This window comes from Acartia tonsa, chromosome 7 (assembly GCF_053477335.1).
Source record: "Acartia tonsa isolate MP-2025a chromosome 7, ASM5347733v1, whole genome shotgun sequence".
Classification (NCBI taxonomy): Eukaryota; Metazoa; Arthropoda; class Copepoda; order Calanoida; family Acartiidae; genus Acartia; species Acartia tonsa.
In genome coordinates, this window is record NC_137266.1 from 45,068,520 (window position 1) to 45,140,608 (window position 72,089).

The 72,089-nt window shown below is 34.7% G+C and overlaps 4 protein-coding genes across 11 annotated transcripts; 2 read left to right on the top strand and 2 right to left on the bottom strand.

Annotated features, from left to right (window-relative positions):
- Window positions 1-5,749: 5,749 nt before the first annotated feature.
- On the bottom strand, window positions 5,750-6,364 carry LOC145324570 (serine/arginine-rich splicing factor 6-like). Its single transcript, XM_080167152.1, has one exon. It carries the CDS (start codon window positions 6,362-6,364, stop codon window positions 5,750-5,752), a length of 615 nt encoding a protein of 204 aa, XP_080023278.1.
- A 4,015-nt stretch (window positions 6,365-10,379) lies between these two features.
- Window positions 10,380-17,454, bottom strand: caz (FUS RNA binding protein cabeza). The gene is made up of 3 exons (XM_080166414.1): window positions 17,306-17,454; window positions 12,654-13,929; window positions 10,380-11,139 (listed from the first exon to the last, which is right to left on the bottom strand). The coding sequence occupies exons 2-3, from the start codon at window positions 13,918-13,920 to the stop codon at window positions 10,649-10,651; spliced, it is 1,758 nt and encodes a 585-aa protein (XP_080022540.1). The 5' UTR covers window positions 13,921-13,929; window positions 17,306-17,454; the 3' UTR covers window positions 10,380-10,648.
- A 1,975-nt stretch (window positions 17,455-19,429) lies between these two features.
- On the top strand, window positions 19,430-24,946 carry Tti1 (Telo2 interacting protein 1). Its single transcript, XM_080166403.1, has 6 exons — window positions 19,430-19,558; window positions 19,849-20,514; window positions 20,861-22,486; window positions 22,832-22,936; window positions 23,298-23,417; window positions 24,333-24,946. Exons 1-6 carry the CDS (start codon window positions 19,454-19,456, stop codon window positions 24,594-24,596), a joined length of 2,886 nt encoding a protein of 961 aa, XP_080022529.1. The 5' UTR covers window positions 19,430-19,453; the 3' UTR covers window positions 24,597-24,946.
- LOC145323835 (uncharacterized) lies at window positions 24,933-42,323 on the top strand. 8 transcript variants are annotated; one of them, XM_080166401.1, is made up of 26 exons: window positions 24,933-25,055; window positions 25,404-25,505; window positions 26,060-26,149; window positions 26,607-26,655; window positions 26,879-26,954; window positions 27,410-27,572; window positions 27,886-27,958; window positions 28,236-28,385; window positions 29,120-29,697; window positions 29,972-30,571; window positions 30,602-30,661; window positions 30,722-30,937; window positions 31,299-31,444; window positions 31,948-32,407; window positions 32,764-32,910; window positions 33,281-34,082; window positions 34,422-34,505; window positions 35,085-35,202; window positions 35,410-35,984; window positions 36,462-36,554; window positions 36,969-37,078; window positions 37,661-37,812; window positions 38,253-38,334; window positions 38,740-40,190; window positions 40,670-40,789; window positions 41,278-42,323. In XM_080166401.1, the coding sequence occupies exons 1-26, from the start codon at window positions 24,981-24,983 to the stop codon at window positions 41,306-41,308; spliced, it is 6,603 nt and encodes a 2,200-aa protein (XP_080022527.1). In that variant the 5' UTR covers window positions 24,933-24,980; the 3' UTR covers window positions 41,309-42,323. The 8 variants fall into 8 exon arrangements, with proteins under 8 accessions (XP_080022527.1, XP_080022528.1, XP_080022523.1 ...); XM_080166402.1 differs by having other exon boundaries at window positions 30,602-30,631; XM_080166397.1 differs by having other exon boundaries at window positions 29,972-30,937; window positions 33,281-33,722; window positions 33,780-34,082.
- Window positions 42,324-72,089: the final 29,766 nt, after the last annotated feature.

Sequence of the window (72,089 nt, forward strand, 5' to 3'; positions counted from 1 at the left end):
ACAGTCTTGAAATTTTAGCTTCCAGCCCAAAATGTGGTAGTAGTGAGTATATGCCCAATTATTTGCAGTTCTCATTTTCTACGTAAAGGGGGGGGGGGGGGGCGTAATGACATAAGCTCTTAAACCGTGAGCAAAATGGTCTAAATATTGAGCTAGACCCTTCAAACTTGGTATATAAGCTTAGTCCTATAGGTATTACATCTAAATGGCAAAAAAATCCAAAATTTTTTATTTTTAGGTTAGGTTAGGTAAGAAAAACCCTGCGGAAATGGGGTTTTTAAGCTTTTTTGGTCTATTTTGATGTGGAAACTTGCCAAATTGTTTTTTCTTAGGGTTTTAATTTAAATACACTGTATCTATTCATATGGACATTATTAAAATTTTTATTTTTAGGTTAGGTTAGGTAAGAAAAACCCTGCGGAAATGGGGTTTTTAGGCTTTTTTTGGTCTATTTTGATGTGGAAACTTGCCTTAAATTGTTTTTTCTTAGGGTTTTAACTTAAATACACTGTATCTATTCATATGGACATTATTTAAGATGATTCAGCAAGTCGGGGACCGACCCCAGGGGGCTAGGTGGGTGGCCCGCAGGGGTTAAGTTCATTTTTCCCAATATATTTGTTGTGATACATTAAATTATAGGTTTTTTAGGTCAAGGAACTCAAATTCAGAGCTAAAATAAGCATTAGACTAATCTGAAGCTAGCCCCAGCGGGCTAGTTTGGTGGCCCGCAGGGGTTAAATGCATTAAATGCTGGGGCTAGCTTCAGATTAGTCTAATGCTTATTTTAGCTCTGAATTTGAGTTCCTTGACCTAAAAAACCTATAATTTAATGTATCACAACAAATATATTGGGAAAAATGAACTTAACCCCTGCGGGCCACCCACCTAGCCCCCTGGGGTCGGTCCCCGACTTGCTAAATCATCTTAAATAATGTAGATAGACAAGAAGATAATGTATAGAAATCTCAAAATATGAATTTTTTTGGCGTTGGCGGCTCCACTTGGTAGCTGCCGGCAGCTGGCAGTCAGTAGATCAACGGCAGCCGATTTTAATGAAGAAATTTTTTTATACTATCCGGCCCAACTCTAGACTTATTTATGTTATCATCAACGAAATCGTCGAATGTGCTATTCAATAAAAATTTTTGGATTTTTTTGCCATTTAGATGTAATACCTATAGGACTAGGCTTATATACCAAGTTTGAAGGGTCTAGCTCAATATTTAGACCATTTTGCTCACGGTTTAAGAGCTTATGTCATTACGCCCCCCCCCCCTCCTTTGGAGGGGATTGTAATCAAATGTTATCCTAAAATCAAACTGATGTCAAATAAAAAAAAATTTAAGACGAGTGGATTTAGAATTTACGTGGATATTATGACAGAGGAAATGGTCGTCAATTAAGGTTGCTAACATGGAATACTTATTGGTCAGTTTTATCATCTAGAAGGAGGTGAAGGAATAGGGTAAAGGGTAAAGGGGGTGAATGTGGGGCAATGTTATTTTAGCCCGCTTTGAGATTCTATTTTAATAGAGAACATGAAAATCTGGGTAGCATCCAAATTATACCTAACCTATTTTCAAAGTCTTAGTCTATGTTATGTCGAGTTTGTTTAAAATATTTTATAAAAATCATACAAAGCATGAATAAGCAATATACAATATTGACGGGGCATATAAAAAAGGTCGTCATAACTACAAAGGCCCCCTCCCCCCCAAAAAGATTAAAATTTCGGAAGCTTTACATTTTTATGTTGAATTCAATTATTTGTTGGCTACAGCTGCTAACAACGTGAATTTGTTTCAAACTAAAGCATTATTTCACCCCTGAGCTGTGTATGTATTAGAAAGAACAAGAACCTTCCAACTTGATGAGCAATGAATTACATAACTTTGTTAAACTTATGTATCTCTTCGTAAATTTTCCCGGGCCATAATTTCTGGTTTTTACTTCTCCACAAATTCTTTCGCTCTCAGTTCCACCAATCTGTCATCGACTACTTAAAACTACGTAAAATAGAGGGTTGTTAATCACTCAGTACTAATCCAAGATCATCCGGTTATGCCTTGGCCACGTAGAAACATCCAGAAGAAAGATGTGCTTTGCTTGACCAGTTAAAGATTCCACTTGACTTTCTTGTTCTGAGAAATTGTCAGCTCTACTGTTCTTTTCAGCTTAACAAGGAAATTATTTCATAACGCTGTGAATAAATCTTCACACCAATTAAGGATTAAATCTGAAGAGGATTCTAAAAATAAATTAGGCTCGCTACTTGTTAGTAAAGCAAAATTAATTTTGTGAAAAATCCTCCAAAATCGCATAACAAATCTACAAAAATTAAATAAAATCACAAAAGGGTAATTATCTTAATATTTTGTTTGATTTTTGGGGGATTTGTCACAAATTTTTTTTTGTCTCACTAGCAAGTAGCTAGCCTATTTTTTTTTTAAGAATCCACGCCTGGTTGAATAGCACATTCGACGATTTCGTTGATGATACATAAATAAGTCTAGAGTTGGGCCGGATAGTATAAAAAAATGTCTTCATTAAAATCGGCTGCCGTTGAGCTACTGACTGCCAGCTGCCGGCAGCTACCAAGTGGAGCCGCCAACGCCAAAAAAATCATATTTTGAGATTTCTATACATTATCTTCTTGTCTAATGATTAGGGATGGCAATCCGTCAAATTTTTGGACCGGATTCTTACAAGAATCCGTTTTAAAAAATGGCGGATTCTGGATTCTTATCTTTGGCGGATTCCGGATTCTAGCCATATTTTTAAAGGCTTTCAATAAAAATTTTCAAAAAATTAAGTGCTACATATGTCTTAAAAATTAATGTTCTTGGTGTTCTCTATAATTCACTTCCGAGAATTGAACCAGATTTTAAAAGATATTATATATAATGATGATAATCTTTGTCTTCAAAAAAGGGGAGGTAAAAAAAGAAAAAACTCAAGACTCTAATTTTAGACTACCAATTAAGAATCCGTATCCGCTATTAAAAAACGGATTCCGGATTCGGATTGCCAACCCTATTCTATTATTAAAACATTACCTTCAATACCAGCTGAGCAGATTTACACAGCAAAATAAAACAACTTAATTTTCATTTTTCTATAAACATATATAATTCATGTAGAAGACATTTCAAATTCTATATACATACAACCTCGTGCTAATATAACAAGAACGATTGTACAACAATGTTTAAGCTTTTAAATGAATTCCAAACGTTACCAATATAGGAATTAGTCGTCTAGACTTTTTACATCAATTTATTAACATAACATTTTAAATGGCAGTACCTATCAAAAAAATATGTTAAAACGATTATCGCTACAGGAATCTTCGTAAGATTTAATGGTGAGATAGAAAACCAAAAACAGACCTGTCCATTTGCGTACAAACACTAATTGTAGAAAATCATTGTTTATAGTACATAATTTAGTGTTAAAAAAATAAAATGTTAGATTTCATTATTAAGGTAAATTCACGAAACCTTGCCTCTGAATTGAAGAAATTTTGGTAAAATCCCCATAGGATTTTTTTTAATTTGAAAATTTTTATATTCCCCTCGCCCGTCTAGGCCCACTAGCCATTTAGCCAAAACTAAAAATTGTAAAAAAAAAACCAAGGTTGACAATATATTTAAAAGCGAATCTCTGAAACAGTAGGACAGAAGCATATTAACTGGACGGCAAAATATAAACGTTTTAAAAAAATTATACGTTTTATTGAAAAACTTCTTAAATACAGAATACTGTTAAAAGGCATACTTTCATTTTTAGGACTTGATTTTAGAGATGCTTCGCTTGAAACATAATTGAACCTTGTTGTACTAGGAATCAGTAATACAAAAATCAGATCGATCGGTTTATTTTCACATAAAAGGGGGGGGGGGGAGGGGGGATGTGGTGACTCGTCACACGACATACCAGCAATTTTGTTTCGGGTGCTACTCCCTTAGTTTTGGAGATAATTGGGTAAAATCTTTTGGGTTGTGTCACTAATTACCTTAAATTTTGGTATCTTTAAAAACACGGCGGCGGGACCGCCGCTCCCGCCGACAAAAAAACAACACTGTCTCAAATGATTACAAATCGCCTGATTCGGCGAAAAATTTTTGGCGGTGGCGGCGGTCCCGCCGCCGTTTTTTTTAAATATCAAAACTTTAGTGACATCCTTATAAGATTTGGTTCTAATATCTTCAAAAGCAGAGGAGAAGCACTGAATTTGAGATATACCTAAATTAACGGAAATTTAAAAAAAAACCGCAGGGTTGGTTATAAGGGGATAACATTTTTGGAAAAAATAACATGGTCTCAAATAATTCCAAAATGCCTAATTCAGCGAGAAATCCAATAAAAAAAATTTTGGCGGCGGTGAACGGCGGTCCCAACGCCACTTTTTTAAAATATCAAAACTTTGGGTAATTATTGACACCCTAATAAGATTTGGTTCCAATATCTTCAAAAGCAGAGGAGAACCAATGAATTTGAGATATACCTTTATTAACGGGAATTTGAAAAAAAAAGTCCCCCCGCAGGGTTGGTTATAAGGGGAAATTTTTTGGAAAAAAGTAACATGGTCTCAAATGATTACAAATTGCCTAACTTAAGGTAATTAGTGACACAACCCAAAAGATTTTACCAAATTATCTATAAAACTAAGGGAGTAGCACCCAAAAAAAAATTGCTGGTATGTCGTGTGACGAGTCACCACATTACTCGCTCGTAGTTCTGAGTTACTGTTAAAGTCGCGCACTTAAAGTGCTAGGTGTTACGCAAGTCCACCGTTCATAGTAATTTTAGAACAATGACAAATTATAACTTGGATTTTGTATAACAAAAATTTTTTTTTGAATGAAGAGATACTCGCATCGGGCTAAAATAATGATACTCCATCTCATCCCCTCCTACTGGATGAACGAACTTACCAATAATTGAGTCCCATGTTTACAACCTAAATTGTCATTATTTCCGTCATAGTAACCTTACATTCTATATATTTTTCCAGAACATAGAGACAGCTGTTCACATTTTTAATAGTTCCACTGGACAATGACATCCATAAAATACTGTCCACAAAGTTGGTCCTCAAGTTTCAAAGGTTTCTTAAGAAAACAATACAGTGAAATCCCTAGATTGAGTCCAGACTACAGACACTCTCCTTCTAGACCAGAACAACAGATTTCCCACATTTTTCAAGTATAAATCCACAAAAAGTCACAAAAATTATTATTGAAATATTAATAAATCAATTTATAACAAAACATTTATTTGTGATTAAATCTGATATCATAATATGCGTTAGATCATGTCAAATAACAATTTATTTTCATCAATTTGCCAAAAAAAAATTTTTATTCATATCATATTTTGAGAAGAACAAATTGTAAAATCTTACGATGAAAAAAATTATTTTGGATTAATTTTGAAAATAAAAATTCAATGAAATTTTCATATCTTGTTATGAATTTAATTCAATGCCCGTATATACAAAAAATATTTTTTTAAATTATTAAATAATATTGCAGAAAATTTGACCAAGTTTCTTAAATACAAAAACAATCATTAGATCAAAATAAGACGATTAATTCTTCTTGAAGCCATTTTAAAGAGAAAATTAAAATTAAAATTAAAATATCTGCAATTGACTCCGTCTAATTTAGAGAATAATCTTAGTTTGTTTAAAAGAAACCCAGCTTAAGTCCCTAAATTATAATAATTTCATCTGACTGCCAGTTTAGCTTCTTGAACGGCTGCGAGACTTGGATCTTGACTTGGAGCGAGTGCGTGACCTGCGCCTACGAGAACGGGACCTGGAACGCGATGGGCTGCGGCGCTTCTCCTCAATCAGCCGGATACGTTTGCCATCCAACTCGGCGTCATCCAGTTTATCCAGAGCATAGTCCATGTCGTCCTTGGAGCCAAACTCAACAATACCCTCACCAGGGCGTTGATGATGCGCGTTAGTGTAGGTGATCTCGCCACACTGACGCATAAAATCCTTCAAATCCTGCCAGGAGGTTTTCGTTGACATGTTCTCGACTATGACACGATAGCCGGTTTTGCGGCCGGGAGGATTGCCACGTCTTCTGGGCGGTGACCGCCTGCGGCTGCTCAACTTGGAGTCTTTAGCATGTTCGAGTCTCAGCCTGTTGCCAAATTCTCTGGCTCCGTCCAAATCTTTGACGCAATCTTCAGCATCTCTGGAATCTTCAAACTCAACAAACGCATAATTACCCTTAAGGACAATGTTATCGAAGCGGCCGTAGCTTTTAAGAAGCTTATCAACTTCGCGCTCGCTTACGTCGTCAGGCAGATTGCCAATGTACACCTTATAGTCGTAACGTGGCATCGTAATTTTTAGTTTTAAACCTTAACTATCAATAAAAATTATTTAAATGTTTTCAGAGAGTCTCAAGTCCACTAGAGCAAGGCCACTAAAAAGATCACCGAGTGTTTTCCACTAGATCACCGAATAGGCCACTAGAGTAAATAGCCACAAGAGTTTCACCAAGTAGCCACTAGATCACCACTTAGTCCACTAGTTACTAGCCACTAGATCACCAAATAGTCCACTAGAAATCACCGAGTGAATTCCACTAGATATCCACTAAGGAGCCTCGAGACTAAATCCACTTAGCCGAGTCTAAATCTAGTGAAAATATTAAAATTCTAGTGTTATTATTTTGCCGCTTTTTTATGCTTAAGCAAGCAACATTTATTAGTTTAATCTGAAAATAGAATTACAATTAACAAAGTTTAATTAATAAATATTTTTAAGGATTTCTCATTTTATTATTTTTAAACAGGAGAATACAAAAAAAATAATTGAAAAATTTTCAATTACACAAAAAAAAGCTTAAATTGAAAAAAGTAAGTATTTTGAATAGTTTTAGGTTAATATCGTCATAGAAGGTAGGAAAACACTCAGAACATCAATTTTCTTGGCTGGAATGGCACAGAACATCAGTTGGAGACATCGCCAGATTTCATATCTAAATAAAAAGAACTATTATTATTAACAGATTTAAAAAAAAAATAAGGAAACACTCGATATGAACCTTGACTGTTCAATAAGTGGGGGGGGGGGGGAGGTGTTAAGTTTTTTTTCACCCCCCCCCCCCCACGAACGAATTCTAAGATGAGACACGAGACAGATATTTGGTAATGTTTTAAATTTGTGCAGGGAAGGATTTAAGCTATTTTTAGGTGGCTTCAGACTCCTTCCATCTGGAGATTATAGAAAAACTCCCTATCCAACAAAAAAAATACTTTAATAATGTAATGTGTAAAACCCATGCCAACTACCTCATATTGCTTATTTATCGCATCGTGTTATAGACAGCTTTCCGCCAATATTAAAACAGGGGTGTATATTATGCACAAGAATATTTTTCCCCTGCTGTAATTTTTTATATTTTTTTTACCCCTCTTATTTTTTTTCATATTCATATTATGCCCCCTTCCACATATTTTTTTAGTTTTTTCACCAAAGAGGAGAGAAAAATAGAAAATAAATGCTTTCAGTCCACTTAATTTTTTTACATTTTTCCTCCTCAACCACATATTTTTTTTACCCCCCCCCCCCTTCAGCCAGGTCAAATTTGCAGAATATACACCGCTGTATTAAAATGAAAATTTTAAGATTTAAGGGCTTACATAACTGGTATACTATATTTTAAGATTTTTATTTTAACATTCGCTGAAAAGTGTCTAGAAAATGATGCTGATATTTCAGTATGGCTGAGAAATGGTTCAAACACGGCGAATTCGATCTCTAACAAAAAATATAGATGCTTGCTTACCTTCAAATAAGATCCCTACATCCAAAAGTTGGCAATCCAGAATCCCGCTGGAAAAGTTTGGGCTTCCAGGTATCTTGGTCATCAGTCCAAGGAAGGAATCTCTTCAAGGGTCCATTGGTGTCCTATATAATTAACATTTCGGATTCTTATAAAAAAGCTTCATATAGGTCCCAGAATGGTTAAATGGTATTACATCTGTAAAATAAAGTCTTGGTGTGGTTTTGGGCTATTTTTCGGCTTTCCCTTTGTATTGGTTTGTCTGTAGATCGGTATTGCATTATGTCACGTGTTATATCAAAGTAGCATTAATACAAATTAAGATTAGAAAGCTAAAAACGCCATTAAACTGTTTATTACACTAATCCTTTTAAGTTTTATCTTTACGGAACTTATTCGTTGGCTTAATAACCTTGGGGACTATAATAGAATTTTGATTTGTTGGTTAATTAAGTTGAATGTCCAAACGTTTCAACCACTAATTGCAATCTACAGAAGGGGTTATTTTGTATGTCATCATATGGGATAGACATCAGTTAATCGGCCATTGTATTATCCCTTTAGATCCCTGCATTTAAATCAGGGGTGTATATTCTACATGGGATCCCCGGCTAGGGGGGGGGGGGGAATAAAAAATAAGTGATTGGAGGGGAAAAAAATGTAAAAATTAAGAAATTTTTTCCATTTTTTAATCCCCCCCCCCCCCCTACTTGGCGAAAAAAACTAAAAAAATGTATGTTAGGAGGGATAAAATAAATAAAATAAAGAGTTCTTAAAATATTTTTCCATTTCCCCCCCTTCTTGGTGAGAAAAAACTAGGGGGGGGGGGGGGGGGGGGAAATAAAAAAAAATTTAGCCGGGGAAAAAAAAATCTTGTGCAGAATATACACCCCTGATTTAAATTGGTATCTTTCCTGGCAAACAAAAACAAGCCCCACTCTCCTCATCATAATCAAGTATTTGTCTTACCATTCAATTGCTGATCTCATCCATCATCCAGGCAAATAAGGTTGGGTAGGAGCAAGGGTCCCCATAGCAATGGCTCTGCCAGCTTTTCTCTCCATCCCTAAATAATTAAATCTTTCATTTCTTTATACTTAAAATAATCATCATTTAAATATAAACAATAAGAAATCTTAAATTGACTAGGGAAAAAGCTGAAAGAAAAATTTCACTTTTTGATTTAATGTCAATAGAGTTTGAAAAATATAAAAAATAAGACTTCAAATGTTTATACCTAAATGATTTTATAAGAACAAAAAATGCATTATACCAAATTTTTTAACATTTCAAGAAATTAAACCAGTTAGATCCTTATATCATATCGTAAAGTAGATGTAAAATTCGCGAGTACCATAGTTAAAGTCCCAATAACATAAGACAAACATGATCAATATGTAACCAGATTTTCGCAGATTTGTATAATAATTCTCGAACCCTTTCAATAATTCGCGGATTTTTTCTGAGTATGTAATTGTAAAACCATATTTTTTTTTATAAATTCAATAAAAACAACAATTATGAAAACACGTAACCTCTAAATAATGTGAATGTTGTGTTGAAACCTTCTTAATAAAGCTCTTCTTTTCTCGTTGCACCGTTTTTTGGCTTATTATTAAGGCTTTATTTTATAATACCTATTCATTTGTGAATATATCTTTGTTAAGACTATTAAATACCAAATTTAAACTTTTAAAACCAGATTTAGGTTAGTGCAGTATTTCGAAAAAGGTGTTAGTAAAAAAATAATGTGGAATTTAGAAACCTTTTAATGAAGAACAACTGTTTTATAAATTTCATATCAAATAAGACTTCCATAAATTGAGATTAATAGCACATTGCTACTGTAAGACCATAGCTTTTAAGAAGCTTTAAAAACCAAATAGTAATCAATAACCATTAAAAAAAAACATATTTCAATATAAATATAGCCGTTCCAACCTTAGGGTTTTGTAACCCATTTAACCTTGATATTTTTGTATATGTTGTGCTCGTTTCAGTTAACAGTAATGATCATTACATATTTTTAAAGATATGTACCTGTGTATAAATATATGTACCTACGCAAAAATTTAGCACGATGTTCTACAAAATGTTTTTCGAGTAGTATAAAATAATATTTAAAAAACCCAAGTTGAAAATAACCATTAATAGGGCGATTTCGATCAGATTATAGATCAGTTTCTAGTCTATAATCTTAATTTTTCAACTAATATTCCAAAATTTAACAATGGACACATCTATACATCCCCATAATTTTAGGACAAACAGATAAAACTTAATATAAGAGTAACTATTATGTTCAGATTGGATATATTAATCATTACGTTAACCATGTTTTTTAATACCTTCTAGCTTAAAAGCATATATTGATGTCTTTAAAATAACCAATCAATTATGAACGATTCGAGTTTTTCTAAAGTAGCTGAACTACTAACAATCAACAATAATAAGTCAGCTTCAGGCTTTACCACCAGCCAAAATTTAAAAAAATCTTTCAAGGTGCTAAGTATTCAATTTAAAATCTACTGGGTACACAATATCTCCTTATGAATCAAACAAAAGTTATTTATCTGGAAACGCCAAGTTTATTTTATTTACAAGATACAATATTGAGAACAATAATTTCTTATTAATGTAATAATAGGTCACGATTGTGTTCTAGAACATGATACAAAAAACACACAAGACTGTTATAAAATTATGAAAATTTTCAAGTAAGCTTGTGGAAACCTCTATCTACTAAAAGATTTTCATAATCTTCAACATGTCTAAAAAAAACAGGAAAAATGAGGCAGTTTGTAACAAGAATGCTTGATTTAGAGTGTATAAGCTTAATAGGGTCTGTGGCGGTTTCCGCCATAACTGGAACTGTTATCTTTACCACCGCCATAGCCGCCACCGCCTCCATATCCTCCACCGCCGCCTCCGTAACCGCCTTGGCCACCTCCATAGCCACCCTGACCACCGCCATAGCCTCCATCACCACCGCCGTAGCCACCTCCACCATATCCACCACCGAGGCCTCCATAGCCACCTTGGCCTCCGCCATAACCACCCTGACCACCGCCATAGCCACCATCACCACCATAGCCGCCACCTCCACCACCATAGCCGCCGCCTCCACCGCCATATCCCCCACCTCCGCCACCATATCCTCCACCGCCGCCACCATAACCACCGCCTCCACCTCCGTTTCTACCGCCACCACCTCCAAATCGATCTCCACCTCCACTGCGTCTATCCCCACCGCCACCAAACCGATCTCTTCCGCCGTCCCTTCCACCACCGCCTCCCCGACCTCTTCCACCACCTCCTCTGCCTCCTCCAAATCCACCACGGCCCCTACCGCCGCCGCGACCACGTCCACCAGCCGGTTTTGGGGGTGGCTTGGCCATGTGCGGCTTGACAATGCTGGGAGTTACTCGGATAGGGTGGCCTTGATACATTTGATTGTTGTAAGTCTGGAGGGCCATGGACTGAGCATCTCCATCACAGTAGGTTATGGTACATTCTCCAGTGGGCTAAACACAAGGACAGGGATAAGTCAAGAGCCTAATAATTTATGTACCTCCCAAATGATATAAAAAATCAACCTTTCTTAAGACTACAATTATTGGTAGAAGCATATTGACTTAATGAAACAATTTATCAAAATTCAATTAAAGTAACCAAATTTTTTAAGCCACGAATAATAAAACGTTTATCATAAAACTTTAGGGACAGGTGAAATAAATAGCCCATTGTCCCCTCCCTTCCTGGGGATAAGTACTTGGAAAATCTAATCTCAAAATATATTTCCTAAATTGCAAGACGGACATTTAATATAACAGAATAGACAAAGATTTCTTATTGTAAAATCATAAAATGGGACAACAGCTTAATACAAGTTACCCAAGACATACTTTGCCTCTAACTTTTCCACCCATGAAAATTAAACAAAGAATTTCATAATAAATGCTTAGATTAGACCCCCAGCAATTACAAATGTCATGTATAAAGTTATACCTGTCCAGTAGTTTTGTCATGATACAGCCAGACCCGGGGCTTTTTAGTTTCTCTGTCAGTCTTAATCTGACCAACACTTGAGAAATACTGCACCAATTCAGGAATTTTGGCATTCAGCGGCAATCCTTCCACAAAAATCTGCACTTCAGACGAAACGCGGGGCTCGTCGGGGCCAGACTTTCTAAAGCCACCCCTTCCACCACCTCCGCCGCCACGAGGACGGAAACCGCCGCCCCCACCGCCACGTCCTCTAAAGCTCATGTTTGTGTGTGTGTGTTGGGGGGTTTGCCTGTAAATGATCTTTTTAGATTTGGGCTTTTGCAAATCATAAGCACTAATGATGATTAATCATGTTCTAGTTTAAAAAAAAAATATATTAAACCATATTGAAATAAGTAATATAAATTTAGCGTTTCCAGATAAGATTCAATAATAACCATACACAAATAATAATAACCAAATTATTCCACTTATTTTTATTTTATTTCCTCAAACATGTACAAATGTATTGCGAGGTTAAACCAAAAAAAAAACATAAGTATGTTATTGTTGAGCACAACATTAATAACGGGATATAATATGAGGGGTAGCTACGTTGGCATTATACACAAGATTTATTTTATATTGTGAAGAATATCACTGGATAAACAGAACGAGTGGTCAAAGGTAGATAATGAAAATTAATCAGGTAGTTGTTTCAAATAAAAAAAGACCATAAAGTCAATGATTTATCAGTACAAGAGTTTGTTAAAGTTAATACTTGTAAATTAATAAAAATATTCACTTTAATGTTCTTTATTTAAAAGTTCTAGTAGGGCCTGTGGCGATCACCACCGCGATCCCCACCACCTCTGCGGTCATAACCACCACCGCCGCCGCCACCACCACGTCTGTCACCAAATCCTCCGCCGCCACCGCGACCTCCTCTCATTGGGCCACCACCGCCGCGGCTTCCAAATCCACCTCCACCACCACCGCCGCCTCCTCCAGGCTTAGGTGTCTGACAACGGTTGCACGAATCTCTCCAGGCAAAGTTTGTGTTGCTGCAGCCAGGATCAGGACAGGCCCAGTCGCCAGGACGGCCGTTGCCAGGCCCAGCGCCACCTTGTTGACCATCACGGTCACGACCACCTCCGCGGTCACGGCCGCCAAAACCTCTATCTCCTCCACGATCATCCCTACCACCTCCTCCGCGTCTGTCCCCATATCCTCTGTCTCCTCCTCGGTCGCCACCTCCACGACCTCCACCGCCTCTACCTCCAAATCCGCCGCCGCCGCGGCCACCGCCTCCCCTACCGCGGTTTTCACCAAAGTTGGCCCTGACTGTTGCCATGGAAACCTTCAACTGACTGCCGTTCATGTTGTTGCCATCAAACCACTGAACAGCACTGGTAGCTGCATTACCATCATCATAGGTAACTGTGCACTCACCCTTGGGAGCTCCAGTTTGTCTGTCGGTGTAGATAAAGATCTTGGGCTTGTTTGCTCTTTTGTCCATCTTGATGACTCCAATAGAGCCAAAAAATTGTGCAATATCATCTTCAGTAGAATCTTTAGGGATACCCTGGACAAAGATTGTGTCTGTGGATTGAACGCGTTCTTGTTGACCGCCGCCGTCACGGCCTCCTCCACCGCTACCACCTCGGTCTCCATATCCACCACCACCGCTGCTACGGTCTCCATATCCACCGCTGCTGCCGCGGTCACCATATCCTCCTCCGCCGCCTCTACCACCTCCGTATCCACCGCCACCACCTCCATCACGGTCTCTACCGCCACCATATCCGCCGCCGCCACCACCGCGACCTCCTCCATAACCACCACCTCCGCCTCCATCTCTGTCGCGGCCACCGCCGTATCCTCCGCCGCCACCACCCCCTCCACGGCCACCACCATAACCGCCTCCTCCACCTCCGCGGCCACCACCATAACCACCACCGCCTCCATCACGTCCCCCTCCGCCATATCCACCACCTCCACCGCCGCCTCCTCCACCACCACCACCCCCACCTCCCTGATATCCGCCATAAGCAGCACTTGCATCATAGGCGGTGTAACCGGCATATCCGCCGCCACCATCGCCGCCGTAATCTCCCATGTTATGCTCCTAGCAAACGAAAAACAATGTTGTATGTTCGAACCTTACACCAATTCTTCTCCACCTCTTTATAATAATCCATAAAATTAAGAAACCTTTATATTTAAATGAAATATCTTTCTTACTAAAATACCAAAGCATAAAAACCAAGTACAGGTTAAAAATATTTAAAGTAGTATCAGAATTTTGTATAGAGTAGCTTTGCTGAAATGAATAGGTTTTTTCAACAATTTCAAATACTCTGGTGTGGTATACAATAAGAATCTTTTCTGGAAACGATATCTTTATAATATTTAACAATACATAACTTTAAATCTTACCATTTGTGTCGAACATGATTAATCATTAACAAATACATAATCAATAGATAGGTAATAATTTTGTAAGTCAACTGCTCGATTTCAAAAAAAGATTCTAATTGTAGAAAACCCTAAGTAGCTTTTAGGACATCTTAAGAAGCAAGAACTGATTTAAAATGAGAGAAAGGGGATAGCCAAAATTTGAAAGTAGATTTTATTTATAAATATAAAAAAATAATTAAATCTGAAGGTTAATAGTTTGGTTTCAAGTTTGCAGTAATAAAGTACTTTCATTCATTTGGCTATCCCTTCAATTCAATTTGAAAGAATTAGGGGGGGGGGGGGGGGGTAATGCAACCATCTAGTAATCAATGTGTAAATGGCACCTGGAATTCAAATTTCTCTGAAATTTTGCACGAGTAATCCTTGGTAGATCTATTTTCCCTAAATCGAACAAAAAGTTGGAAAAGTAACGGCTATTTTCAAGGCAAATTCATCACAAAACCTACCTCCACATAATCTAAAAAGTTTTCAAACGGTTCTAGTCGGTAGTTGCAAGTTCTAGAAATGTAATCATTTTTTGCATCATTTCACATAATTTAAAGCAAAAATTTATTCAAAAAGTGGATTCCAACGTAATTTATGACAGATTTGCCCTTAAAATAGCCCCCCCAAAAAAACAATCAGCCGTTACTTTTTAAACTTTTAGTTTGATTTTGTGGAAAATAGACCTACCAAGGATTACTCATGCAAAATTTCAGATCGAAATTTGAATTCTAAGTGCCATTTACACATTGTTTACGAGATGGTTGCATTAACCCCCCCACCCCCCTTCATTAAAACCAGGGTTTCGAATCCGCATTGATTTTATGCGGATCCGGATCCGGATCCTCAAAATTTGGTCAGTGCGGATCCGGATCCGGATCTTTGACAATAAAAATAAAATCACCAAATTTTTCAAAAAAATTTATTCTTCAATTCGAAGTCAAAAATACTTTTAATTTTCAAGTCTGAACCTAAACCTTAAAGATTGGCTCTCATCAAGAGAATGTCTGAGATTTTATATAAATTTAGGTAGATTTTTCCATTTTTTCCGCATTTTTTGGAGTCTAAGGATCCGGATCCGGATCCGCATTTTTTTTGCGGATCCGGATCCGGATCCTTGGACTCAAAATATGCGGATCCTTGCGGATCCGGATCCGAAACCCTGATTAAAACATTAACTTGTATCAGTTGTGTTGTAAGCGCTACTTAGGATTATTGGTTGCACAATAGATGTAAAAAGATCAAAATCTTTGTTTTAACGGACTTTTGTGGCCTTTTTAAAAATATTTAGTATGATATTTATTGTGGCAACCGTTGTGAGTATTTGAAGTTGTTAAAAATAGAGCAGGTGACTTACTACCACCCCTCATCTTTCTTTAAAGAAAGATTTTAGGTTATTTTCATAGATTTTCAACATAATAAATTAAATAACTGTAAACAATACATAATAATTCCTCAGACAAACCATAAATTGTATCAAAATTAAATTTAAAGCATGTTAGCTTGTTGTGTTGTTATAATTGAACCATTTTTTCTGAGATAAGGAATAATTTTGTAAGGTTTAGTATGTAAACATATTTTTACCAGTCCAATTTAGATAAACCATTTAATAAACATCATAAGAATAACCATGTAAAACCTTTTATGATATAATTTTGTTGTAATCAATACCATTTATCAAAACACTATTATCAAACATAAACGACAAAAATTTCATCGTTAAGCGTTGTGTTTAAAACCAAATATGAATTTAAATCTAATAAACCTTGAACATATAAAATAGGTATCATTATCATAAGTTTGACTGTACCTACTTACATGGGATTTTATGTTTTAACCCATTTCTGTGCGATAAAGTTGTCTTATTAAAAGTTCAATTAATATTTTGATAGCTACTTACAACCCATTTGTAGATTTGTACACAAACATTTAAAAGATTAATGGGCTAAGATCTATAACGGAGGTGATTTCTTCACCTCAGCATAATTTCTCGTAATCAACTTAAGGAATCTTTATTCGCTATAGAAGTGATCCTTCATAATGTGAAACAGGTGCTCTTTAGTAAAATACTATGTAATCATCCAGTTCTGTAAGGATTCAAGGTTTTTGTCTGCAACTTTTAACAGTAATAAACTCTGAATCGATTGAGCTTTCCTTTTCAGGAAAGCTTCGCATAAGTACGCTCGGGGATTTCATAATTACATTTAATACTTTTAAAGATGCTTTTATAAAATTTATCAGCCCTTCTCTAAAACGAATACAAAACCCCTATATACTGGGGGCGCAAAAGCATGTAAGAATACAGTACCTAACAAATGTTTGGGTTAATAATTGAACCATCCTAATAAATATATGATATATATCCGTGATTTTAGGACAATCTTCGCGTGTAAGACTCAACTGGCGATAAATTGATTTAATTAATCGGTATACTTATTTCTGATCTATAAAATAAACCCGACTACATCGAAAAGAATTTTACTAAATATTAACCTTGCATACTATTATTATTTTCGAAATAATAACATGTAAAAATACCACATATAGTTCAAACCATTGTTATTTATGAGATACAACTGTTCTTTAATAGTAAGGAATAATATATATAAGATCTTAATTCATTCTCTAAGATCAAATGAACAGTGGAAGAACAATCCAGCCATGTTGTGAATTAGAAATTTTACAGTTTTAATTACATATGCTGAAACCAATACATTATAAAAACCCCTTTGCTGGTAGGGGAACAAATTAAACCGACAATGTAAAATTAAACCGACAATGTAAAATTAAACCGACAATGTAAAATTAACCATCACCCCTTAAATTAAGGGTCGCGCGAATCAAATCTTAACATATGAATTAAATTTACCATAAAATAAGCCTACCATCGATAAATTAATTTTAAATTACCTTAAAACGATTAATCGAATATTTAACTAAATTTCTACGTCAATAACACGAAAATATCTTTAACTGGACTGTTATAAATATGAATAATAACTTCAACAATAACGATAACAAAACAATAAAAACACTCTTACCTATTTATAATTTAATATGTTTGAAGAAAAATTTGTATTTGTTGTGTATCTTGTGTCGGTGAGTGGAATGCGGTGAAATTCAAGATGGCGGCCAGTTATGATGCGGCGAGGCTATACACACACACGCTCGATAATAACAGCGTCCCCAAATTTGAAAACTATTTTATTACAATGCTTAAACGTTTGGATTAAATTTGCTTATATTTGAGTAAAACACTAGAGGGAGAAAGGGTTAAATAACAGTAGATTATAAAATTTTAAATTACATCTAAGTAGCAGAAAACAATTTAAAAGCAGACGAAAGAGGTCTTTGAAAAAGGATGAGAGGTAGTTGTTTGTATATACATCTATACTATAGATCTGTTCAGCTTATAATAGGATGCAATACTCTTACGCCAACTAGAGAATATCAGTCTAAATAACATCTATCAGACAATTAACCCTGTGATTGCACGTTCTTTGTCAGGAAAACCTTAAATTTAATGGTAATTCGAGTTGCACCAGTTTATGGGCAAAGGTATTCCCCCAGCCTATTAGTGCCGCCAGTATTTCATTATATTTATTAAATTTATACTAAGACGATTGTTGTCATTTTAGGCTGCTAAAAATTAGTTTTTTCAACACAAAAAAAGAGAAAAATTTAGGATTCATTCATTGTAAAGTTTTTTTTAAAGTAATGATTTGGTAAAAGCAGTCCGAATAGCTAGGGGCGTAGTCGTTTATTTCATATGAAAAAAATAATTTCAATTTACTTTATAAATACATTTTTTACAGAGACAATTGTATTTTGGCAACTTGGTTGAGGTTGAGGAGCGAGTAATGAGGAGAAGACGGAGTATTGATTGAATAAGTGGGAGGCAACCTGTTCTCAGGGAGAAATTATTTATGGACCAATAGAAAGAAGTTTAGCTAGGAGACCACAACCAATCAAATTACTTGCTTTAATTTTCCAACTAATCAGATTTAGCACCGGTTTTTGTACAGGGAAAAATATTACATTTGTCTAAAAAATATTAATTTTCGTTAAAAATAACAAAAAGAATAATCTGTTTTTCGGAAAAAAGAAATATTAGGAAATATATTTGTTATTCCAAATGTCGCCTTTTTTATTTAAAATAATTTTTGTTCATTTTTTAAGTACAAAAACAAACTTTTTTAGGCCATAATTGGAATTAATTTTAAAATAGTTCCTTTATTTCTGTATTTTTTTACATTTTAGTAGCTTTTTGTATATTAAAAATTTAAAAATTCAAGAAAATGCGCAAATAATCATAAAAATGCCGCGTAACATTTTTAGGGAAATTCGTTGGAAATTCGCGGGCTCTTGTTGTGTCCGCCAAACTTTCAAACTTTTGTTTACATTTAAATGGCGATGACGTACTTTGTTGGACTGCTAGGCCTTTTTTTTGGTGTAAAATTGTGCAATTTATGCCTTAAAATGCAGTGAAATTAGTTGTTTTTAGTGAAAACAATGTAATAATTGTTAGAATAATAGTTTTGTTTACATATTTAAGTTCTGATTTTTGTTTATTAATTGAATACTCATAATTTTTTGGGATTTTAAAAAAAGAATCCATCATAGTTTTTAGTAGCAATGCTACTTAATAATTTGAAATGTGCGTCGCAATCGTATGTTTAAAAATCATTATGTATAAATAATTTGCATTATTTTAATTTAATATTTTAATTGTTCTCTATTTGACAGGTGAATTATTGTATATATAAAACTAGATGGAAGCCCCTAGTAAGAAGGGCAGAAAACTAGTTTAAAACCATCCCCAGGCTTTAATTAACAATTATATAACGTAAAATTATCCCGGTAGTTATGTGAAGTTTCCAATATTCTATTCTTTATAAATCGAATTCCTATAAACTTCAGAATAAGTTAACCTTTCTACTCTTTAATATGTCTTTTGCACAGACAGACATAAATGTGAAACCTGCCACAATATTTAGCTTAAAGATTAATATCGGCCTGATTTTTTTATTTTATATTTAATATATTCATAATTAATTTGTATATAGACAAATATATATTTAACCCCATTTCAAATAAAATGCTATTTCTCAAGTAAATATTGAATATTTATTGTATTTTAAAGAAATGTTTGAATTTATTTTGAGCACGTGCCTATTTCAGAAGTGAAAATGTCAGACAAAGATCATGAATCTGGATTTCATAAATTTCGGCCGCTGTGCCTTTCTTTGTTACAGAAACCAAGCATAGATACATTACATAAACTTACACTACAGGCAGGGATTAAATACGTTATATTATTTTAAGTTTGGTAATTTAATGTACAGGTTAACTTCCTTTTAACTTAAAATCTATGTAAATCTTCCATCATTTGGAGAATTAGATCGGTTTAGTGGTTAGTGTTATCTCGATTCTTAACTGTCCAAAAAAAACCGGGAATTGTAATTTTATCGCATTAAAATACCTATTTATTTTTATATTCATCTGTCCAGGTTAATTTTAGATTAACTTATTATTATTATTAAAAATAAGTTAAATTTGAGTATTAACGTATTTAATGATTAAGGTCGAAGAATCAGATAGAAATGAACTACAAAATTTACAAGACCACATTCTGTTCCCCTTTCAAGTTTATCTTAAAGAACCAAGCTCAAATTTAAATTACACAATTTCAGTCATAGATTTCATCCGAAATTTTTCTTCTATGATCAGCATTAAAACATTTTTTATTCTGAAAGATATTTTAAATTCATTATTGGCAATTGCATCTAATATGAAAAATGACACGTCTAACGAAGATTTGAAGCTGAGTATTGTTTCATGTGCTGGTGTTATGTTAAAGTCATCTACAGACGAAGTTGTACAAGATTTTTATGGTGAAAGTTTTAAGCTTCCTGTTAGTCATCTTATTTATCTTACCCTGGAATGGGCAGAAAAAGAGAAGTCCCCATTGCTTAAATCAAGCTCTATACAATTGCTAGACATTTGTTTGGAAAGAAAAAGTGGACAATTTAAGCAAATTTTTCTTGGATTACTACCAGGAATTTCAAGTAGATTAGTGAAGATTTGCCAGGATTCGAGTCTGCAACAGGCGAGTGTTAAGGCTGCAGCACTAAAATGTTGGGGTGGATATGTTGTTGCGCTGTTTTCTGATGAAGCTGTGATTAGCATTGATGCTACCATCAAAGAAAATGCAAAAACACAACTGGGCATACAGTTTAAGGCTTTACAGGTTAATTTCTTAATTAAAATTTTTTTCAATTTTTTTGTAGACGAAGTATATCAAGGGTTTTCCCAATTACAATAATTTTTATCATTGCCTAAAGAATTTTCCCCCCACAAACCATTTAGTTGTGTAAATATCGTGGCTTTAAGTATATTCAAGTATCTTTGTATATTTTAAGTTAAAGTAGACATTATAAGAATTATGTCTTAGATAGGCAAATTAGTCTAAACTTCTTAAATGCTCTACAAAGAATCTACAAATGATTTTGTAATAAAGGGAAAAATATTTTGTATTAATTTTATTTTAAACTGCTTTTCTAAAGAATTGTAATTAAGAAATCTAAACTGATCAGGGGTTTAGTGCACACTCAGAGAAAAGAATTCGAGATGCACTGTTTACCATCGCCAAACTTATAATGAACAATTCTTGGACTTCTTTGGATAACTGCAAGTATGAAATATTGAATATTTTAATTCTTAACAATGAATCAGATAATTCACTAGATGTATTTGTAAAGAAATATTCTGAAAATAAGGAAGAACTATGTCTAGAAGTCAATAATATCCTACATGGCCTAGTCAAAGATTTAGAGAAAGGATTGGGATTATTTTCTGAAGACAAACTATTGCAAGTTATAAGTTTACTACATGGTTATATCAAGTTTTTGGCGAAAATCGAAAATGAATCCTCATTCTTTGTGTCTAAAATTCATATCGAAATGCTTATGCAGAACTTAGTCAGATTAGCGCAGTTTGAAGATATTAATAATATCAAAGGTGTTCATGAAATTGCTACAATACACGGATCCCAAAAAATATTTTTGTTGAATGCAATATTTTCAAATGAAACAATGCCCATTGAATCGAAACCAGCCAAATATTTTCGTTATTTAACAAATCCCAAACTTGTTGACAATTTTAATGCCTTGTGCCAAACGTTGGGTAAAATGGAGAATTTTACGTTGGTTGTAGAATATCTTTCTGAAGAGCTTAAAAATCTTGATTATTTTAAAAGAGAAGCTATGCATATACTAAATCAGATTATTCTTGGTAATGTTGATACTGAAAATTCAGCCTATGCAAGCTTGATTGATACTTATTTACAAACACAACAAAATTCTAATGTTTTAGTGAAACCAGGACAAAATATTGAAGCCACTAAAATAAATGATCACTGGAACGAAACCTTACTGGCTATTGAAGGATTTGGATATATTTTAGCAAAGAATAACAATGAAACAAAACACAATATCACACACATTTTGTTTTACATGATATCAAATATTTCATCTAGTTGTTCTTTTGGCACAGCTGTCCTATATTTTTCTTTATACGATATTGCTAAAGGACAGGGGAAGAATATTCAAGAGCTGTTGGCTGATAACATAGAACATTTGTCAAGACAATTAAATCTAACATTACGTCAACGCACCCTATCCCTACCTGGAATTGATACACTGCTGAAATTAATCATCAATATATCATATAAAAAAGAAAAGGATAACTGTATTCCGAATGATATTATAGATTCAATAACATCATTGACGCTTAATCTTAGCCTTAGCGAAGAGGGTCAAATATTACAGATCTTGCAACTTATTCTAGTTATTGTACAAGGGTATCAAGATAATTTTAATAAAACTCATGCTAAAATTAAAGAAAAAGATAATGATATTGGTTCCATTACAAGACTTATTTCTAAACTAGAAAAGGAAAGAAAAATTGAATTTGAAGAAATCAAAAAAGCCGAAGAATCTCTAGACAATTGTGAGGATATAACAACTGAGGATAACTTTGAAACAGTGATGGACAATGCTGTCGATACAGAGAAGCTTGAGCCAAATTTCGACCAAAAGTTCTTGAAGATTTGTCTAGATCATGTGCAACATTTTGTGTCTATGCGCGCCAAGCCACGGTGGCAATTATCAGCGTTGGATATTGTTATTTCATGTCTGGATCTACTCGCCCATACGCCAGAGGTAAGGTATTTTTTATTTTACACAACTTAGTTTTTCAGCTCATCTTATCTATACATAAAAGTTTTGTGTCCGTATAATTCCTACCTACAATTTTATTTTCTGCTCCTAAAAAATAGACATCTAAAAGTAGTACAGTTTTGGTTAGTTTGTTATTAATAAATCAAATAAATATTTTAATTTTAAATAAGCTTCCATATTTCCCAGGATTGTTTTCAGCTATTTCTCCTAAATCCTTCCCACTTTAAATACAGATTCTCTAGATGTTACAGGCGCATCCTATATTGTTATATATTATAATTTGGGAATTTTTCTTTTTTATCTTGTTCTTATTTTTATATTATTTAGGAATTTGCTGGCGAGCGTCAAGAAACGTTTCTGCCACTTGTACATCAAGTTTGGTCTTCCCTGCATCTTCTGTTCAAATCTACAAATATTTTCATTGTTGACAAGGCAGGGATTCAAGGATAAGTAAATAGGATTATTTTTATTCCTTTTTTGGATTTATTATGCTTTTGATTGTTTGTTTGCACATGTACTTTATTTAAATTACGCGATAAGTTCCTGAAAAAATGTAAAATTCCTAGAATCATATGAATCCACCTTTAGATTGGATGATTTTTTTATGTCTGGCTATTTATGGGTTAAGGCATTCCTTCTTACTTTAACTTTGAATCTGGCATATTATTTTGAGTATCCTTTCCTAGGAGTTAAATACTTTTTACTTATCTAACCTAACGGACGCGCGTTATACATTTTGAAAGTTTTAAACTCTATTGTATTTAATACTTATCCTTGTATCCCTGTGAATAAGGCTTTTGATTGTCTGCTGGTTATTGGGAAACATGCCCGGGACTTTGTACACAAACGTGTGGTCACAGATATTCTTCCTGCCATGGTCAAGTTCTTCAGTACCCTTGATTTACTTGTTAAGGTAAGATATAAGTTTATTTATGACTTTCATAACTACATACCTAGTAATAATATAGTAATATGTTGAATGTTGTCTATCTGAAAAATTTTGCGTATCTTAGCCATTTTTATTAGATTCTCATTTTCCGGTAAAATGCTCTAGAAAATAAGTTCAAGGTTTAAAACATTGTGAGTTTGTCATCATAGGTAATATGTCTAATACGAAAATAGAATTTATTACTGTAAAAAAAAATATTTCATAATTGATAACAACAAAGTTAGACTTTGAAAAGGCCAAAAAACGTTATTCCTTCACATAATCTTACCAGCATTTGACCAGAGCTTGATCTTTAAATCGTTTTTATGCCGCGCTGAATCGGGGCGATTCAGGGGTGAACCGTAGGCGCGCTGGTGGTAAGCCACAGCGCACCTGATTTTTAAAAGATTTTCGGTGCGGTGTTGTTAAATCGCTTGCGCACTCACTAAAATATCGATCCGCGCCAGTACAACTTTATTACTTAAGCAGTGTCAGTAAGGTATTTTATATAAAATACCGTGTCAGTATAGTATTTTATATAAAACATTAATATATGATTTATTTTTAAAATAACTATAAAAATGTTTTCATGATAGTTTTGCAATAAAATATTAAAGTAATTAAAAAAAATATTTATTTATTAAATAAATCACCTTGATTTAAACCGCCAATGCCACTCGGTGAGTGGCATTGGCGCGCCGGGCCCGCGCCACTGCCCGATTCAAATCACCCATGCAAATTCGATTTAAAGATTGATATTATTAATTTGATGGTGCGCCAAAGCTTAAATCACCTATAAACGATTTAAAGATCGAGCTCAGTATAGCTAATACTATGAAAGAAAAACTAACAACCGATTATTTTGTATAAAAAAAAATAATTTCTTTCATTTTTTTATAGGACAGAGAAAGGACTCGAACTTTGGCTGCCCGAGAGTCCAAACGTATTCTTGAGAAAATGATTACTGGCCTTTGGGACCTCCTGGCCCTACTGGACCTCTCACCAATTGAAACAGACCCCTTAATACACATGATTGTCCAAAATCTAGTGCACACAAACGGCGGGGACTCGAACCACATACGTGAAAAACTGCGTCCTAAACGCAGTGTTGATGCTGATATTTTAGAGTTAAAGCTTGGAGCATTGGTTTCGCCTGTGATATAAAAAAATAAGCCGAGACATGTTGGTTTTAAGAAAACTCTTTTTGATTTTTATAAGTATTTTCATACTTAATACTGAATTTACAGAAAATTGATTTTTAATTCTTGCTTAAGTAACATAGTGATTTTATAACATCTGTGATCATAATTTACACTGACTATTACTAGCCCAGTTAGATTGTAAGGGGGGGGGGGGGACCCCACTTTTCGAAACTTAGTCAACAATGCTCCATCAATGGCAAAGTTCTTTTCTATATTTTTTCAGTTTTTGAAAGTGGCATATTCGCCTGACCCTCCCCCCAAAGCATATATTAATTTTAGAAGATTTATTGAAAATTTATATCTAATTTCAGATTGATGGTATAGTATTTTTTTCAACCCTTTTAAAATGCCTTTTCACGGTAACATTGTCGTGATAAAGCGAACTGGCTTGGATGGAGCTACGTTTCCCATTATAAATGAGGTGAGATTTCAAATTAAATCAGGGAAATTTTTGTCCATTAGATTTTACTTTTGACTTTAAACACTACTTACCTAAACTAAAAATATATTGTACATATCTTAAAAGGAATAGTTAAAAATTGATGTAAATACATAAGTATGTCATGTTTTTACTTACAAAATGTATATAAAATAAGTATTCTCACTTGTCCTAACTTACAATTAGAACATACCGAAATGTACAAGCTAATAATGCAATAATAATGCAAAAGCAATTGAGAAAACATACAAAAATAAAGGATCATTATAAACAAAATCTGCCATTTTGTAAGAAATGTGAAGCCGAGATTAATCTCGCTATTATTTTCAGCAATGCTTGTTGGGAAGAGAGGAAGGTTGCGATATTCGAGTTCAAATTAACATTGTTTCAAAGAAGCATGCTAGAATTGTTTGCAACAAAGCTGATAAAAAGGTAGGTTTTTATTTTAAATTAGTTAAGCCACTACAAGGAATGTCTTTCCGCGTATGTCCCTCAGAAACCGAACGGCACGTTTACTCGAAAGGGGTAGTTTCACAAAAGGCATTTGAACTTAATTTAGTGAACCACATACTTTTTCCTGGTTAATTAGTTAACTACATTTATATAGCATATATTTTTTACCACGTAGTTTTCAAGTCTTGATATTTTCAAAACTATGTGGTAGAAAATTGAAATTTTTTCAAATTTATGCCATATACATATAGTTTTACCTATTAACAAGCAAAAACTATGCGGTTCATTAAATTAGGTTCAAATGCATTTCGTGAAACTAACCCTTTATTAAGATAACAAGTACACTAAAATTCATATATAAACAAGGAGCATTTATTTTCTATTTTACTAAGATTTAATCTATTGAGAACAAATGCATAATGTGTCTTGTTTCATGTCTGTTTTATTTTATAATGTTAAGTCACCATTGCTGATAGGCATAGCGATATATTGACTTTTTTTATAATATTTTAAACAAATATTCTTATTTGCAGGCCTACCTGTATAACCTGAGTAAGGTGAATCCCACTAAACTGAATGAGAGATCAGTTGATTCACAAGATGCTATTCGTCTGTATCACAAGGTAATATTTTTTTATTTGAAGAGATTGTTTTATGAATGATATTTGTTAGTTCTTTAGAAAACTAGAGATATTTTTACAAAAAGCTTTTCCATGTCTCCTAATTTTTTTTTTTTTTGGGGGGGGGGATTTGATTACCTTTCTTCAAATATCCAATACCCTCTCATGGCAAATATTAATCTTAAATATGAAGAAAAAAATATTTCAGTCGTAGATTGTCAACCTTAAACCCAAGGGGGGGGGGTGTAAGGTTTTTTCACAAGGTCCCATTTCCTTGGGGGTTGGGTTGTACCTTCCTTCAAATATCAAAAACTTCCACAAAAATATTGTGGTACGATCAATCCATTCATGAGATCTTATAAGGCATACAAACTTCATTAAATTAACACTCTTCTAAAAACTCTCTTTTCGAAATGATTTCAGTCGTTGAATGTCCGCATTTACATAATATATTTTCTAGGATGTGTTTACTATTGGAGATAGAAAGTTCAGATGGGAATATCCCCAAGGTAATGTATATTATTAACAATGAAATTTATACCAAAAGGATTCTAAAAAAAATATTCGCTTTAAAATGAAAAATAACTGTTTTCTTTTGTCTTTTGAGTCAGAGATGAAAGGAGGGGCATTGTGTTTTTTTTTATCACAGTAGTCCCAAAAGTCATATCATTTTCCTATTCATTGGCTTAACAATCTTGGGGTCCGGGGACTTATATTTAATTTTTTGTTTAGAATCTGAGTTTGTTGAAGAGGCCCGACCTGCTGGCGATATTTATGCTAACGTGGAGAATAGGATTCCCACTCCTAAGTAAGTTTTGGCTAGTTTTTTGCATGTTTATTACACCAACTCAGAATTACCACTTTTTTTAAAAATTCAATGGGCGCGCTATTCCAATTTCCAACCCATTCCTTTTATGATATAAAGACCACCTTCCTGAATTCGTCTTGAAGAGTAGATCAAGAATAAAAAAAACGATTTAAAAGATTTTGATCATAGCAAGAGCTATCCTCAAAAGATTTAAACATTCAAAGGGGTGGTTGTCTGTTATGATAAGTTGACCTATGTTGTCAAATGAGTTGTTGAAACATCTTATTAAGTTGTCTTAAAGCCATTTTTGTCAATCTAATTGTTCTTCTGTATAGTTTAATGTAATTGTCTGTCTATTGAGTATTTGCTTTAGATTCTTATTATGTCTGTTTTATGATATTTATTCTCTTTCTAAAGATGTTGTCATCCTTGTTTCACATCAAACTTTTTTTTAGAGCGAAACCCCCCGTTCCGAGCTTCGAGATTACCCAGGCTGTCAAACGTCTGCGCGAGGATGATAGTATGACTCCCAACAGCAAGAAGAGGGTGTCCTTCGGCCCCTACGTGTCCCCGGAGTATTTTGACAAGGCCCTGCCACCATCAACTCCGGTTCGCAAGGTATCATTTTGCGTCTAAATTTTCCACTAGTTAAAATACATGTTTACTAACAATATTTTATTTTACAAATAAAATCATCCTTATAATATAGTAACAAGGTACTCCCTTATCGTTCAACCGATATGGTTCTCATTTGTGCAAAAATTAACCGCATCTACATGTGAATAGATATTTTTTGATAAATAGTTAATCTTAACATAGATTGAACAGAAAACATTTTATATCCACCTAGTGGCCTCTAGGGACGTATCTGCTAGTTTTAAATGAGATACCTTTTTTTCTGTTTTTAAATGAAGAATCTTTATTGTGTTAGGGTGCCCACCCCCCAACTGAGACCCCAAAGCAAAGAGTTGAGTCTGTGAGAAAGCGTGTTTCAGCCATGCCAGGTATGTTAAATTAATGCAACAATTTTTTGTAGTAGAGGCCTGTCCGTTAATAAAGGACACCCACTGAAACAACTTAAATTGATCTAAGTAATAAACTGTAATTTCATTTAAAACTACAGAAAATAAAAGTGTTATAAATAGAATTGTAAAACAAACTACTAAAAATATTAAAGATCTATTTTAATGAGTTTTGAAAAAGCTACTTTTTGTACTCTTGCAATGGAATGGAATTTGAATGAGATTCAATCCCCACCCCATAAACAAAATAACATTTTAGGAACCGCGGGTATCCTTGAGGAGGGAGAATCCAGCCCCAAGGGCGTGCTCAGAAGAAAGGAGAATGACGAGCCCCTGATCAAGGGAAATTCAGGGTACAGAACCTCACCCAGAATTTCTCCTGTTCGCACCCCTAAAGTTTCGCTTACAGGTAAGGTTTTATTAGCAAAGCTACTGTACTGTACAGACAAATCAATGTCCGTCGGTTCGTTAGTAACGTAGTGTAATAAAAGTTCAATACAATCTTTGTACATCTATAAAAAATTAACTTGTTTTTGTTAGGCTACATACCCTAAAAAAAACTGAGGTGGATTCTTTAAAAAAATTGTTTTCGTGATAAATCCACCAAAATCACAAAATTAGGTAAACAAAATCATAGAAGGGTTATTAACATAAGATTTTATTTAATTTTTGTAGATTTTTTATGTCGTTTTGGAGGATTTTTCACGAAAACAATTTTGCCCCACTAAGCGATTAGTGGGGCAAATTTTTTTTTATGAATCCACCTCTGGTTTAAATGTATTAATATGCTTCACTGATTTATGTTTTTCTAATGATAAAACAAAAGTTAGGGGGGGGGGGGGTTGGCAGTTAAAGTTTTTGTCGCAGTTTACTACTGTACTGCAATTACTAGCAGCTACGCCTCAATTGGCCTCTAAGGGAAACTAGGGGGAAGGGGAATATTTTTTCCAAACGAGTTATAAACCTCTCCCTGACCATTAAGAAATTTAATTGTAAAGAAGAACCATATTGGTCCCTTGGTTAACGAGATCCTACATAGACAGATAAAAATCCTGTTACTTTTATATACTCAAAAAAAATCCAATCACTCTTACAACATATTTAATATTAATATACCTAAGTAATTGTGATTTGTTTTTTTAGGCACTATCCCTGCTATCGCCATAACTGCCAACACTCCAACACCCAGCAAGAAAAGGAAAGTTGAGACTCCCAAGAGCAAACCAGCCACGCCCAAACAAGCAACGCCAGGCATCAAGACTGCCACCCCTGCCTCTAAGGCAGCCACTCCTGGCTCCAAATATGGCACCCCGCTATCCAAGACTGGTACACCAAAATCGGCGGCGGTTACGCCGAAATCTGCCAAAAAGACGCCGATTGCTAACGCGATTAAAGCATCCGCCTCTGCTTCGTCGAAGAAAGACTCACCCAAATCCGCCGCTAAAATGATTGTGGCGGCTATGACTAAAACGTCGCCTAAGCAGAGTCCTAAGCTGGCTGTCACACCAAAAACTGCGACAAAGAACACTAAAATGTCGCCGGTGTCCGCCAAAAAGACGCCCAAAACACCCGACGTCGCATCTAGCCCTGCTTTGAAAAAGTCCTCAAGCAAAATTACTCCCAAGATTGGGTCCATGAAGAAAAAGAGCCCTGAGAAGGCAAGTCCTGTTTCCAAGGGAATCAAGAGGAAGTCTAGTATAAGCCCACCAAAAGCTAAAAAGGTAATACTCCTTATTTTTTCAAACAACAAAAACAGATGTTTAGTTGTTGTAAAAATAAACAAAGATAAGTGTATTAAATCCATCTTTTTTTGAAATTACGAAACCTTGATAAAAGTAGGTATTATTTCTTTAGTTATAGCGTTTCGGACGGAGGGACAAACGGACCAAATGAATAATACTTTTGCTACCAATTTTGATAAGTTTATCATTGGGTCTTTTCGCTAAGCCTTTGTAAATTTTTATGATAAAGAAATTGATTTGATAATACATTTAGATTGCTAAGACGCCAGTTATCCAAAAGATAGGGGACAAGAAGGTGAAGAGTTTCTACAGCCACGTAGAAACACCCAAGTTCATGAAAAAGAAGCCAACTACACCTCAGAAGGAAACCACACCCAAGAAAGCAACCCCACAAAAGACACCAAAGTCTGTCAAAAAATCGCCAAAATCTACACCTAAAGCGACTCCTAAATCTGTCAAGGCATCACCGAAGGCGACTCCTAAATCTGTCAAGGCGTCACCTAAAGCGACTCCCAAATCTGTCAAGGCATCCCCGAAGGCGACTCCAAAATCAGTAAAGGCGTCCCCCAAAGCCACTCCTAAATCTAACAAGAAGGAGGCAACTTCCCCCAAGGTTATGAAGACACCTTTGGTCAAGAAAATTGAAAATAAAAAGGTTAAGAGCTTCTACAGCCATGTTGAGACGCCAAAATTCATGAAAAAGAAGCCTACTACGCCTCAAAAGGCGGCTACACCCGTGAAAACTAAGATTGCCACTCCCAAGATTGCCACACCTACACCTAAGGTGGCTACTCCTAAACAAGCTACACCCAAGGTAGCAACACCTAAGACTCCTAAAGTTGCTACCCCCAAGGTGGCTACTCCCAAAGTTGCTACCCCCAAGGTGGCCACTCCTAAAGCTGCTACTCCCAAGGTGGCCACTCCTAAAGCTGCTACTCCCAAGGTGGCCACTCCTAAAGCTGCTACTCCCAAGGTGGCCACTCCTAAAGCTGTCACACCCAAGGTGGCCACTCCTAAAGCTGTCACACCCAAGATGGCTACCCCTAAGGCCACGGTCAAGTTTACTCCTGCTGCAAGCGCCCGTAAGACTCCCAAGTCAGCGACCAAAGGTGTTGGAAAGACACCCAGAAGTGTTAAGATGGGAAAAACACCGAAGAGTGTGCGCAAATCTGCCGTCAAGAGGCCGTTGTGGTCGGAGATTGTTAAGAGGAATATGAAGGTAAATACAATTTTGATAAAAATTTTCCATGGAGGGAGATAACATTGAACCATAAATTACTCTAGTACTAAAAGTTTTATAATCCCTTTCTCTTAACTCTTATTTTTGATTGATGCAAACTTGTCAGCCAACAATTTTATGTTAGAGGAGTGTTTTTTTGTTTATTTTCATTGGGTTACTATAAGAATTTATCTTCTATTGTCTTCCCTTAAGATTCCATTTAGTATTCAGAGAAAGAATGATTTTCTTATGAAGGTATTTATGTTAAAATCTAAATTATCAAAATCAAAAAAGTAAATTTTACCTATGCTTGCAATTTTGTCAGTGATAAATCTTAACTCATATTTTTTTTCAATTTCAGGGAAAATCAAGCTCAGTCCACGGAGTGGCTGGTGGAAGGATTGTCAAGAAATTGAAAAAATCTACCAATGTTATTGTTAAGAAGGCAAGAAAAGAAAGCACGGCTGTATTTGCTTCCGCTATTTCTCCTGATATTGTTATCACCAGGTAAAAACTCTTTATATAACTCACTGAGTAGGATCTATTAATTGCCCTTCAAGTAACTTGTCGAGCAGTGAATATTCCCTCGACACCTTATTTTGAAATTAAAAATAAAGAAGGAGGGTGGGGGAAGTGCAGTTTTCGATTATTTGTTTTTAGTATTCAAACTAGATTAGATTATATTGGTATCCCCCCTCAAGGTTGAGGAGACATCAAGTGTAGGCCCTGCAGGGGTTATGGATAGAAAATGTAATAGGCTTTCCTTTATTTTCAGCTTATTTTGAAAATAAGGGGGGTTTTAATGCTCAACATGCACGTTAAGGAAATCACTAATAAACTGCACTAAATCAGTTTTTTGGTTGTTATCTGTAGCCGATTTTTTAACTTAAGATATTTATTGATTTTCATTAAAAAAACAAAATAAAATTACAGACTTATACCTATTATCAAAACAATCGCATTTTATTCACAAGCTATTGGTGTATTTGAACTTTTATTTTTTATCTTAGAAAATTGACCAAGACTCCAGTCGTCACCAAGAAGGGTAGAAAGACCCCATTCAAGAATGCTAAGATAGTTAAGGCTCCCGAGCTCCCGCTTGAGGGATTGTCAGCCCTCCTTGCTACACCCAAGCCTGTTAAACGTGAGCTATTGAAGACACCCAAGGCTAAAACGCCCAAAGCAGAGACTCCCAAGGCGAAAACACCTAAAGCTGGAACTCCTAAAGCCAAAACGCCTAAATCCGAGACACCTAAGGCTAAAACGCCTAAGGCGGCGACCTTTAAAACACCCAAGACAGCTGCCAAAACGCCACGCTCTGTAATGAAGGCCAAATCTTCGGTGAAACTCGGCGGCAAGACGCCAAAATCTGTCCGCAAGTCGGCGGTGAAGCGTCGTCCTCTGTGGTCCGAGATTGTGAAACGGAACCTGAACAAGCCAGCTACTGGCAAGGTTGTTAAGAGGGCACAGGTAAACTTTGATTTATTTATGGATTATAAAACACAATGTTTTATAAAAATATTTAGACCTAGATTAAAGATATCAATAAGCGCTTTGATTTTTTAAGTACACATTTTTTAAGTTTTTTACTACTGTTGCAAAATTGAAAAATAAATAGAAAACCAAAAGTTTCAATTAGGTAAATCTTATGACTTTGGAAGTTAGTAATTAAACGTCAATTACTTTATGCTCATTTGTGTACTGTTGTCTGTAATGCAGTAAGATAAATTTACCTAAATGAGACTGTATTAATAATTGCAATTTATCACTTAACCTCCTTTAACATATTGATGGTTGTATGAAATCTAATGAATAATCTGTTACAGGTTAAGCAGGTAGTAAAGTCTAAGGTAAAGAAGACTGTTCGCAAAGAATCAGTAAGCAGTATGCTTGCCGTCAGTCCTGATATTGTTATCAGAAAGAAAACAACCAAGACTCCAGCCAAGCCCACCAGAAAGGGACAGAAATCTATGGTAAGAATTTTATGTTTGCTTTTGGAGCTACTATAATAATATAACTAGAATTCGGCTCATTTGTAAAAAAAAATCAATAAATCTTGTAGATTTGTCCGTTATGTTTTACAGGGAAATTACACTGATACCCAATTTTATGACCTCGTTATCGTATTCTTTTGCTCAAAAACTTCCTACTTTTATTGAATTTCTATTGGTTGATTCAAAATAAGTAGTTTTCAAACTTTTCAACCAATAATTAACTCCATAGAAGGCCGAGGGTAATATCATTATTGGAGAGAGCCGGATGTGTTTTCAATTTATCCGTTAAGATAATTTGTTCTATTATTTCTTGCCAAAATTCCATATTAATGAGAGCTATTTTTTTTAGGTTGTGGTTGGAAGAGCTATCAAGGATACAACAGATTATGAAGGAATTTCAGCTTTGCTCAAGACCCCAGCAGCAAAGAAAAATAAACAGGCTGTAACTACACCTAAATCTGCTGCCAAGTCACCCAAAACTCCCAAATCGGCTGCCAAAACACCAACCAAATCACCCAAGTCTGTGACAAAATCCGTCAAAAAGACACCATTCAAAACACCTGCCAAATCCCCAGCTAAATCACCAGCAAAATCGCCCAAATCAGCTGCCAAAACCCCAGCTAAGACACCTGCCAAAACACCGGCAAAGTCTGTTGCTAAGACACCGGCTAAAACACCCAAATCAGCTGCCAAAACCCCAGCTAAGACACCCGCGAAAACGCCGGCAAAGTTTGTTGCTAAGACACCGGCTAAAACACCCAAATCGGCTGCCAAAACCCCAGCTAAGACACCTGCCAAAACACCGGCAAAGTCTGTTGCTAAGACACCGGCTAAAACACCCAAATCGGCTGCCAAAACACCAGCTAAGACACCCGCGAAAACGCCGGCAAAGTCTGTTGCTAAGACACCAGCTAAAACACCAAAATCGGCTGTCAAAACCCCAGCTAAAACACCTGCCAAAACCCCAGCCAAATTGGTCGCTAAATCGCCAAAATCAGCCGTCAAAACCCCCGCTAAGACACCCTCCAAGACTCCAGCTAAAACGCCCAAGAGCACCGGCAAATCGCCAAAAGGCGGAAAGCCAGCCGGGAGGCTTAGCCATGGGTTTCGTGCCATCACCCCAGAAAATAAACTTATCTCCAGACTTAAAGGTAAACCTTGTTTTCTGAAATATTTTGTAATCAAGACACCCAAAATGACTTTAGTATCTACCCTCCTTTTCACATTTTTTGGAGGGGAACTTTTACTGAAATTTGATTGGTTTAATTTATTAAGTTAAGTGTTCAAACGTATTAACCACTATTGTTAATCTACAGAAGGGGCAATTTTGCGTGTCATCATTATGGATGTACAATAATTTCTCCGCCATGTTCTTATCCCCTTAGATCTATTTAATTAAAGTAAAATGAAAGTAACATTTATTGTTATGCGATATTTTTCTTTCAAACTGCCAACTTAAACATTTTTCAATACCTTCTAACTTTTATCAGGCAAAGCTCCAAACTCCGCCAAAACAGGACGTAATTCCTTTCAGCTCTCCCCGCTGCGCGCCAGGGACTCCCAATCTCTACCAGGTATGGAGAATTTTTACTTCTGGAACAACTAAGTCCAAAGGTAGAGCAACAGTACCGTCATTGTAATATATTATCATACTACGCGCCTACTAGGGACACTATTTTTCTCTTGGGGGGTGAGGCACCCTCCCCCAAGATAGTTATAAACCTTTCAGGGGGGAGGGGGTAGCTGTTCTCCCACTTAAATAAGCTTTTATATGGGAATTGACTCAAATATTAATGAAGTCTATCTCGACAGGTAGTTATGAAGAATGTATCAACTTGTTCAGAGAAAGAATTGTTTCATTGACCTGTAATTTCAACTTGCACCAAATTTTTACAAAAACAAAATCTCATTGGTTGACCTAAAAACTTTGGGTACTTTTGTTCAATCTTGATTGGTAATTTCAAAACTAGTATTTTCTTACTTTTCCACCACTTTTAATCTACTGAGTTAATTTTGTTGATCTTCATGGATTGTACAATATCCATAATTTTTTCGTCCATAGTCTTATCTTATCCCTTAAAATCCCTGATTTTTTTGTGTGAAAATAATAACAGCAAATTGTTATGTACAGTAAACAAACTAATCCTTTTTAGGAACTCCGGAGCAGCACGATGCAACCAATTTTGACTTTAGCTCTGTCACGACACCCACAATCCCCGTGGAGGTTTTCGTCACTCCCCTCAACTCCGATAACAAGAAAGAGAAAAGCAGGTACACAATTTGTTTATTTTTAAGAAAAATATATGAAACTTCTAGAAGTTTTGGAAAATGTTATTTTTGGAATGTTTTCAATTAAATGTAAATGTGCGAAAAATTACTATCTCTGTTTAAGCATCAAGATTGCACAAGAAAATTCAGAGCATTAACTCATTTGTCCTAAAAATTTAAATATCTTCTATAAGTCTAATTCATTTTTAGAAGATCCTCTGGAATTTCTCGACTGATCCGCGGCGGGCAGGAGAGTCCTGCTGCCGACTATACCAACATCCAGGGAGTGAAACAACTCATGAAAACACCGAAGGTGCAGAAGAGCCCCAAGGCCGATTACACAGATGTCGCCGGTGTAAAGAAACTGTTGAAGACCCCAATTGCCAAACCCGGCACACCTAAGGCCAATTACTCGGACTTTGGTGGATTGAAAAAGTTGGTTAACACACCACGTGCCAAGCCCGGCACCCCGAAGGCCAACTACAGCGATTTCGGAGGTTTGAAGAAGTTAGTCAACACACCACGTGCCAAGCCCGGCACCCCCAAGGCTAACTACAGCGATTTTGGCGGTTTGAAGAAATTAGTTAACACACCCCGTGCCAAGCCTGGCACCCCGAAGGCCAACTATTCAGACTTTGGTGGATTGAAAAAGTTGGTTGACACGCCGCGTGCCCTGCCCGGTACCCCTAAGGCGAATTATTCAGACCTGCGAGGCATGAAGAAAATGTTTGGTACACCTTCTGCTCCTTTTAATTCTCCAGTTGCCAACTACACGGCTATTACAGGTAACGATTTTTATACTTTTTCTACTTTATAACCATAATAAAAAATACATTATTTTTTTCTTAATTTATAAGGCCATAAAAAAATCTCAAACAAAGGTCTCCAAAATGTTTTCCTGTCTGTGTTTGTGTTTTTATGAGTCCTAATCATTTTGCTGTCGTTTTATATATGCACTACCTTTTAAAGCAGTAGGATGAATGTTTGTTTATATGAAAATTGCTTACCTTGATTTTTGTCAATAAGGAATTTTTCTTGGGGTAGATGATTCACAGTATCATAAAGAAATGATAATTTGAAATTCCTATGCCAGTACTGTTAGCATACATAAGGATCTAGTAGGACACCTGCCATACTCAGGGTACATCTGCAATGGTTGTATTTCGCCTTTTAAATAATAACAATAGTGTTTTACTAGACCCACGTTATACATCTAACTAATATATTGAATATTTAAAGTTCAAAATTGTGTTTTTTTTTAGGTGTAAGACAAATGTTTGCGACTCCCAAGGCTAAATCTGCTTCACCTGTGCCTGACTATACAGATCTGGTCGGAGTTCAAGAACTCCTGGCAGGTAAATAGATAATACAATGATTTTGTTTATATAAGACTAGCGTATGCGCCCCATGGTATCTTTTTTAGGGCTATGTATTTGAAAAGTAGGGAAGAGCAGGAAAAAAAGCCTAAAACCAATTGAAAATATAGTTAAAATAACCTAAACCATCCAGAAATGGAGACCTCTAATCTGTTCAGTAGTTACCGAAATCTTAAGCTACAGACTAAAAAATGTACTCTTTTATAGGCTAGGTTTACTTTTGGGATAAGTAATCATGGAAATTAAAATGCTTCGTTCTAATTTGCCATATTTAAGTGCGATAGGAAATTTGAAAAATGTGTCTAAAGCGTGACTTAAACTTTTACTGTGCTACAGAGAATATCAGTAAGATAAGTGTCATCGCTTACAATTATCTTAACTTTTTAAATTAAGGTGGAACACCTGTCTTGTCCGCCAAGAAGTTGAGCTCTACTGGAAGTGTATCCAGCAAGAGGAAGTCAACTTCAAGCCTTGCTCAGGAAGCTACTGAAGTTACTCCACAGGTATAAAGATAGATAGATTTTGGATTTACAAATTGATGGATAGGTGATAGATTGACAAACAGGTTGATAGATAATAGGTTAAGAAAAAGCATTACAAAACAGGGGGATTAAAAAATTGGGGAGGGGGGGGGGGATATTTCTAGTACTCTTTATTTTGTTCATTTTTAATACCTCCCACAATTTTTTCGAGTTTTTTTGTAAAAACCTCTTAGAAATATTTTTTTAATTTTGAAAATTTGATTACCCCCACGCACACACACACACACAGAACTATGAACTCTGGCCTTGCCTGCCTAGCCGCAGCACTCGGCTTCCTAGCCTAAAACCTATCCTAAAATAGTTGTTCTGTTGGGGGGGGGGGGAGGGAGGGTACTCAAATTTTCAAAATTGAAAAAAATTTCTAAGAGGAGAACGCAGAGTTTTTCCACAAGGTGGGGGAAAATGTTATCAGAACTTTTTATTTCCCCCCTCCTACATATTTCTCTTTTTTCCCCCTTTTAGCAGAAGATCCCATGCTTCTAAACAACAACTTTTATTAGAATTTTGTTAATAAAACAAAGATAGAACTATGATTTATCTTAGGCAAAGAAGGTCAAGTTGGCCGCAGTTTCCCCTCCCGCGAGCAGATCCTCAAGCGGCGGACGCGGCGGAAGGCGTGCTGCCGACTCCCGCAGCCCATCCAAAACTTCCCGCGGAAGTAGCCGCACTACTGAAGAAAAGATTCCTGTATTTAAGTAAGTTAATTTTTTTATTATTTTATAAGATTGTGTCCCGAAAGTTTTATAATTCGGTCTAATTATTACTTTTAAACTCCAAAATCGAAAATTTTTACATGTTAAAGATTATATTTCATTATATAAAATTAACAGGTTGTTTGTCTGTGTTTCTTTATGTAGCTTAGATCTCGCTAACCGCTTGAGAGACATGGTTATTTACAGAGAAGCTTCATATAGGTCCTGGGAAGGTTTATGACCCAATTTGAGGGAGGGTAACTCCATTGCTCCAACCACTAAAAGAAAATAGGCCATTTAAAAATTAGCCGGCCCCCCCCGGCCCACCTCAAAAAATTTAAAGAAAGGCTGGACCCACCTCAAATCTTCACTGCTCCTCCCACAGAGACCCCTATGGGGCGAACAAAATCGGAAAACAACGAAGTATTGTTATTTTTATTTAGTATGGAAAATGGAACAGAGCCCGAGGAGGTTGTCAAAATTGGAGCCCGCAGGGGAACCAGAGGCAAAGCTGAACAAACTCAGGTACAAAAAGATAGGTAGATGACTAGGGACGTCTAAGGGGGGAGGGGAGGGGACGGAAATTACATCCCTGCAAACACAGTGTTAGTCAGTTATTGCATTGATGAGTGAAATCTGAATCATATTAGTTACTCAGTTCTTAGTACTAAGTATGAGAGAAAGATGGGACAATAGGCTGTTTATTACACTAGGCCTCACAGTTTTATTATAACGTTTTCTTATTTGTTGGCTTTACAGCTTTGGGGAGTTTTACTGAATTATGATTGGTTACTTTATTAAGTTGAGTGTCAAAACGTTTTAACCACTAATAGTAATCTATAGAAGGGATAATATCGTTTATTATCATTAGGAATGTACGTCAATTTATCGGCCATTGTCTTATCCCTGACTAAGTATCTTATTACTTAGGTTGCTTCAAAGCTGGAGGCTTCAACAGCTACTGGCAGGCGTATGAGGGCTATTATTGATGAGGAGGCCAGTCAGACAACCAACTCTGCAGATAATACTGCGGATGCCAATAGCCCAGCTCTGCGCAAAGCTGCTTCCAGAACAGTAACTGCCTCTACACCCATCAAAAAACGCGGCGGCCGTAAGGCTGAAATTGTCATCGCCGAAGAAGAACCAGTTGAGAAGGCTACACCCGCTAAACGCGGCCGCAGAGCCGCGGTCAAAGAAGATATTTCTACATCGACGCCCGCTATGGAGAGCAAGCCAAAGCGCGGTAGAGCCGCAGCTGCTTCCAAAGCTAAGATTGACGAATCCGCCATCGAGCCTTCATCAGTCGCTGAGGTTTCAGAGATCAAACCGCGTAGGGGAAGACAAGCTGCTACCGCTAAGGCTAGTGAATCAACCACAGATGTTGCGGATGTTTCTGAAATTAAACCACGTGGAAGAGGCAGGGCTGCAAAGGCAGCTGCAGATGAAAGCTCAATTACTGCTAATGTATCTGTATCAACAAGTCGTCGTGGTAGACCTGCCGCTAAGGCTGATTCTTCTGTTGTTGCTGCTGAACCTACTCCAAAAGCGACTAGAGGCTCTAAAACTGCAAAGGCTGATGAAACTACTAATAAAAGTGTAAATCAATCACGTAGAGGAAGGGCTGCCGCTAAAAAAGAAGCAAGTCCCGCCAAAAAAGAAGAAACTCCTGTCAAGAAGGCAGAAACGCCTGCAAAGAAGGCTGCTACTCCTGCTAAGCCAGAGCCTACTCCCAAACCAACAAGGGGACGAAGGGGCGCTGCCAAAGCTGATGAAATTGTTGCTAATGAGTCTGTCAATCAATCAACACGAAAGGGCAGAGCCGCAAAAATTGCGGAAGAAGCACCTAAAGCCGCTACTCCTGCCAAACGCGGGCGTGGCCGTGCAGCTGCTAAAACTGCTGAAACCACCAATGAGTCAATTGCCGACAAGACTGTAGAAGAGGCTCCTAAAGCTGCTACTCCTGCCAAACGCGGACGTGGCCGTACAGCCGCTAAAACTGCTGAAACCACAAATGATTCAATTTCTGATAAGACTGTAGAAGCTACTCCTGCGAAGCGCGGTCGTGGCCGTGCTGCCGCCAAGACTATTGTGGAAGAAGTAAGTGTAGCTGAAACCACCACAGAAACCGCCACACCTAAGCCAAAACGTGGACGTGCCGCCGCCGCTAAAAAGACTGAAACACCAGCACCAGAGCCAACTCCCGCCAAAAAGCGTGGTAGGGCTACACGCGCGGTTATCGAGGAGAGCAATGCACCTGCAAGCCCCGCCGCCACAAAGGGCAGGAAAAGAGCTGCCGAAACGACTGAGGACGAGACTGAACAACAGCCAGCTCCTAAATCCAGAAAAGCGGCCGTCAGAGAAGAAATTGTTTCACCACCCAAGTAAGTTTCTTTTACACGGGAGGGAAATTACTATGATAGATGAATTAATCAACAATAATTTTTCTAGTAACCATTATTTTCAGACTAAGGTGGGGGAGGGGGGGGGGGTATTATTATCCCTTAGTGTGGGGAGGGGGGGGTATTATTATCCCTTGGTGGGGGGAGGGGGGGATTATTATCCCTTTATATTATTATATTATTAAACTAGCGGCTTCACCCTCAGAGGTAATGGTAAAGTCCCCTTTTACATATTATCGCTCTTAAGCTTTACCTATACCTAGGTAATATTTTTTTAAATTCTATTATCAAATTTAGTCCGTGAAAAATTAGACCCAGGGGAAAAATTGCGCAAAATTATGAATTACGAAAATTTGATGCATGTAACATAATGGTCCTTTATTGTACCTGGAATCTTGTTTTTCCCAAGCGTATTGTGTGGACATAATTGATCTTGTTATAAAATTTTATATTAACTTTAGGCGTGGCGGACGTGCGGCTAGCAAAGCAGCGCAGCAAAAAATTTCTTCCGACGTAGCGGATATGTCTAATCTTAACAAGAAAAAGAGGCGTCCTTCTACACCGAAAGCCAAGGAAACTAGGTAAGATATATTTGTTGTAACTAGTGGTTACGCCCCTAGGGGGCACCTGGGGGGAGGGAGTTGACTCCCCACTTTCAATTGTGATTTTAAACGGAAAAAAAATTATAAAAAAATTTGTGGGAGTAATTTTTCTCGGGGCGGTTTCTCTTGAGAGGGTGGTGTTACTCTCCCCCAAAAATAGCTAGAAGCCTTTCCAGGAGCTATGAGGAGTTAAATTGTAAAGGATAGCCTTATCGGTACACACAAACAAACAGAGATCCTGTTACTTCATTATAAAAATATAGCATTATAAAAACCGAGCAAAGCTTTCCTATAATCCGATTCTTTTTATTTTACTTTTAGGATATTTTTTGAGAAAAATCATTTTGATTCTAAAAAGATGAAAACCGTTCTAATAAAACTTGAATTAATTATAAAATTATTTGTTTTGCTATCCGCGGAAAGCTGTCTATATTACGATCCGATAAATAACTATTCCTCTATTTCAGCACAGCGACAAGGTCGACTAGAAGGAAGTAAAACAAAAATTATAAACCACCTTAATAAATTATTTTTCTGTAAATATTATTGAATTCTCTATATTCTTGTGTTCCTTTATTATTAGAATACTGTATCATAAATTATAATAATGTATTTTTTACCCTTTAGAAATTATTATTATTTCTGGACTTTGGAAATCATGTACCTTATACATAGAAAGACCTGTTTTTTACCTCATTTTTATACATTTACAATATTCTTTAAAATTTTTGTAATTTAATTTAATTATTCAAATGTTAAGAACGTAGGAGTTGAGTTTAAAATTTTTATAAAGTATGCTTATCTTCATTCCAAGCCTTACTGAAAGGTTTAGTTAAAGGGGGGGGGGGGGGGTTGTTAAAAAATATCCCTTATTATTTATTTCATAACCTACCCTCCTTTTAAAATTAAATTGGGACACCTGCCATACTCTAGCCTTACTAAGAAGTCGGGTCACACTTGAGCAATTACCCATCACGCCTTACTGAAAGGTTAAACTTGTAATATATCAGTTTATTAAAGTGATTTTTTGTAACGTCTTACGGGGTAGTTCTTAAGTATAGAGAGGCATTGAAGATAATTTTGCAAATATTTCATTTTTAAATCTCAACTCGTATTTACTATTATTAAGCCTTTTTTCAACCCTACTTTATGCAATTTGTGCCTATAATAATTTGCTCATAAGAAAAATAGAAAAATTAAAATCTAGTTAAATTCTAAGTACCTGACAAAAAATGATAAAAAATTAATGTATTTTATTATATATAACACTGTTATATGCATTTCTTATATTTTAATGTATTTTTTAAAAAAGTTTTTGTGCCTTTATTTTTCTAAATCATAAAAAAGTTAAAATTTCAATGAATTGAAAAAAAATTCTTTTATTTTTAAAATCAAGTTCTTTTTTATATGTTTTGTTACTTTATGACAGTTAAACTGAGTTTTGTGTTACTTATTAACTTAATATTCTTGTATTAAAAAAGAAATCGTTACAATATAATTTTATTAAAATAAATTTGTTTTCCTTTAATTATTAGGTAGTTTAGAAACTAACTTCTAAGCTTAAAGTTTATTAAATTAAAGTAGTAAGATTTTTTTATATCGAATCTCGCGATTATCTGAAGACCTGACTGAAATGTGCATGTTTTTTAGTTATGTCTTTTTTTGGCAATTCTCAATCTGATTATTGTAATACTTAAGTTGTGCATCTGACATAGCAATAGTAATATACTTACAGAGTTTAATTTTGACGTCGTTTGATCGAAATTCATACCTTTCACCAAGCTTATACTAACAACGAAATAAATTCAGGGAAAAATCACGAAACCTTTCAGCTATCGTTAGGGGGGCAACACTTATTAAAATTGACTACCTTTTGATATGCTCCCACATATTATTTTAGATTTATTTCGCTTGTTGCCTATACCTTATTCATGGCCCCTGTATACAAGATACGAAGTCATTATTTTCTGTATTTCCTAATGGAGAATTTCTTTTTTCAAATTCATATATCATTTTTAACACATTATCCTACTTATTTCTTTTCAAATTTTCTTTTCCAGAGATATAAAAGAAAGATACAGAGAAACAAAAGATTTAAAATAGGTATCTTTTTCTATAATGCATTAAGATTTTTTTGTCTGAAGCTTAAGATTTCAATAACTACTGGACTGATTGAGTTCTCCTCACATAGATCCCGAGCTGGTCAAAGTCTGTCTTATTATTAATTTACGCAATGCGTAGGTATTAGGATGGATTAAGGCTATTTATAGCCATTTTTTACCTGTTTGAATACAAAGCCCCTAGATGCTAGGGGTGCAGCTGCTAGTATAGATATAAAGATAGTAGGGATGGGAATCCGTCGAATTTTTGGGCCGGATTCCGGATTCTGAAGGAATCCGTCAAAAAAAGTGACGGATTCTTGCGGATTCCGGATTCTTATTTTTGGCGGATTCCGGATTCGGATTCCGGATTCTAGCAGTATTTTAAAAGGCCGTCCGTCACAGAGGGATAGCTTTTTTCGTTAATTTATCACTATGTTACTTGGTTGAAGCCTTGATTTGTTTAAAGTGTTGACTTCCAGCATAACTAAAACATTTACATCACATTAGTAATTATTAAAATTTGTTATGTAGAATATTTTTTTTGATCTTTGCCTTCAAACAGAGGGAGTTGTAAGAAAAAAGACGGTAATTTTAGCCTACCAATTTAGAATCCGGAATCCGCTATAAAAAACGGATTCCGGATTCGGATTCCAAAATTGGCCGAAAATTGGGCGGATTCCGGATCCGGATTCCCATCACTAAAAGATAGAGAAAAGTTAATGATGAACACCAAAGCAGTCTGACCGGACCTTGGACAAAGTAGCCTCCACTGTTAATAATTGTCATGCCGCAGCGCTCGGCCACCTGGTCTGCCTAGCTGCGGGTGCTCGGCCCCTAGCCTGTAACCTAACCTTACCTAAAAATTGTAAAACCAATATTAAAAATTGAAAAAACAATATTAAAATTGTGAAAACACTATTAAAAATTGTAAAAATCTACCAACCCCTTTTTGTAAAATCCACAGGCCATAGGTAAGGTTAGGTTACAGGCCAGGGGGCCGAGCGCTGCGGCCATGACCTTTATTAACAATGGAAATTACTTTGCTTAGGAAGCTACTTTCCTTAGGATGCTACTTTTCTTAAGTAAATGTCCTGAGGCTACTTTGTCCAAGATCCGTCTGACCGCCTTAAAAGTTAACAATAATTTTCAGCTGTCTACCTTGAATATGATACTAGAAAATCACGTTTTGTATAAAATGTTTCAGACCTCGAATTCGATAGAAGCTTTGCTAAAAACGTAGTAAATGAGAAACTAATGGAAATATCTATACTTGTTAATGATATGAGAATGATAAATGATTTTATGAAGTATTACAGGCAGAATCAATTTTATCGAAAGTTGCAATTCAACCCCCACTCCTCTACCTTTTTTGTTTTAATGTTATGATCATCTCTGGTAACCTACCCCTCAGGGCTTTTTACTCTATAATTTGAAATGTCCGTCTGTAAGAAACGGAATTTTTGAAAGTTAAATTTCTCGGTTGTTGTTCAAGATAGTCAGCTGAATTATTTATGCATAGATTCCCTTTATCAATGGGCATCCTGAAAATATAATATACTTTGTCCGTTTGGTCTGTCAGTCGTGCTAAAAATGATTTATATATATTTTATGTAAATGAGTTTTTACTTTCCATTTATATAAGGGGGGGGTTTTTAATGCAACCATCTCGTAATCAGTGAGCAAATGGCACTTAGAATTCGAATTTCGAGCTGAAATTTTGCATGGGTAATCCTTGGTAGGTCTATTGTCCCTAAATCGAACAAAAAGTTGGAAAAGTAACGGCTGGCGGCTGCAGCTCAGCCGTTTAGCCGTTTTTGGCCTATTTTTAGGGCAAATTCATCATTATTTATGTAGGAATAAACTTTTTAAAACATAGTTTTGGTTTAATTCATATTAAATGATAGCAATAACCATTTTTTAAATTTCTAGTACCAGCTGCTAAACGGCTAGAACCGGCTGGGAGCGGCCTAGAGTATGAAGAGTAGATAGGGCTTGTGACATGTCTAGGGGTAGGTTTTTATTGGTGCTGAGCTCAAAAATACTACAAAAAATAGTGACGGCCAATCCATATGACAGCTGGGTAGCAGCTGCAGCTCAGCTGCGAGCGGCCAAGAGTAGAATGAGTAGATAGGGCACTATGTGCCCAGCCAATGCAAAAACTCCCAAGATTCCAAAAAATGCATTTTTGAATATTGACCAATTTTAAAGTTTTAGGTTAATATTTGTCATATTTGAGAAGGATTCCCAAAGCTAGAGGTGAAAATATCAATTACTTATAATTTTACAGCTTCGAGAAGTAGCCTATCTAGATATTTAGGATTTTGTAATAAAAGCCTGCCTATTGAAATTACATTTTATATGCAAACTTTAAATTATCGTCAAACTACCAAAAATTGAGCTACAGTAATATGTTATACCTTTTTTGAAAGCTTATTGAATATACTATACGATTTTAAATTAGTTTTTATACATTTACTTATAAGACTTATGAAAAAATTGATGTCAAAGCAGCCCCCCTTAATTAATCAGGAATTATAATATTTTGTAATGTTACTCTCAACTTCAAATAGTTTGATCTTTTTTCAGCTAACGATGCCGCATATCAGACCTTTACACATGTTTAACCAAGGCACTCAGTGAATGAATCCCGTTGGTTTCAATGGCGGCATCGTTAGCTGAAATTTTTTTTTCGCATTTTGTAGGAGCGGTCGGACCCATTTTTTAGCAATTTTACACAAAAAAAGACAAATTAAAATAACTTTTTACAAATCATTTTATCGTGATATATATAGTTCTCAATGCAATTTTTTGATACGATCCCTTATTCTTATTGCTTAAAGTCTTTAAAGGATATCCTTGCCCCCTTACCCCCGGAGTGTGGGGGGAGGCCCCACCATGCACATGCCTAGAGATATTTATTTTAATTTAAGCTATGTAATCGAACCTGTTGCTTCTAATCAATTACCATTCTTTTTAAATCAAATGAATAATATTTTAAATGTTTAAATTTGATAAAACTAATTCCACCTATTCCACCCCATATGCACGCCCTAAAGAATTAAAAGAGTTAAGCAAACTTGTAAAGAAACTTAAAGATTTAAGCAAATTTGTTAATAAGTGTATGAAGGCCTAGGGATCTAAAGGGATAAGAGAATGGCAGATAAATTGATGTACATTACCAATAATGATACACAAACTTACTCTTCTGTAGATTACAATTATTGGTTGAAAAGTTATGACACTCAACTTAATAAACAAACAAGAAAATGTTATTATAAAACTTTGGGGACTTTGAGTGATTAACAGCCCAATGTCCCCTTCCTTCCTGATAAAGGCCCTATTGCAGACAATCAATCCTTTGATTGCAAGGCCTTTTAGTTAAAGTTTTTAGTGCTTTTGGGGTGATTTGTGATATATTTGCTTTTATTTTTAAAACAAGAATTGTTTTGTCTATAAGTAGCGCAGCAATAATAGGTTATTTTTTTATTGAAAAAGTACAGTAAAATGGGTTATAGGAAAATAGAAAATTATTTAACAAAATGTTATTAACATATTCCTTGTTTATAGTTATTAATGTCAACAAATCCAGGGATTTAAAGGGTTAAGTTAATGGCCGATAAATTGATGAACTTATCCAATGATGATACACAAAATTACCCCTTCTGTAGATTACAATTAATGGTTTAAACGTTTGGACACTCAACATTTGAAAAAAAAAACAATTAAAATTCAGTAAAAGCCCCTAAAGTGGCTAAAGCAATGAATAATAAAACATTAATATAAAGCTTTGGGGACTAGTGTAATAAACAGCCCAATGTCCCCTCCCTCCCTGAAACAAATCAATTAATATATAAGTATTTCATTGATAATTTATTTACGGGAGGGGGGTAATTTGAAACAAAACATACCAGCAATTTTATTTTGGGCGCTACTCCCTTAGTTTTAGAAATTGGGTAAAATTTTTGGGTTGTGTAACCAATCTCCCCAAGTTTTGGAATCTTAAAAAAATCTGCGGCGGAACCGCCGTTCACGGCCGTTTCCGCTACCAACAAATTTTTTTTTATTGCATTTCTTGCTGAATTAAGCAATTTGGAATCATTATTTTTTTTAATTTCCCCCTATAACCAACCCTGTGAGTGTGGGGGGGCTTCATTTTAAAATTCTCATTTATCAAGGTATACCTTAAATTCAGTGCTTCTCTTGTGCTTTTAAGATATTGGACCCAAATCGTTTTAGGGTGTCACTAATCACCCCAATTTTTGGTATTTTGAAAACAGCAGAGGGCCCGCCGCTCCTGCCGTTTTTAGCCGCCGCCGCCAAAATTTTTTTTGCATTTCTTGCCAAATTAGGCAATTGAAAATCATTTGAAATAATGTTTTTTTTGGCGGCAGAAAATGGCTGTTAACGGCGGGAGCGGCGATTCGGCCGCCATTTTTTTTATAGATATCAAAACTTGGGGTAATTAGTGTCCCAACCCAAAAGATTTTACCCAATTTGAAGCAAAATTAACAGATCTATGAGTTTTTGTTTTATTTTTGAATTCTGGGCACACAGTGTAGGGCTTGTGACGTGTCTAGGGGTAGGTTTTTATGGGTGCTGAGCTCAAAAATGCTACCAAAAATAGTGGCGGCCCATCCATGTGGCAGCTGGGTAACGGCGGCAGCTCAGCTGGGAGAGGCCAAGAGTAGAATGAGTACATAGGGCATGTGACATGTCCAGGGTTAGGTTTTTATGGGTGCTGAGCTCAAAAATACTACCAAAAATAGTGATAGCCAATCCATGTGGCAGTTGAGTAATAGCTTCTGCTCAGCTGCAAGCGGCCAAGAGTAGAATGAGTAGATAGGGCTTGTGACGTGTCTAGGGGTAGGTTTTTATGGGTGCTGAGCTCAAAAATGGTACCAAAAATAGTGGCAGCCAATACATATAGCAGCTGGGTAACAGCTGCTGCTCAGCTGCGAGCGGTCAAGAGTAGAATGAGTAGATGGGGCTTATGACGTGTCTAGGGGTAGGTTTTTATGGGTGCTGAGCTCAAAAATGTTACCAAAAATAGTGGCGGTCCATCCATATGCAGGGCGACCACTGCATACTATATATACTATTTATACTATATAGGATCAATTTGGATACTATATCATACTATATGACCAAAATTTACTATATATACTATATATTATAACCTTTACTTGACCAAAATTTACTATATATACTATATAATATTACATTTATATATTACATTTTGTGACAACGCCTCTTAAGGAGCGTTTTGTCTTATTTTCACAGTAGGTCTTCTCCTATTTCTAGCCCCTGCGGGGGGCTCAAAAGATACTGTGATACGACAAAAATGCATAAAGCTCTACAGTAAAAAAGAGATGAAGAAAATCCTTTAAAATATATTTTTGTTTGTGATTAGGTATGATTTAAATATCAGTTATTTTTCATAGAATTAACTTAAGGGTGAGGGGGAAGTTTTACCACTTTCGCTTACTCCGTGATTATTAGGCTAGATATTAATGTGAGACTATAAGTTATTTGGGATAAAAGTTTACTTTTGGGTAGTAGTTCACTTATATTTAATAATTTTTTTGGATAAGTTTCCAGGTTCAGGTGCTGCAGGCTAAAAGGTGGTTTCTGGACAGGTAAAAATTTTTTAAAGATTTAGAGATCAACTTATTAAACAGAATATGCATCTTTCAGGATGTTATTAACATATCTGTAGAAAAAATTAAAATTGGCCTCCAAGTTCTGGTCCTGCAGGCCACCAGGTCCACTCTGGACTGGTAAAAATTCAATTTTTTTTTGTTTAAAGAGTTAAAGGTCAACCTATTAAACAGAATATGCATCTTTTTGGATGTTATTAACATATCTAAAAAAATTGAAAATTAGCCCCCAGAGTCAAGCCCTGCAGACCTCCAGGTCCACTCTGGACAGGTAAAAAATCAAATTTCTTATTTTAAGAGTTAGAGGTCAACTTATAAAACAGAATATGTATTTTTTTTTGATCTTATTAACATTCTGAAGAAAATATATAAATCGGCCTCCAAGTTCAGGTCCTGCAGGCCTTTAGGTCCACTCTGTATAGGTAAACAATCAAATTTCTTATATGAAGAGTTAAAGGTCTATTTATATAACAGAATATGCATTTACTTGGATAATATTAACATATCGGGATCCAAGTTCAGGTTCATTCATGACAGGTAAAAGACTCAAATTTCTTATTTGAAGAGTTCAAGTTCAGGACTCCAGGTTTTCTGTGGAGGTCAATTGTATTTTTTCTTCATATATGTAAATAACATCTAAAAAGATGCTTATGGTGTTTTATAAACTAACCTCTAACTACATAAATAAGACATTTTGATTTTTACCTGTCCAGAGTCCACCTGGAGGCCTGCCGCATTAAAACCTGGAGGTCGATAGTCATTTTTTCTTTAAACATATAAATAGTATCTTTAAAGATGCTTATGATGTTTAATAAACATCTAACTCCTTAAATTTAAAATTTTTATTTTATTCGTGTCCAGAGTCCACCTAAACCTGAAGGCTAATTTTATTTTTCCTTCAAATATATAAAGAACATCCCAATATAAGCCTAACAAATATACCATTAACTGTTCAATTGAGGGGCGTTTAATTTTTACCTGTCCAGAGTCTGCAGGACCAGAACTTAGTGGTTGATTTTAATTTTTTCTTCAGTTATGTTATGTTAATCCAAAAAGATGCATATTCTTCTTTATAACTCTTCAAATAAGAAATTTAAATTTTTTACCTGTCCAGAGTGGACATGGAGGCCTACAGGACTAGAACTTGGAGGCCGATTAAAATTTTTTCTTCAGATATGTTAATAGCATTCAAAAAAATGCATATTCTGTTTTATTAGTTGGCCTCTAACTCTTAAAATAAAATAAAAATATCTATAACCTGTCCAGAGTGGACATGGAGGCCTGCAAGACCAGAACTTGGAGGCCTATTTTATTTTTTTCTTCATTTATGTTAATAACATCCAAAAAGATGCAAATTTTGTTTTATAAGTTGATCTCTAACTCTTCAAACAGAATTTTTGTTTTAATTTTTTTTACTTGTCCAGAAATCACCTTCCAGATAGCCTGCAGCACCTGAACCTGAGACCTATCCAAAAAATGATTAAATATATGTGAAATACTAACCAAAAGTAAACTTTTATCCTAAATAACCTATAGTCTCACATTAATACCTAGCCTGATAATCACAGAGTAAGCCCCTTATATGTGAAATTGCTTTGATAACAGCTATGCTTTGAGTCATTATTGATGATGTATAAACTATGTATTACTAAATAATTCTAAGTCCGATACTATATCATACTATATTAGTTTAAAAAAATATACTATATATACTATATGGATTTTAAAAATATACTATAAAAATACTATATTTTTTTTGTTTTGGAGTGGTCGCCCTGCATATGGCAGCTGGGTAACGGCCGCAGCTCAGCTGTGAGAGGCCAAGAGTAGAATAAGTAGATAGGGCTTGACGTGTCTAGGGGTAGGTTTTAATGGGTGCTGAGCTCAAAAATGGTACCAAAAATAGTGGCGGCCAATCTATATGGCATCTGAGCAACAGCTGCAGCTCAGCTGCGAGCGGACAAGAGTAAAATGAGTACATAGGGCTTGTGACGTGTCTTGGGGTAAGTTTTTATGGGTACTGAGCTCAAAAATGCTGTTAAAAATAGTGGCGACCCATCCATATGGCAGCTGGGTAACGGCTGCAGCTCAGCTGGGGGAGGCTAAGAGTAGAATTAGTAGATAGGGCTTGTGGGCTGTAGCTGTTACCCAGCTGCCATATGGATGAGCCGCCACTATTATTGGTAGTATTTTTGAGCTCAGCACTCATAAATACCTACCCCTGGACACGTCACAAGCTCTATGTACTCATTCTACTTTAGGCCGCTCCCAGCTGAGTTGCCGCCGTTACCCAGCTGCCACATGGATTGGTCGCCACTATTTTTAGTAGCATATTTGAGCTCAACACCCATAAAAACCTACCCCGAGACACCTCACAAGCTCTATCTACTCATTATACTCTTGGTGGCGCACAGCTGAGCTGCAGCTGTTACCCAGCTGCAATGTTGATGGGTCGCCACTATTTTTGGTAGCATTTTTAAGCTCAGCACCCCTAGACATGTCACATGCCCTATGTACTCATTCTTGATTCTACTCTTGGCCTCTAACAGCTGAGCTTCGGCCGTTACCCAGCTGCCATATGGATGGGCTGCCACTATTTTTGGTACCATTTTTGAGCTCAGCACCCATAAAAACCTACCTCTAGACACGTCACAAGCCCTATCTAATCATTCTACTCTTAGCCGCTCGCAGCTGAGCAGCAGCTATTACTTAACTGCCATAGGGATTGGCCAAAACTATTTTTAGATGCATTTTTGAGTTCAGCACCCATAAAAACCTAATCCTGGACACGTCACATGCCTCATGTACTCATTCTACTATCTGGCCTATCTCGTCTGAGCTGCGGCTGTTACCCAGCTGAGCTGCGTCCATTACCCAGCTGCCATGTGGATGGGCCTCCACTATTTTTGTTGGCATTTTTGAGCTCAGCACCTATAAAAACCTACCCCTATACACGTCACAAGCCCTATCTACTCATTCTACTCTTGGCCGCTCGCAGCTGAGCTTCAGCTGTTACCCAGCTGCCATATGGATTGGCCGTCACTATTTTTAGTAGCATATTTGAGCTCAGCACCCATAGAAACCTACCCCTAGACATGTCACAAGCCCTATCTACCCTTTATACTCTTGGCGGCTCCCAGCCGTTTTCAGCCGGTTCTAGCCGTTTAGCAGCTGGTATTAAAAATTTTAAAAAATGGTTATTGTTATCATTTAACATGAATTAAACCAGAAATATGTTTTAAAAAGTTTATTCCTACGTAATAAATGATGAATTTGCCCTAAAAATAGGCAAAAAAAACGGCTAAACGGCTGAGCTGCCAGCCGCCAGCCGTTACTTTTCCAACTTTTTGTTCGATTTAGGGAAAATAGACCTATCAAGGATTACTCATGCAAAATTTCAGATCGAAATTCGAATTCTAAGTGCCATTTGCTCACTGATTACGAGATGGTTGCATTAAAAACCCCCCCCTTATTTTCAAGACTCTGAACATCTGTTATCTATAATACAAAGTAGAATGATGTCTGTCTATCCGCGCCTTAAGATCTCGGTAATCACTGAACCGATCGGATTCTACTCTTCAGGGAATATACCTACTGGTCCTGTGGTGGTTTTAGTTTAGGCTATTTTCTTGGGGGTTGGGACACCCCCAACCCTCAAAAAACAAAAAATCCCCCCCCCCCCCCAATTATTTTTCCTTGCTAGGTAACTATTTCTCCACAATTATTTTTTCTTTTGGGGAAGTTAGTTCACATAAAACTTCTGGTGGCAGCACCAGGAGTACCTAATTTTTTTTTTTTTTAACTACCTCTTAGGGCAAAGCCCCTAGAGGCTAGGGGCTAAGCCGCTAGTATAAATGAAAGAAGGAAAAGATTCATAATAGTTTGTCTATCCCTAATTATATAGTAGCTATGCTACTTAAAAAGGATGGAGGAGTCAGGGACCTAAGGGGAAAAGACAATGGCCGTTCAATTGATGTACATCCCCAACGATGATACATAAAATTACCCCCACTTTAAATTACAATTAGTGTCTGAAAAGTATGGACACTAGCTCAACTCAATTGTTATTATAAAACTTTGGAGACTAGTGTAATAAACAGCCCAATGTCCTTTCCCTACCTCAAACATCAAAATAAAGAAATTTCCCCATTTTACTTCTCAATGAAAGTACAAAATTTGAATATTTTCATCAGAGATTAATCTTTTCTTATACACATTATTGGCAGTACTCTAGCCTCTAGCTAGGATCATGGACAAATTATTATCCCCTCAACTTAAATTTCATGGGTTTCTCATCTCTTTATTGTAGTTGATTTTTCATGAAGGCAAAGATATTAAGATTGAAAAGTTACCCTTTTTTAAGTTCCGAGGAGACGAAGGCCCGAGCTAACAAAACTGGTATTAATTCTATGATTTATTTTTCGTGGAAAACTGTCTGTAATACGATTCTATAAATGATTTTTTCAGTATGGCAACACCAGTTCTTTTACTTAATTTACAGAATTTTTTTTGTACACAAGCGGGTTTAAATTTGATGCCAATGCGCGGCTGCCGAGCCCTGTTAAAAGCATCGTTAATTTTGGACGTAATTGCACTTACCTATCTATTTCTATGTTAGTTTTAACTTGGCTAGGCAGCTGCACTTCTCATATTATAACTTTAAAATTCAGCTGGATGTCGAAAATTTGTTCCTAAACAGACAATCCAAAATTTCGCAATTTTCTTTACACACGCGCGGCTGCCGAGCCCTGCTAAAAGCTTCGTTAATATTGGACGTAATTGTCCTTACTTATCTATTTCTTCAAGTCCACTGTGGCATCCTTTTGATTTGACAATGAACTTGAGATTTAATTGGGCACATCAAACAGAGGCCATTAAATTCAAAAGGGATGGGTTTAATAGGTAGATTGTTGAATTACAGTAAACCAGTGGCTGTGACCTTAGCCTTTTAAGGGACTTATCATAGAATGGAAGCTCTTTATAGTGCCTATAAAAAAAGGGATAAATTTAAAATCTTTTAGCCGAAAAATCCCGAATGACGTCATATCAGAATAATGGAATATTCTAATATGACGTCATTCGGGATTCTTTGGCCAAAAGTTTTTAAAAGCGAAGCTTTTCTATAATTAGGGTCGGTCCGTACGTCCGTCCGAGATAGATAGCTTTTATTCGTTAATTTAGGCATGTTAGAATTGTCCTATCGATTTTAAACTTTGCATGATGATTCCTGTAGTAGTTGGGTACGATTTAGAAAGCGTAGCAACTCTATAATTATTACCAGAATGTCCGTACGTCCATTTTAAACATGTTGATTTTTCTAATTTTTTAACAGCAAATTTTTTTGTGATCTAATTATCCGTTTGATCTGATTTTTGGTATATTGATTCCTGGGACAACAAAGAACAATATTTTAAGCAAAGCAACTCTATAATCAAATCCTAAAAATGTAAGTATGTCCATAAACTCAATAAACATTATCCTGTATCAAGAAGTTTTTCAACAAATTTACTTACAATTTTGCTTCGACTCTTATACTTTTATATTCTGATAATTCAGTTTAGACACTATACAAGTTTTAATGTCCGTTTGTCCTACCGTTTCAGTGCTTCGCTTTTATGGATGTTGTCATCCTTGTTTTTATTTATCCTCTTATTTATAGGCACTATAAAGAGCTTCGATAGAAAGGGGGTGGTCAATCTAAATATCTTATATTAAAATCAAGAAATATTTTTTTTTTTTGGGGGGGGGGGGTGGCTTAATTATCATCAAATATATTAGACGAAGACCAAACTGCATAACTTTTGCACCACTTTAGATTCCTGTGACGTCGTATAATGAGGAAGATGAGAGGAGAAGTGGGAAAGAAAACCCCTAAAAAAAGAGATGGAGAATATGACGTCAAAAGTGGTGCAAAAGTTATACAATTTAGTCTTCGTCATATATTATACATATATATATAACAAAGTTCAGGACTTACTCAAAAAAGGGGAGGTCTTTTATATATAGTTGATAATTTAAAATAATTTAATTCGCCCCTAGCCTAGACCCTTATTACCAAACAGCTGCGCTTCAACACAGGGAGGGAGAGACATTGGACAGTTTATTACACTAGTTTAACATTTTATTATTCGTTGGCTTGACAACTTTGGGGACTTTTATTGAATTTTGATTGGTTTGTTTAATTAGAGTCCAAACGTAAACCCCTAGTTTAAACCTCCAGAAGTGGTAAATTTATTAATCATCAATTGAGATGTACATCAATGTCTTATCCCTTTAGATCCCTGGATATCTTCACACAAAAAGCTGTAATCGATCTTTAACAGCAGCTGTGAGAATCAAAGTTTTAGACGGACGTACGGACAAAGTGAATTATAGAGTAGCTTTGCTATTAAAATTAAATAATATTCTCGCCATCCTGACAACTCATGTTCAGACCTATTAGTCCACAAAACTTCTTTTATATATTTCCCCCCCTAAACTTATTCAAAATTTTGGATATGTATTCTGATAATAAAAAGAGTAGAATAGGAAAAAAAGTTCCTAAAGGTAATGCTCTATTGAGCATTGATAATCCCCCCCCCCCTGATATTGAAATAATTGAAAATAAGGTGGATGGGGTATTTTTTTTGTTTGTTTGTTTATCACTTTAGGTCAGGTTAGATTGGGTGCTGGTTAGATTGGGTGCTGGTTATTACTGGACAAAATAAACTCATACATCCAACTAACTTAGTGTTTAGAATTATTTTTTTTATTCCCGAGCTCTTTTGAAAAAGTTCTAGCATTATTTTTTGACTCTTGTTTATGGTGGATGATGGGGTGAAAATTGGTGTTCTTTTCATTGCACTAAAAGTAATAGAAAAGTTTTTAGACACTAGTTTAAATCAACCAATAATTTTATTTTTCATATCAACATAGATATAATGTCATAGTAATATTTATATGTTGATAGGTTCGAATCTGGGCTTAACACTACGTAATAACTAAAGACGTTAAATATGATTCCAACTACTGTTATTTCAGGTGATCGACATTAATAGTTAGAGTAGGGTGAATGCCTTGGCCTAAAACTGACGTAATTCCTTACTATACACAGTTAGGACTTCCAGAAAAAGGTCGTGTAATCAAGGAGTTTGTTGTCTGATTGGTGTTAAAAATTTAATTCCCCAGTTTTATTGTCGCAAAAATGACAATGAATAAATTAATTGTCAGTTTTTTGGTTGTGATGATTTGCCTATGGGATACACTATGCGGAAATGTGGGAACACCAAAATCTAATTAACTGCTTTACAAAATTAAATTTTAACTTTTGACTCCCACTTCAAAACACACAACAAAAAATGTCTGGGAAACTTTTTAATAGCAAAAATACTCTAAATTTTCTTTTGTGGCTTTTAGTCTTTTTAGATTTTATTCAGCCTGGTTAACTCCATAGCGTAACGGACTGACAAAGTAAATTATAGAGTAGCTTGCTATTAAAAAAAAAATCTAGTCTTCCTATTTGTAATTTTTTGTTTGTCTTAATATATTGCTCAATACTTGTTTTGTTTTCAAACAAACTTATTTTCTTTTAGATGTTTTGAACCCTATCAAACATTTGGGCCGTCATGCTATCAACATATTGGGCTCAATAGTTGCTATGTTATTAGTTGAATAGCCTTAAAGGTAGACATTTCTAGGCTTTAAAAATAACCTCAAACAGCTATTTTTGAGTTGAGTACTATATTACTTTTATAATTAGAAAGATTACTATATACATAAAAAAACACCAAACCTCTAAGGGATAAATAAAAAATAGTTTGTCTGTGAGGATAAAAAATTAGACACACTTAAACTATTAATCCCTCAAAAAAATTTATTTTATTTCTTCGTAAAATCTATAAAATAGGACACAGAAAACCCACAGAAAAGTAACCCCCTAAGATAACTCCATAAATACAGACAACCCTTTAATTGATCTACCTTTGCGTGGAGGGCCTAACTTTTCATGGCAATGTGCTTTGAAATTTTATAGCTAAATAATGTAATCAGTTAAATTCCAGCAATTTTCAGGCATTTTCAAATTGTCCTAAAGATTTCAAACTTAGCAAAATAATTTCTGTAACACTTATTAATTTGGAATAATGTTATAAGCAGAGCATCTTATATGTGTTTATGTCCTTTCGTCTGATTTTAGAGATTTCCCTTTGCTTTTATGGCTGTTGTCATATTTCTTTTTTTCTTTCAATAAAATATTTTTTTTCATAAAAAGTGTCCATTTATAAGCAGAAAAAAAGAAAGACAATAACGTGTTTTAAAATAGGCAATTTAACGCCATTATTACCATAAGAGGGTTTTGGAGTTATTTGATATGATATTATAACAGTATGAATTCTGCTTGTGTTACATTATTATCTACAGAAGAGGTAATTTAATTTATCATAACTGTGGATATAAATCCATTTTTATTCATTGTCTTATCCCCTAAGATCCCTGCCGAGTAAAAAACATGAATGGATGAATGAAAATGAATTTTTACCACTCCTTTATTTTTGAGGTTTTTGGGATAAGAACATAAATTAAGAATAACAAATAATAGAAAAGCACATAATAGTAATCAGGAAAAAAACCCGCTAAAGATGGTTTCTACTGCTGCTATGTCAGGTGCGCCACATAAATAGAGAGTATGAGAAATGAATTTGTCCAAAACAGGTCGTGCTATCAAAGAGTTGGTTGTATATCGGGTGTAACCTTACTTAATACTTTGGGTGATTGAGCACGTTACACTGCAATTCAAGCGCATGTTCAAGGTGGAGAGGAGCGTCACATGGCCCCCAAGAGGTCATCAAGTATAATCAGGGAAAGGACAATAGGAGATAAAATAATCTACCTCCAATTATGATCAACAAAATGTCTTCTGTGAGGAAAAGTTTGAAGTTAAAATGGATATAGGATATATTGACAAGGGAAATTTTTTTGTCAATATAGCTTGCAAATATGGACCTCATTTAATGGTCAGTTCGCTCACCAGTAGGAGGGGAGAGGGTGGGGTAAAGGAGGTGGATTGATGGTATCGTTATCTTAGTTAGTTGCGATTGTCACTTTATCATAGTACAAAAAAATCTAGTGCAACAACCAAGTAACATTTTCCAAGTGGAAAATTTTTAAAAACCGAAGCTTTTCTATAATTAGGGTCGGTCCATACGTCCGTCCGAGATAGGTAGCTTTTTTTCGTTAATTTAAGCATGTTAGATTTGTCCAATCGATTTCAAACTTTGCATGGTGATTCCTGTAGTAGTTACAATTTAGAAAGCGTAGCAACTCTATAATCATTACCAGAATGTCCGTACGTACGTTTTAAACATGTTGATTTTTCTACTTTTTCATGTGTTCTAATTATCCGTTTGATCTAATTTTTGGTATATTGATTTATAGGATAACAAAGTACAATATTTAAAGCGAAGCAACTCTTTAATCAAGTCCTAAAAATGTAAGTATGTCCATTAACATTATCCTGTATCAAGCATTTTTTCAACAAATTTACTTACAATTTTGCTTCGACTCTTATACTTTTATATTCTGATTATTTAGTTCTGACACTATACAAGTGTTAATGTCCGTTTGACCTACCGTTTTAGTGCTTTGCTTTTATGGATGTTGTCATCCTTGTTTAATAATGAATCGATAGATAGATATTAGATAAACTATAATCAAACCTATAAATTAAACTAAACAAATAGATAGATGGATAGATAAATAGGAAGTGAGTACATTTTCCTAGTTTAACAAACTATTTTAATTTCAAATGTTGTTGATTCTTTAGTTTAAGGACGTTGTACTGTAAACAAAGACAGTTATTTCCATGGAGTACGCAGCGAAATAGATTCAAATAAAATGAATAAATAGAAACAATCAAAGAAAATATTATTTTTCTCCTACGTCTTTTTTCTGGCCAAAAATAAAACGTAACTGATGCCTCCCCCTGATTTGTAAAAAAAAAAAAAAATAAGGACAGTTAAGTTCACAGTAGCTTTTTAGCTCCTGCGGGGGGTTTTAACCCAGTGGGGCAATCACCTAACCCAATATAACCTAACCTATAAAAAGCCATTTTAAAAATACGACGAATCGCCCCTTATGGGGCGATGTTACGAAAGGGACTATTACCTACGCTTAACCTCTGTGGGGGCCCGAAACCTGCGTGGCCTATACCTTCAGTGCGCTAATTCTGTGGAGCTACACAGTGCCCAATGCAACCTAACCCTAAAGTAATAAATAAATTTAAAATATATTTTTAAAAGATGCTGTGAGTATTGGTGCAAAAAATATGACGTAACAAAAAAAAATAGGCAATGAGAGGCCACTATAAATTTTACTATTGGTCAATAACGGCCTCTCATTGGCTAATTCTTTTTGTTACGTCATATTTTTTGCACCAATACTCACAGCATCTTTTTAAAAAATTGGGGGGTTCTGTGTTCGAATAGGCACTCTGCTTGAAACCGCTAATATTTCTTACTATTCAGTATCATGCCATAGGTATAATGAAGGAGAAAAAAAGGAGAGAGAAAGAGCGAGAGAAAAAAAGGACTGATAGAAAAAGAGAGAGAATGAAAAAACGAGAAAGAGAAAAAGCAGTAACAGTAAAAAGAGTAAGAGAAAAAGTGAGAAAGAGAGGGAGAGAGAGAGATTAAGAGAAAGAGAGAGAGGGGGCGATAAAAAAGGAGATGAAATCTATTACTTAATAGATTGACTTTACATAATGCTTTTAATTTTGTATTGAATTGATTCCATTCCAATGCATAATTCTATCATTGATAAAAAGAGATTGGATTTAGATGGACAACTTTAAGATAACAGGGCTCGGCAGTTGTTCATCGTAAGGGACACGGTTCTAACAAAATCTAACAATTTTGATATCCGTAGAAAGCTGTCTATAATACGATGCAATAAATAGAAAATATAAATACATATCTAATTAAATGTTAATGGTTAAATAAATATTATAATTGATAGAATAACAAATTTTCTGTGTTATTTGTACATTATTCTATTTATATACAAATTTTGAAGAAACCCAAATAAGTTTCCAGTATGGCTTCAAACCCGATTAATATCCGCTGGATTAGAACCGGGTCTCAGCGATACTAAAAATTCATGTACAACTTCGTATTACAAACAATTTTCCACGAATGTTAAAATTAATATTATAAAATTGATACCAGCTTTGTTAGACCGGGCCCTCGGGGGTAACAAAATTGCTTTTAATTTTAATCTTTTTCATTTTAATATCCGCGGAAAGCTGTATTAAATACGGTGTGATAAACAGGTCATAAAAATACATATCTTATTAAATGTTAATGGTCAAGTCAAATGAATATTATAATTAATAGAATAACAAATTTTCTATGTTATTTATGTAAATTGCATTAATCTATTTATATATACTATTATTTTAATGGATGTAGAATATACATGGATACAAGGACGTCCAAAGGGAGGGGGGGGGGTAAGGGGGTGATTACCCCCTCTCCCAAACTAATTTGGGAGTGCCGTAGGCAAAAATTTTTTGGTGTATTATTAGGTAGGTACCTTTTTACATTATTAAATTACCCCCAAGCCAATTTTACCCCCGGAGTAAAAATTTTTTTGGGGGGGGTAAAAAAATTTGTGGCATACCATTTTACCCCCCCCCCCCCCAATGAACGCCCCTGTATGTTGTAAAAGGGTAGACTTTTTCGTCAAAAAAAAAAAAAAAAAATACCTATCAAAAAAGTTTTGGCGTGCTTCGTGCGCATTTTTTACTACTAAATATTTAATAGTATTTCATTATTAGGTAGGTACCCTTTTACATTATTAAATTACCCCCAAGCCAATTTTACCCCCGGGGTAAAAATTTTTTTGGGGGGGAGTAAATAAATTTGTGGCATGCCATTTTACCCCCCCCCCCCCCCCAATGAAAAAGCTTGGACGCCCCTGTATGTTGTAAAAGGGTAAAATTTTTCGTCATTTTAGGTTGCTATTTCCCCTGTCATTTATTGGTCAGCTTATTTATCCAGTTGCAGGGGAGGTTATGGGGTAAAGTAAGGGATGGGAAAGGATTGTTACTTTAGCCCACCACAAGATTCACTTTATTTGAGTACCTTGTAATCTGGTGTAAGATATAAGTAATAATAAATCCATTTCTATTTTTGAATAAACTAGCTGTATATAAGCTACCAATGCTCTTTGAGTAATAAAATACACATCCAATCGATTAATATTGTACCTTATCGTTAGAGGAATAATCATGCCAGGTTTGAAACCGTTAGGACATTATATAAATATGCATATCCTTTATGGACGTCAGGTCGAACAGACTGGTCATTTTTATGTGAAATTATCCGATTTGAGAAAGTTTGATTTTAAGGTTTTTGGTTTTACTTATATGCACATGTAGGGATCTATAGGGATAAAACAGTGGTGAATAAATTCATGTGCATCCCACAATTGTATCTTCTGTAGATTACAATTAGTGGTTGAACCTTTTTCACACTCAACTGTTGAAATTTCAATGTTTTAGAGCTAACGTTATTATAAAACATTTTGACTATTGTAATAAATAGCCCAATTTCCCCTCCCTTGCTTACATATATGTTTTTATTGCTGCACTAGTTTTCAACTTTCTTATTCTTGTTTATTTATATATTTATTCATTATAACATATTAATATTAATTTCTAGATGAATAATCACCCTTCTATCTAAAGGTTCTATATAGATTAGGGTGTCCCATATAGCCTTTGGATAGCTCTTATATCGTTAAAATAAATATGTTAGAGTTGTCCTCTCGATTTCAAACTATGCATGGTGATTCATGCAGTATTTGGTTAAGATTGTCATTATTATATGTTCATATGATTTTTAATACTGATAATAAAGTACAATGTTATAAGCAAAGCATCTTTTAAATTAAGTTCTGAGAATGAAATATGTCCTATATTTAAGCAGTTTTGCAACAAATTCACTTAAATTTTTTTTTTAAACATATATATATTTATATTATCTTTATTCAGTTCTGACACTTTACAAGTGTTAATGTTCGTTTGTCCTACCATTTCAGAGCTTCACTTTTATGAATGTTGTCATCCTTGTTTTTGAAACATTGATATATATTTTGTATTTTTTGGGACACTCTAACTATTCTGTTTATTATCTTTGTTAATGATATGATTACATGGAATTATTAATTAGGCAATATCAATATTTATTACCCTCCTTTCTTCATGGATAGGATCTATTTTTCTAAAAAACAATGTATACAAATGTTTTTTTTTTTAAAAGTGCAACCTATCTAGGATAAATATTATATTATCTTATCAGTCTGTCTGTCCATAACGGGTAGCATTTATCGTCATTTTAGAAATGTTAGAATTCCCATATTGTATTCAAATTTACTACCTCCCATCAATTTTAGTTTGAAAAAGAAATCTTTTGGGGGGGTATTAATTTTTTTTCTAGGAACAATTTCCCTTAAGAGTATTGTGGTACCCAGGGCCTATGAGAAGCTACTTTGTTAAGAAGAACCATATCGGTTCAGAGGTTATTGAGTTCCATCGGTAGAGACAGACATACTTACACAGATTCTGTGTCTTTTATATTGGAATTGTTTATGATTTTTTGTCCTTTACCTTTTTCCTTTCATACAACCATAGGTAATACGTAGATCTAATAATTATAAATAAATAAATATAAATAATTAAGATCTCGTTAACGGATGTGTTAATTATCTCATTATCATTCAACTATAGTGTATGTAAGGTTTTAGGCTATACCATGGCCTAATGCCAACCCTTGTTTAATTAACTTAATTAATAGTAAAAATTCCACTGTTTCTGGTTTGGTTTTAAGCTATTTTCTAAAGCCTATAACTGGCATAAAAAATATCAATTTTAATCTACTTTACACTTAATATAAATTATTATCAGTGACCATTTAAAAAAACCTCTATTATGTTTACTATCAAAAGCTTTACATAAGTCAAAAATACAAATCTTTATTTCTACAACTTAACACTTATTTATATCAGTTGCATAAACGTCAAAGGGGGGAGGGGTAATGGGGCGATTACCCCCCCCCCCAAACGATTTTACCCCCCCCATTTAAAATTTACTCCCAACCATTTAGGAGGGGGTATTTACCCCCCTTAAACAATATTGGGGGGGGTAAATTTTGAGGGGATTTCAGGAGGGGAAATTACCCCCCCCCCAAGCAAATTTTACCCCCGGGGTAAAAATTTTGAGGGGGGTAAAAAAAAGTTCGGAGCGCTTTGCGCGCCATTTTACCCCCTCCAAATACGAATTACCCCCCCCCTTAAAATATTTTAGCCCCCCCCCCCCAAAAAAAGCTTGGACGTCTATGATCAGTTGGGTAAGCTTCTGATAACCTAGCACCCTAGGGGATGAAGAAAATATTTGGCCCCTAGTACAGCCGTGTTTTAGATCCTAAGTAACAGAAACATCCCTAAATCTACTTTTGAAACCATTTCTATTCAATCATATTTAATGTAATATTCAAGAACTACATTAAGATTAGAATGACATAATGTGTGTCTATCTGTCTGTATGTTTGTTTGTGTGTGAATTGAAGGAATACAGAATTTTGAAAATCAAATTAACCTGAAAACTTAGCAAATCTGTAAGATTTAGGTCTTAGTTTGCATCCAACATGGCGGGTTCTATGGTTCTGTGGCATACCACAGTTAATGCATCCGCTCAGTCACTTCTTGTTTTCAGAGGCATTCTTCTTGTTTTCTTAAGGGGCATTTTGTCGTATTTTCACAGCAGCTTTTGATAGCTTATGTTAGGTTAGGCAATTGGCCCCGCAGCTTTTATGCCCCCCGCAGGGACTAGAAATATGAGAAAATCTACTGTGAAAATACAACGAATCGCCCCTTAAGAGGCGTTGTCACAAAAGGGATAATACCAAAATAATCTTTTATATTTTTAAAGCCAAATTTTTTTTCTTCCTATAGGGATATCATAATTTAGGAATGTTAGAATTGTTCTATAGACTTCAAACCTGGCATGATATTCCTGTAACAGTAAGATAAAATTTAGATAAAAGTTAGTATGTCAATTTTTAAACCTAAAAATATTCTGTTTCATTTTATTTCATTTTTGTATATGATAATGAAATCACAATTATTTTATTCTTTCTTTTAAATATATATCCTTAGCACAATAAGTCATACGTTTATAAGCAAATCATAACTACAAATAAGTTTTAAAATATAAGTATGTCCATATTAAGCATCCTGTATTTAAGCAATTTTTTTTTTATAGATTTCTAAATAATTTAGAAACTACCTTTGTTTTACATTTTCGTTTATGTTCGCTTGATTTGTTAAGCTTTGCTTTTATGGATGTTGTCATCCTTGTTTGTTGTTAAAGCAACTATGAAATGTCTATAGAAACCACTATTAACGGGTGCACATCTATCTTCTATCCATGATTTCTTATTAATCTGTGTGTGTGTGTGTATTTCCAATGAAATCATCTCGTACGAATACATAAAACTACATATTTGCTCTTAGTAGTTGCGTATCTACTCTATATATATATATTAGACTGCCTGTATGTATGTATGTATGACTAAAAAGATAATAAGATATTAAAAACGTTATTTATTGTTATTATGAAGTTAAATTTTCACAACTAAGCCCTATTTTTGTGTAACTTATTTCTTAACGAAGTTTATGTAACGTTCTATCATAATCAGCTTTTTTATTACAAGGCCTTTCTTAAAGGCCTGTTTCTTATGCCGAAATTCAAAACTTTAAAATCCCATTAAAATTTAAAACAAAATAGAATGCATTACAAAAATAAAATCAGACAAAGTAACTAATATATAAGTTTGGGCAAAAATAATATTATTTTATATTATTTTAAAGCCTCAAAAATTCTTCCATTTGATGATTTATAAACTTGCTTAAATAGAGAAAGTTTAATATGTTGACGATTGGAATGTAAAAAAGACTAATCAGATGTCTGGCTTTAATAGCAGCTGTGAAAATCTCATTTTCATCAATGCCGTATGGACTAATGGAAGGAGGAAAAGACCTATATTGTGAATTAAAAAGTAGCTTTCAACTTATAAAGTTATACATTTATTAAGTGAATTATTATCCATAGTTTGAATTTGTTATGACCATTCTAACATGAACTAATAATGATCAAAGCTAAGGACAAACGATGAACGAAATGTAGAAAAGCTTTGCCTTTAAAAATATAAATAAGTTATGAGTGTGTGTGCGGTTTGTGTATGTGTGTGAGTTTTGAATTTAAATTTTGTTAGCATATTTGATTTAGTAATAAAATGTCTTGTTCCTAATGAGACAAGGACAATAAGGCGGTTTCCCTCAAGTAAATAGTCGAGCACATGTTAGATGTAAGAATTGTCCTATCAATTTCTAATCATGCATGATGTTTTCTATATCGTTGGATGTGATTTAGAAAGGCAAGCAATTCTAATATCGTTACCAGAAAGCGTGTACGTCTATTTAGGAAATGCTGATATTTAACTTCTTTGACAACTATTTTTGTAAATAGTTATCATATTCATCTCATTTTTATGCAATAGTTCCAATAACAACAAATTACAATATTTTAAGCGGAGCATCTCTATAATTAAGTCCTAGAAATGTATATGTCCTTACACAAATTTATACACAGTTTTGTTCAGGATTCTTCTAATATCTCTCTCTTTTTCTCTTGTTTCTCTTTCAGTTTTTTCTATTTATATTTATCTCTTCATCAATCAATATACACCATTCTGTTTTGCTTTCTATTTTAAGATATCCATTTCTGTATCTTACTGCTATAGTTAATTTATTGAATGTTTAATTGCACTTAATTAATTGGAACTCTTGGACGATTTCTAAGGATTTTATAATTTCAAATCACAGTAAAGTTCAAAAACCCTTCCATTCTCATTTAGTATTTGTTAAATCAAGTTTATAAAATTTATAGAAATCAACTTAAAGTTATGTTAAAAAGTAGGTTCTGTATTGCTTTAATATAATAGTATGACAGTTGAATTTACGTCTATCCTGCAATGCTACTGTGACAGAAAAGACTTTTTAGTAGCAAAGCTACTCTATAATTCACTATGTCTATCCGTAACTCTATGGGGAAATGTGTTTTTTTTTTTAAATGAACGGATAGCTTTTTTCGTTAATTTAGGCATGTTAGAATTGTCCTATCGGTTTCAAACTTTGCATGGTGATTACTGTAGTAGTTAGGTACGATTTAGAAAGCGTAGCATCTCTATAATCATTACCAAAATGTCCGTACGTCCATTTTAAACATGTTGATTTTTTTTTACTTTTTTAACAACAAATTTTTATGTGATCTAATCATCCGATCGATCTGATTTTTTGTATATTGATTCCTGGGACATCAAAGTACAATATTATAAGCGAAGAAAGTCTACAATTAAGTCCTAAAAATGTAAGTATGTCCATAAACATTATTCTGTATTAAGCAATTTTTTTAACAAATTTACTTACGATTTTGCATCGACTCTCATGCGTTTATATTCTGATTATTCAGTTCTGACACTATACAAGTGTTAATGTCCGTTTGTCCTACAGTTTCAGTGCTTTGCTTTTATGGATGTTGTCATCCTTGTTTTCCTCACATATTCTATCTTTTACTTTTTGATAACTTTTGATCTACTTAGTCCGTTCGTTCTTTGATGATTTTGTTGTGTTTTGCTGCATAAAGATGATGTCATCCTTGTTTAATTAGTAATTACCATATTTGAATACTTGATTTAAAGAGTTAGTTCTATAAATGGATTTCAAATACTTAGGTCCAGGAAGACAATTAAACAAAAGAAAAATACCTTTGCAATGCAGTTTTTTTTAAAAATCATGAAGAAAAGTATTATGTTTGAATTGTCATAATTCAAGTTTCATTTTTTTAAATACTAAAAACATAAATTATATTAGTTTCAATAAAAAGTATATTAGTTTAAATACAAAAAAACTATTCGAACAATGCATTAAAGCAAATTAATATTTTTAAAAAAGTTTTAACATTTCTATTAACACTTTCCTTATATAGTTTTACATCAACCTCTTATAGCTTCATATTAAGACCTACATCCACTTGCATTTCTGGCGACTCTTTTTTTGAAACCTTTGAGTATGTTGAGTTGATTATGAGGGTAATGCACTTTATGATAGGGGTGTAACCATCCACCTAATGATCACATAAACCCCTAATGTTGTCTGTATTACACCCACCTCAATTTGGCTCAAGGGGGCTGTTAAAATTTTCGGGTGCGCTTCGCACACCCCCTTGGAAGAACCCTGTGCATGCCACTGGTTACATGTTATTTTCCATTTTACTTAAAAACACTTTTTTTTCTTATCTTAATGTAAACAATTCTATTTCTATTGTCATCAGATTTAGGAATGAATATACTGGAAAACAAGTAATATATATTGCATGATAGATTAAAATTTGAAAAAAAAACACTTAAAAAAGACACAATTTCTATTGATTTCATACAAAACTACCCTATTAAGCACTAAAACCCTCCATCCAGTAGTTTTTCGTTTGTTTAATTAACGCTTTAGATTAGGTTAGTTTAGGTTATATTGGGTATTGATTAACCCTGCAGGGCCGTTAAGGCACCGCAGAGTTAGGGCACCACTCAAGGGACTAAGCATAAGAAAAAAACCAACCTTTAATATTTAAATTTTTCCCTAAAAAATTTGGGAAGGGGGTATTTTTTACTCGATAGGACCTTTGGAGAAAAGCACCAAATTAACGTTTTGTAATTTTATTAAAATCAACTTGATAATCAGTTTGTTAAATAAGTATTCTCTAAGCCCCCAAACGGGTTTGAATCATTAATCCTGTTAATCCATTTTTTCAATAATATACTTTCGTGTCCGTGGGTCTATTTGCCAAGTGTTGAGATTTATGTGATATAAAATTGTGTTTTCTAGACAATTACTGACACATTTCTTTACGTTTTATTTTGCCAGGGGAATAAAGGGATAGGGCAATTTTAGCAAATTTAATATTATGTACTAGCTGTTTCACCCTCTAGGGAAACGCGAGGGATATTAGAAAAATAGCCTAAAACCATATCAACAAATTTATAAAGAATTCCTGAAAAGTACAACCAATTCGGACCAGTAATTTCCGAGATTTTTAGCTTTAGGCAGCAAAGCCTTACTACTCTATATTGTAGGATAAGATTTGTGTCCTTTCACTTAATGTGCCTAGCGATCACAGAACCCTTCTCTCTTATTTTTTTTTAATAAAAAGGAAGGAATGCTGTAAACATTTTGTATGTAAAACCTCTGCTGTTGGCTTATGCCCTCTGTGTCCTAGCCCTGCGGGGCTACACTGTACCAAATCTAATCTAAAGTAGAACATTAACAACGAAAAACTACTCCTATCGACACTACTAAAATATAGGTTTTTTAGCCTAAAAGTCGAATACTCTGGAAATTCGACCAGATATCATTTATTTATACCTATATAGAGAGCTCCACGTCTTTATTTAAATCATAAGTGCATAGCCTAAAGAATAAATTGCATTTGAACTTGAGTGTATTTTTTCTTGAAAAAAAGCTGTAAAAATGTGTTTTTAACCTAACAAATTCATTAAAAAAAATCCGTAAGTTAAAATATGAAAAATCCGGGAAGCTTTTTAGTAATAAAATTCATGTTTAGTGTGATTATTTCATAAATAACAAACATACCATATTTTGCAATAGATCATTTAAAAGCTCTAAAACAATTTGTTTTGCTTGTGAAAGAAAAGGCAAGAATTGCCAAGATTAAGAGAAAAATGAAACAGTGTTTGTTCTTGAAAATCTTGTGCAAATTAAGGAACTAACAGGTCTTTGTAATACTTGTAAAACATGTTTATAAAACATATTTGTAATTATGAATTATAAATTCAAAGTGATGTGTCTATTAAAAGCAAAACTGTTCTAAAAATAGTGACGGTCCGTTCGCCCATCCATATAGTTTCTTCCCTGTTAACTTAGGCATGTTAGAATTGTCTTATTGATTTCAAACTTTGCATGGTGATTCCTTTAGTAGTTAAGTATTTATTTAGAAAACATAGCAACTGTATAATCGTTACCAGAATGTCCATCCTCAGTTTTTCAATAAATTTACTCCAATTTTGTGTTGACATTTAAAATATTTACATATATTATAATTATTCTCTAAGTGTTGATGTTCGTTCGTCCTAGTGACCTATTCCATTATGAGAATCTGAATTGCTATAATAATTTTTTTGAAATCTTTATATACTTTCAAATTTATTTTAAATTGTGAATGCCCTCTTAGTTAATTAAATGTATTTATACAAAAAAAAATATTATTGTGGATTTAAAAGAACTTCATATAAAATAAATGAATAAAACTTGTTGAAATGATGTTAGATTTTTGGAAAATAGAGGGTTTTATTAGGTATAAAATATAAAAATTTGAAAAAAAATTAGGCTATGCACTTATGATTTAAATAAAGACGTGGGGCTCTCTATTTAGATATAAATAAATGATAACAGGTCGAATTTCCAGAGTATTCCTCTTTTTGGCTAAAAAACCTACATTTTACTAGTGTATCCCCCATTAGTTTTAGTTTTTTTCTTAATATAGTTATAGAGTAGTTGCTCTACCAAAAATGAATAGTTTTATAATCAGCCTCAATTAAAGAAGCTTTACAATAAATCTTTTTATAATTTCTTTACAATTCAGAACTCATTAAAAATAATTCCCTTCATTGAAAACAAGAATTATTACGTTCAATGGCAACATAATACTAATTGAGAAAAAAATATATTTAAAAAATGGTTTACCCTTCTGATTAAAAAAAACACGACATTTGACACTTAACTTGTTAAACCAACCAACAAAATTAATTAAAAGTCACAAAAGCAGTTAAACCAACGAACAAGAAATGGTTATTATAAAACTGTGTAATAAACAGCATAAGGTCCCCTCCCTCCCTACAGACAGACTAACAGAGGGAATTAAAGAGTAACTTTACCACAAAAATTACAGAAAAATCATGAATTAATTCTCTTTAAGCTTACTTTGATGGGAATATGTATGATTAATGATAAATCAAAAGTTAGAAAGTCAACATTATGTACAAGAATTGAAGTTCTTTTTAGGTTGAATAAAAGATTGCTCCCCTTAGTTATTTTGGCTGTTGGACCTGGATGTATTAGTGTCAAGACTTTCTCCATTTCTGTTTGTCCTATGTGTTATTTAGAAATTAATATAATATTGTATAAGTTTAGATTTATAATTCAGACAACTGCCTGGCCTTATTCGTCTGCTTATTGCTTTCTGTTCTTTTTGTAGGGAATCGGTTGTGTTTATATTTCCGACACTAATTGCAGACTTCAAAGACCAATACAAAATCGGTAGAGGGACCCCGACCTGTAAGCAGAGTTACATATTGTATGTAGCTCATGTCCCCTCTATTCCTTTTTTACTTTAATATTTAGACTACATGTCTCAGTTCTTTGATTAAGCTACTTACGTTTTTCTCTTTTTTAAAAGAAATATTATTTTATCTTTGATAATTATTTCTAATTTACGTATTTTGTATTTAGAACAGCCTAATTAAAAATTTATCTAACTATGTTATGCACTCCCCCCCCCCCCCTCTGCACACCCCATATAAGTTATAATTGATATCTACTTCAAACTTTATATCAACCAATTTAATTAACGATTTATAAACATGGATAGCAACATCATTAAAAGTAAAGCTGCACAAAGGTTTTCTGACCTGAAAAATGTTTTCATTTGCAAAGAAAATTGTTATCATATACTGTAAAATAGTATTTTATATGTTTGTGTTTTGTATGTCTGCAAAATCTCGTAAACAGTTGAACTAATTGTTCCACTATTTTCAGGGAAGTTTATCTCTTAGGGCATGTTTTAGGCTATTATGTGGCGAAGGGAGTGGGTTCGTCATTTTACCCTAAGAAATATTTTGGTTTCCCATAAAGTTGATTCTTAAATTTAAAATTAATCAGGGGGGGGGGGCGGGGGTTTCTTATGTCCTAACCGTGTAGAAATTCATAATCCTGCAGGGCCTAGGGTGAAACACTAACACACTAAAAACCTTCAATTTATTTCAAAATAAAAGGCAAAGTGGGTTCGGTGGTTGATTGATATATATTTTTAATAAAAACCACCATTTAATTTTTCCCAAAACCTAGACAAAAAATTAGTTAACTAATGATTTTAAGGAAGATTAAATTTTTCTTCTGTGTTCCTCTCCCAGATCTGTCCCTGATTTTAACTTTTCTATTCCACTTAAACTTTTACATTTCAAATCTCAGGTGTTCTTTTTCAACAACCTAATTAAAAAGGAATTAAGTTTTAAATCTTCTGCAACCAAAAGCAGACATATAGCTGATTATAAAAGTTAAGGCTTACAGGCCTGCGGTTAACGCGCAATATTTTACATCCTCTAATTTTACTGGTGGGGGAAAAATTAACAAAGTTGGGGGAGGGGGGGGGGTGTTGAGTAATATTTCAAAACATTTGCCTGATTTGTTAAAGCCACAGGCTTTGAACCAATTTTTTCAACAATTTTCAGGGCTTCAAAAAGTTTGACGGGGTATTACACCCTCAAAACACCATATGAGAGGAGAAATATTGGCAGAAAAGTATGGACACCATATGAGAGGAGAAATATTGGCAGAAAAATATAGACACCATATAAGAGGAGAAATATTGGTAGAAAAGTATGGACACCATATGAGAGAAGAAATATAGACAGAAAAGTATGGACACCATATGAGAGGAGAAATATTAGTATAAAAGTATGGACACCATATGAGATGAGAAATATTAGTATAAAAGTATGGACACCATATGAGAGGAGAAATATTAGTATAAAAGTATGGACACCATATGACAGGAGAAATATTGTTAGAAAAGTATTTGCCTGATTTGTTAAAGCCAAAGGCTTTGAACCAATTTTTTCAACAATTTTCAGGGCTTCAAAAAGTTTGACGGGGTATTACACCCTCAAAACACCATATGAGAGAAGAAATATTGGTAGAAAAGTATGGACACCATATGAAAGGAGATGAGCAGTAGATGAGCAAACATCCACTAAGCTTAACTTCAAGGAGTAAAAGAAAAGTAACAATCACATAAAAGTAACAGGATGTCTTTATGTGTGTCCAGTAAGATTACCTGCCTGTTTTATTGATTTTCAGGCATTTTCCCTTAAAGTGCCTTGTTGAGAAAAATGCTAAAATATTAAATAAAATATTAATAAATTGAAAATAAGGGGAGGTAGTTTTAGTCTCCATGTTTCATTTCTTAAGGTCAGGTTAGGTTATATCGGGTACTGAGAGTCACACAGGTTTATTGCACCGTAGGTATGGGTCACGCAGGTTTAGAGCGGTCAAAACAATTAAAAAAAACTATAATAGAAATATGCTCAAAGAAACTTTCTAAAAGTCTCGAATTACTAAAATATACTCTGTGGCTAACCG

Coding starts and splice junctions, on each gene's coding strand:
- LOC145324570 (XM_080167152.1), bottom strand. CDS start 6,364: ATGCCACGTTACGACTATAAGGTGTACATTGGCAATCTGCCTGACGAC.
- caz (XM_080166414.1), bottom strand. CDS start 13,920: ATGGGAGATTACGGCGGCGATGGTGGCGGCGGATATGCCGGTTACACC. Junction 11,140..12,653: donor AGGTGGTGGGGATCGCGGTG/GTGATCGCCACA, acceptor GTGGATTTGGAG/GAGGCAGAGGAGGTGGTGGA.
- Tti1 (XM_080166403.1), top strand. CDS start 19,454: ATGTCAGACAAAGATCATGAATCTGGATTTCATAAATTTCGGCCGCTG. Junction 22,487..22,831: donor TACTCGCCCATACGCCAGAG/GTAAGGTATTTT, acceptor TATATTATTTAG/GAATTTGCTGGCGAGCGTCA. Junction 23,418..24,332: donor CCCTTGATTTACTTGTTAAG/GTAAGATATAAG, acceptor ATTTTTTTATAG/GACAGAGAAAGGACTCGAAC.
- LOC145323835 (XM_080166395.1), top strand. CDS start 24,981: ATGCCTTTTCACGGTAACATTGTCGTGATAAAGCGAACTGGCTTGGAT. Junction 32,408..32,763: donor AGGTTGTTAAGAGGGCACAG/GTAAACTTTGAT, acceptor AATCTGTTACAG/GTTAAGCAGGTAGTAAAGTC. Junction 34,506..35,084: donor GGACTCCCAATCTCTACCAG/GTATGGAGAATT, acceptor AATCCTTTTTAG/GAACTCCGGAGCAGCACGAT.